The following is a 68764-nucleotide window of genomic DNA, read 5'->3' on the forward strand; positions in this document are numbered from 1 at the left end:
TATTGCCAAAAAGATAGGAAAAGGTTGTGGAAAATTTTGATTAAAATATAATATATCGTTTTCTAAAGTAAATATGTTTTTGAGTAAAAAAAAAACCCTTTTAAAATTAATCGAAATTTTAATATATAATTTATATATAATATATAATTTTTTTTAATTTTAATATATAAGAAAATATATAAAAAATAACATATTAACGTATATATACGGAAAGAAATAAAAAATTGTACATGTTTCAGGAAAAGAATTCTATGTGCAAAAATTCAAAATTTAACGATTATGCACTGAGAAAAAGAGCAATACAATCAACGAAATTTTTTTCGAGCGAACAAAATTTTTTCAAGCACCTTATTCATTAAACAAATTATAAAGTTGCTGTAATGAGTTATCAATTGATTCAACGATTACGATTTAGCCAGCAACGCATTCGATTATAGCATCAAAGCGTAATTTCTTCAATGAACAATTTTTTTTTTAATGAAAGAGACCGCTTTTGTTAATTTAACCGTTTTTTCCTCTCAGAGTAAGATCTTAACTTTTTGCTTGAATCAATCTGATCCATGAATATCAAATTAGAGTTAAGATGTCACCATGAGGCGCGTTAACGTAACACGCCTTGTAAATTAACTTTCACACCTAGTCAGGTTCTTATACAGTCCCTGGCCATATTATTAAACGCACCTGAATTTTTAATAATTCATTAACTTCTGAGGGTCAGTTTTATAATACAGCTAATCTATCGATCGAATTATGTTAAGGGATCATCCCGTGTGACGACCGTTTTTTTAAGTTTTTTTTGCATTTTTTTGCGGCGAAATGAAAAAATACAGAGCTTCCAAATTTTTACTATATATTTATTACATCTTAAACTATATGTGTAAATTTTTTTATTTAAAAATATGGCGTCGATGGCGAGTTACATCACTGGAATGGCACCCATATAAAAAAAGCAGACAAACGGTGCCCACGATTCCAGCAGACTGGTTTATCGGAAATTAAAAAATCAAATTGCATTTTAATTTATAGGCAAATGGCTATCGTGGGAACTAGGATTTTTTGAAAATATTAAAAATTCAATTTTTCGCATGCTTTTAAAAATTATAACTCAAAATAGTATGATTTTTTGCGACTATTTTTTTATGCGAACAGAAAACGGTTCAATATTTTTAAAAAAATCTAGTTTCCACGATAGCCACACATCATGTGCTGAATCTACCATTAAAATTTTATTTAAATCCATTGAACCGTTTTCGAAAAATCATGGGCACCAGTTAAAAAAATCCTTTGCCAAAATTACTTTGCCAGTATATTCTATGCATGCTCTAGATTAGATTTATGCAAAAAAAAAATCGATTTTTTGAAGCCGTCACACGGGATGACCCCCTTAAGGAACCATTATTCTATAAAAGGTATTTTTTATGACGTCATTTCACTTGGTTGTTAAATGACCTTGAACAAGTATGAACCCGCGCTAATTGCATTGTTGATACTAACGGGAACAGACATGTTTTGAGTATGTGTATAAATGAAAATTTAGTTTTATTTTTGTTCATTTGTGACTTGAAACTTCAAATTCCTTGCTTGCTAACTAGAAAAATAAATTTTTGCGTGAGAAATATTAATATTGTTTACAAAAATTATAATCACACTTAATGTTAATTATTATAATTATTAATATTAATTATTATAATTATAACACACACAAAATTTAGATGCATTTTGTTCGTAAGATAAAATTATTGTAGTTTAGAATTACTCGAATTTAAAGCAAATGAAGCGATCGGCTTTTGTACGTCAAATTGATAAATGAAATTATGTAGAATTCAATTATTTCACGAGTATCAAGGAATAATTTCACTTTAAATTTAAAGCAACGACCGAAGCGAGCGATCGGGTAAAACAAGTGATTTGACATCTCAAAAGATGCCGAGATCAAAGCGCTGACCGAAAATTATTCTAATCGAGTAAACATGAAATCAGTAGTTTTCCTTCTCCTCCTAACCTGCATTCTATTAAACAATCAAAGTACATCTAATAATATGACCAAGGACTGTATATTATGCACGCATTACTGTATTCGCGCGGAGATCGGTATCCCGCGCAAACGCAAGTATCCGGACGACGAGAAGGAGCCGATCGTTTTCTCAAATTATCACGGCCGGCAGTTTTTTCTGGCACTCATTTAAGAATCTTTATCACCGGACATCTTAGCGAATCGTTCTACCCCCTCGAGTATCCTGCCGGCAAAGTGCCACCAGCCCTCGTCCGGCTCGCTTCTTTTGCTGTGGCCCGCAGCCTCCGCCAGGTTCGCCGGGAAATTAATCTTATGCCTGGCGATGCTCTTGAGCACGAGCGCCGCTATGTATATGATGAAATAAATGCTAAAGTACAGCGGTACGTACCAAAGCTTCTTCCCTATGAAGTAATACGAATAAGGCCGCTTGTCAAGCCGCTGATCGTTCATTTCCGGCTCCTGTTCCGTCGTGTGCTCGACGTGATGCTCGTGATAGTGATCGGGCAAGTGATCGTAGATCATCTCGTGATGAAAGTCGTGATGCTGGTCATGCCCGTATGAGTCGTCGTCGAATTGAAATGGGCGATCGTGATGGTTGGCGAATTTCATAGGCTTCTTCGTAGGCTCGTCGGTATTCTCATACGAAGGTACGACGTCGAAGTTGGGATACTCCATCTCGGGCCCGCCACTGGCCACCTGGTAATTGTTTGGCGGTGATTTATAATTGTCCGGCACCTGCAACAGATCGAGATAAATTGTGAGAACCTACTCCGTTCTTTTTTTCATCATACTTCAATATTCTCACATAGAGATAGAGAATTCCGGTGCATTTTGTTCGTGAGATGAAATCAGTTTTGAATTACTCGAATTCTAAGCTATCGAAACGCGCGATCGGTTTAAGTATGTCAAATTGATAAGTAAGATTATTTAGGATTCAACTGTTTATCATAAGGAATAATTTCATTTGACATTTACGAGATATTCGTGAAAGGTGGAAATAGATTGTGATAATATATCCCGTTTTAATTGTATTTCTATATTTTTGTATATAAAATTTAGGTGCATTTTTTCGTGAGATAAAATTAGTTTAGAATTATTCGAATTTAAAGTAAACGAAGCGAGCAATCGGTTTAAGTATGTCACATGACAAGGTAGATTATTTGGAGTTTTCAAATAATTTTATCGAGGAATCATCCCCTGAAGTTTACGTCGCGTATACCTGATCGTCCATAGGCATAGGTGGATATTTCTGAACGCTGGTCATCGGCTTAGACGTCGTCTTGTCTTCAAGAAACTCCGGCGAATACGGTGGACCGTACTCGTACATAGCGAAGGAAATCGGGCCGGGAAGTGAGGGTGAACTGATGCTCGAGGAGCTTCCCGAATTCGGCCTCCCATTCGGCGGCCTCCCATTCGGCGGCCTACCGTTCGGCGGCCTATCGTTAGGCGGCCTATCGTTCGGTGGCCTATCATTCGACGGCCTACCGTTCGGCGGCCCACCGTTCGGCGCATCGTCATTGTTAAATATCAAGCTCGCAGGTGGATTAAATCGTTGTTGGATTTGCTTTTTCCCTGCGTTCAGCTTGGCTATCATTTCGTGATCCAACGTCGAATATCTACATACATAGATACATAGGTAGATTGTTAATAAAAATTACGGCAGATTACAAACAAAAATTAATAAAAACAATGAGAATAATATTATATCAGTAAGTTGTGTTAATACATGCATAAAAAAAATCAATTTCAATAGCTGAATTAGTTGTAACGTATGCCCGACTCGAAATTTTGATGCGACTCTGACGCTCTTAAGAATACTTTGCGCTTACTTAAATGGCCTATAAACTAATAAAAAACTTACTTTGACGATACTGATACTTTTTAACTTCTCTCTTTTGAACCTTTAATTCTACATATTGAATTTTAATGCTACCTTCATCGTTCTATTTTAACACTAAAACGGCGAAAACGGAAATTTAAGACATCATCAGAGTCAAGAAGTAGAGGTTATATTATGTTATTAGAATTGAAATTAAATCTATTTTACTATCTTAGTTCTTACTATGTTGTAAAATTAAAAGTTTAACATAAGGCGAAAATTTCGACTCGGGTGGACACTTAAAATTTTAGCAGCGTAAGTAATTTTAATTACTACGGTAGCATTGCCGCAATCTTCTGCTGCTGTAGTTAATATTTCCTTTCCGTGTACATTTGCGCAGACCAAATATTTACCTCGGAGCCGGATAGTCGATCGCTTCGCCTTTCTTCAACTTCGGAGTCTTGGGCGTAACGTATACAGGCGATATCGTGATAGCAATGTCGCTTATACTCTTGTTCTCATTTTCCATTCTCGTGTCGTTTCTCGCTTGAATACTGGAGAGAATGCACGAATAAATGCCTCGTATTCGATCCTTGCGCAGGAAAATGTTTCAAAAATATCTCATTCGACCGGAATTCGTCTTATAACTTGTACTTGAAACTCAAACGCGGAGGGAGATTCATTATCAAAGCTATACTGAAAAAAAATTACTGCGTCCAAATATATATTTACTAAGCAGTATTAGAGTAGTTTATTTTATTCGGATTGAGTAAATATTATTTGAACGTAGCGCTTCTTTTCTTCCAGTGTACTATATTCAAGTAATATTTACTTCATCCAAATAAAATAAACTACTCCGGCAGTCTTTGGCAGATATTTATTTGAACGTAGCAATTTTTTTTTTCAGTATTCTCCAGCATTATCAGAGTATCTAATACGTACACGTGGGTGGATTGTTCTCGACGTACGCACCTGCTGATCCACGGAAAGGGATCCACGTGAGAGCTCCTCGCTAGCTGTCCGTTTCTCGATACTTTCGCGTATGACGTTACTCCCGACGACACCGTGGCAGCGAACAGGCGTGGAGAGAGAAGCAAAATTAAAATACGTAACATAGCTCGCTGATAGCCGAACATGAATGGCCGTGATCCTGAAGCCGGTGTCCTCTATATAGACTTGTAACTGTAAGTACCGCTCGCAACCGCCGAAAATGTATTGTCCATGCGACTTGCCGTGTCGCATTTCGGCACGACACGCCGACCTATCGATTCCTCCCCGTCGTGTCGCGTGGGACGTCGCGTGGACGATACATCGTTTTTCGTCGCCTATTTGTAGCCGGGTGGACGCGAAATCGGGACGAGATCGCGGCTCGTGACCGACGAAGCGTCGCTTTCGACGGCCCGGTCGACAAAACATACCCGGTCCAGGTGCAGTTATGCTAACGAGAAGAAATGACACCTGACAAAATCGCTCTAATTCACTTTACAAACCGTAATGATCCGTTATATGAAAGAGTACGCTCGGGCATGATCGTACATTACAAGTAAAACGAATTGTCTCTCCCGTTATCGGCATCGCAAAAAAGAAAGATTCTGAGACACTCCTCACCGGAAAAGAAAGATAACATTTGGAGAAAAAAGACACTGCATACTCGGTGTATGTGTGTGTGGATGTGACGTGTAGCGTGTGTTCTCTTTTTATTCTCTCAATGTACATTACGATCTCGGCGAATATCGCAAAGATACAAGACGATGCGATAATCTGTATGCCACGGGAACTATCGTCAAGACGAGATCTGGGCGTGGATGCGATTTTTACATATACATTGATATGGTACTGACACAAAAGTTCGTCCTGTCTTTTCTTTCATCACTTTCATTACTTCTTTGCACAGAAATCCTAAAATTTCCGTGAGCGCGGGGTCATGCAGCTACCGGCGAAGTAACAGGTCATCGAACTAAGCGCATACTTGATTGGTTGATTCTATTTTGAAATAAATAAATATTATATGTACACTTTGACTGAAAAACCGGACGAACTTTTATGTCAACCCAGTGAATACGAATGTATTAATGATACCTGCATAGTTGCATTTTGACGGACATTTCTCTTCGACCTGTATGTACAGTCGGCAGATTAAAGATTGCGGCACTTTTTTTCGACGAGTTTCGCAACGCACCTCGTAGACAATAGGAAAATGTATAGTTGGCGTCATACAGAGTGGGCCGAAAGTTTAACAGTCCAATATCTCGTAAAACGATGCAATTTTGAGAAAAATGTTTTGAGTAAAAGTTGTAGGGTTTAAAAAGATCTATTTATTAATCTTATCAGTTTGACTTTGGATGGAAGCGTCAAGGTCAAATGAAGGTCAACTTCATTTTCTTAAATGGAATTATACGGTTCTTTTTTTACACAAATCAATTCCTCCGTTCATTCTGTGTATAAAAGTATCAGAGTAAGATTACCGAATAGTGAACACTTTTCAACATATTTTATTTTTCATTCTGATTTTTTCAGCCTAAAATGTGAAATATCTCATAAAGTATTCAATTTTCAATAATATCACCTTAACATTTTTCTACATAATAATAGAAGAGAAATCGTTTAATGATATCACTCAGTGCACATTGGTGCATCGATGCTTTTGCAAAATGCAATGAATTTTTTTTAAAGATTTTCTATGTTTTGCTTACAGCAATCGATTCTATCTGTCATTCTACATACAAAAGTGTTTAAGTGATGTTTAAGTAATGTTATTAAAAAGTGAATACTTTATTAAATATTTCATATTTTATTTTTGCTGAAAAATAAAATATCTCGAAAATTATTCACTTTTCAATCATCTTATCCTAGTACTTTTATACGTATAATGAATAGAGGATTCGATTTATGTTAAAAAAAACTATACGATTCCACAAAAAAAAATTAAGTTGACTTCATTTGAGTTTGACGTTTCAAGGTCAAACTAATAAGATCAATAAATAAATCTTTTTTAAACCCTAAAACTGTTATTTAAAATATTTTTTTCAAAAGTTTAGTTACGAGATATTTGACTGTATGTGCGCGGAACGAATCGGGGATGACGTCATTGGTGATATCATGAATACAGACACATTTTTAAACGTATGTGTTTGCGATAGATATAAGCATTCCACGGTTCTCAATTGTATAAAAAGATACGATATAAATTAACGCGTCAAAAATAATTTCTTAAAACATAATTTAAGGAATGTATAGTAAAGTGTAATGTATATAAAACACTGTATGCAAGAAATTTATTACTGGATCGCAAAGTATTATTCGCAACGTAACATCGCAATATGTCAAGTTACATCTTGCATCTTTTCACAATCTTCTGTATCGATAAAATCATGCCCAGCGAGAAATGAACATCGAATCGATGTCAAATTCATGTCGATTCGATGTAATTTCGACTGTTTCGACGTCGATTTGACGGTCGATTCGATGGTTCATTTCTCGCTGGATAGAAGCAAGTGGAGAAATGATATGTGAAAAATTTATTACACACGGAAGAAGCGAGGACAAAATGTTTATGAATTGAATGCAATACGTAAGGTCTATGAATAAAACACACCCATATACGCACGACGTCCTTTAGTTTTACTTTATTTTAGCATCCACAGCTTAAAAATAAATAAACTTTGAAAATTAAAAAAAAATGTTCAAACGCAGGTATATGTATGTATATTATGTATATATCACCGTACGCGCGTTATCAATTACGATACGTGGTAAATAGTGCTATACATAAACAAGTAACAATCGTCGAAAGATAAACAATTTCTTGAACGTAAATGCACATGTCGATGTCGTTTTTGCTCGATTCGGGAAAAGATAAGCGATTCGGAGATACAAAGGAACAGGGAAGCGAGCAAACCTCACTGGCGAATGCACTCTTCCCCTCTCTCATTTTTTCTCCCTCTTAGCGCACTTATCGATAAGGAGAATAATATAATCTTAATTACCAATGTATACAATGTCCATTTTTAGCTTCAGCTAGTCTCGTCAGTGCGCACGTAGCAACGATTTCAATTTGATTATCAAACGCTCTCGATTGGCGCTTTAAGGTATTTCTTCGGTTGTACATCTGCGCAAGCACTCAAGTATGACAAATGGATGTAATGTAATCCACAACCCATCCTGTCGACATAAGATTTTCCCATTATACTCAGAACGTACGATTTACTTGCAAATGGGGGAGAATATAAAAAAAAAACAATTGTACTGCGCGTCCAAAATCTAGAATATGTATATATAGCATATATATATATATATATCTATATATATATATATGTCATCTATAATATATATTATGTATATATATAGAGAGAAATATATATGTATATAAATAAGATCTCGCGAGAGTGCGCAAGAATACGATTAGAAAATGACGTTTCACGCACGTGTATCAGGTGCACGATTAGTTGACGTATGGTGGCCAACCGTTTGAAACGATCGGGTGTGTTCGTGTGTACTAACGTTCTTCGAAATTTTGAGCGAAAACGAATGTGAATTTAGTCATCGAAGTTGCTCTATATGATAATAACTAAGTATCGAAACCTTGATAAAAACCTTGATTCATATTGATCAAAAGAATCGCTGATATACGATAACTTATCGTATGCTGACATAAGGTCTTTCAGAACCATTTATTTCGTCGTTCTCCGAAAGATCGTGCAACAAAAGTAGCAGTATAAACGAAATGACGCAAGTTTCACTTATATTTGGCAAAATATCTTCTCTCTCTCTTCCTCCCCTCCTCCCCCCCCCCCCCCNCTCTACCTCTTTTTTAGAGTGTACCTGCATGTAACTAAGCACAGGTAACATCCGTGCGAAATGACAATCAAAATTCGCTAATTATACAATGTGAAGAAAATGAACAAAGGTAAATGCACCAAATAGCATTAGCGTGAGAAACCAAACGATAGATCCCTTTCGTTGAAATATATATATTAACGTCTTTATTATTTCATTTATGTGAAAATATACGTCTCTTCCTCGATCAAAATGTATATTTCCAATATAACAATATTCCGTAGCGAAAACTATGCCACGAAAGAATGGCGATCGTTTCCTTTTTTTCATTTATACAAATTTCTATGTTACGATTTTGTATAAAGTTAGAAATTCAAGCTCGCCCTCGCCATCGATCCCGCGCGGATCTCGCATGTGCAAAACATTATCGCCTACGAACAACGCAGCATCTCGTAACACTTCATTCGCTCCTGCGACTTCATCGACTCCCCTCGTAGCGGCAAGAGGTCAGCTCCAACGAAGACGGTCACGCGCGACAAGTAACTAATCTTAAGGCACGTATAGGTACAGAGTCTTGTTTTTAAGCTACACACAAGCTGAGGAGGATCACGCCGGACTAGTATCAAGCCGTCCCTCCTAGTGCTGACTTTCCTGTCGAGCAGGATCTTGGGACCGTGCCAGAATCCTCTTGGACGGACGCCGAGGAGTCACGGGCCCCTGGTCGCGGCAGTTTTTCATGATGTTGTTGTTGTTATTGTTGTTGTAGGTGTTGTTGTTGTTGTTGTTGCATGCTCTTCAGGTACCTGGCTTCTCCTCTGCGGGCTGATGATGTTCACTGCGTGTTCGTGCTCTTCCATTCGATGTAGAGGAAATAAGCCCCGGCGGCGTAAGCGATGGTATTGAAAATCCCAAATACCTGGAAGCGATGTTGCAAGCGTGCTTAAAAAATATTCGTCGAATATTTTCTCGGTTGGTTCAACATATTGTGAATATTCTATGATTATTCGCTAGAATAATGAATCGCTAAAATAGATTAAAAACGCCGGTTTAATTCCCAACGTTGCTCCATCTGATATAATAACAAGTTTCTAATCGTAAAATATCTCTGTATGAGACATATTCTTATTAGAAGATGTACTCTTGTTATTTATTCGCGTGAATCTTATAATAACGGTCCTCACCCCGGCAGCGATGTTCGAGGATGATGACCTGTACGCAGACCAAGCCGACAGCTGAGCGATAAACGCAATCATGTAGAGCACGGTTTCTATGGATGTATTTAAAAGTTCCTGGAAAATAGAATTATTTGTAATAAAGTCAGAAAATTACTCCGATAAAATCGCATAGGTCGGACACGCGTAATAACAGTACTCTCCTTCGCGCTTTCCGCAACGCGTACTTACAGTTAGGATCCAGTTGATGGGTACCTTAAGCACCTCTCGGATGGAAAGGAGGTACACGGCGCACCATATGAGTGTGGATATGAAGGACGTTACCGCAACGAACAGAAACCAGTGTGTCGCACCGATGAAAGCCGGAGACGCGCATGCCATACATATTATACCGAGACCCTGGAAAATGAATCGAACGTTTTCGTTATTTACACAATAGCTAATTTGACGAGACAAAGATTCTTAAGGATGTATCATCTATAACTCAAATAATGAAAATATTATAAAAAAAAAAGACAAATTAATCTACATTGTAGTCGAAAGTGACACTAAAAGTTTGACAGCAGTTCGGAACCTGGATCCAAAGTTACTTCACTTTAAAGAAAGTTGTAAGGTGAAATGAGTTTGATTTGAAGAATTCAATAAAATTGCATTGCGTGTACATTGAATACATTATCGAGCTCAATGCTCTTGTAAATAGAAAAGATTGACCATTCAAGAGCAAAGATATTTGTAAGTAAACTGATACTTCTTATCTGTTCTTTGAGATTGGCATGCTATTTTTAATTTCTATTTTTAATATCTTCCCAACTACAAAAATAAAATTTGAATGAAAAATTACAGTATTAAAGACTAATATGCAGACATTGTACACAAATTCCAGAATTATTAACCATTTTGTTTCGAAATATAGTGATGTAAAGTTCATAATTTCGAGTAATATACTCGATATATATATATATATAATAATTTTGCTTGATAAATACTAAATGTATGAGTGGCCCTTTGATACACCATTGAAAATATGGCACTAATAATATTTTTAAAATATCATTTTTAAATATGCGTATGAAAACAACTTCTCCTTCGAATCACGCAATTCGATATCGGCGGAAATTCGCATCTTAAGGATGTTCGGATTTTAATGAATGTTTTACCTAAAACGCATTGAACATTACATAGCACTCGTTCCTATGATTCCACAATCAAACCTTTCAAACAGGAACAGGAAATATTTAAAACGAAGGGAATCTGGACTTCAATCAATGCTTCTCTCATACATTAATTCTGAATCTTTGCTGTTTGAGCGTTATCTCAAAATTTTCGTGACGATATTTCATAAAATATAATCTGATTATCGATTTCAATACGTAGGAATTGATTACAATTACGACATACAAGTGGTTACTTAAGAGACTGCAAACCCCTTGAGCTATCTTATCTTATCACCGCGTTTACATTTCGAATCCGAGAGGAGTCATAACTATGGCACCTTTACTCGAAAGAGAACTTCTCGAAGCCTCGTGCTTGCATCCACGAATAGCGCATGCTTCATATTTCCTTTCCTTTCTTTGCGCAAATGCTTCGATCAAATTTCGGCACATACGGTCGCTGCTCCATTATTTCACGCGCCTCCTCCTTAATCTTGCGAAACTCTCGCAAGTATACACCGATCATTTCCTCGCTCTTTGTCATTTCCCTTTGCTCTTCCGAGCTCCCGCCTTTCCCCTCCAGATCGTAGTGTTCGGGAAACTCGAAGGACACGAAGTTATCGAAATATTTATCCTGAAGCGCAGCTTCGTTCCTGGCCTTGATCATCTTCCGGTCCCTCTCTTCGGCCAAACGAACCAGCGGCAACCTCTTCTCCTCCAGTTCTCGCGGCACGAATCTCTTCTTCTTCAGCAGAACCTTCTTCATCCTGCCCTGCTGGCGCATCTTCCAAACGGTATCCTTGGACTTCGGCATTTGACGCATCTTCTCTTCGGCCTCCAGTCTCAGCCGCTCCTCGTGTTGCCTGTGAAGCTGCAGCCTCGCCGTTTCGAGTTTCACTCTGCGCTCTTCGTCCACCCTCGCTTGCCTCTTGCCGGTGGCACCCGGGTCGTTCCGGAGGAACTCCTTCTGCCACGAGGAGAACATCCTCTTCCTCCTCACTTCCCGCCACACGTACTCCTCGAACCAGTCCAGCCTCTCGACGATATCGTCTTCGGGTTCCGCGGGCTCCCCGAAAATGCGGAAGGCGCTGCTGCAATCACCGGCGCCGAGCAGCCTGAATCCGTCCCCGCAAGACTCCCGGAGCGATAACAGAGTTATCGGCCGTCTGGAGATAGTCTGCACGAGCACCGGTCGGTTCGCCCTGCACCTGATATCCCAGACCTCCAAGTCGCCGAGATTAGTGCCCGTGAGGAAGAGCCCGGGCCGGTTGCTCCAGCAGCAGGCCGTGTACACGCGATCGGACCTTCGTCGGAAGAGGGGCAGCTCCGGGTAGTCGTCCTTCCACACGGCGAAGACGTGGCCGCCCGTCGTGAGGAGAACGTCGTGGAGGTGCGGCGAACGGAGAATCGCCGTAACGGGACCGTCGTGCGCGGAAGAGCGACCGAGGAGCCTGCACTCCTCCAAGCCGGACGTTTCCACGTCGAACACCTGGCCTTCCCAGGTGCAGCATACGAGATCCCCCTGCGCCGTGCCGATCCACAGTCTCCTCGTGCAATCCACGTCCGCGGCCTCCGATTCGCCATGGTCGCGCTGACGCTGCTCGCCCTCTTGGAACACCTGGTCCGACGGGAGGCACAGGTAAAGAGGCGTGAAGGGCGAGTCCTTGGAGGGCCGAGCGTTCAAGCGATAGATCGGCCGGAAAGTGTCGTCGAGGCCCTTGAGGTCGCTCGGCTTCAATTGCGAGGTGATGGAGTACCTGAGGAGGTCCCAGATGGCGACAATGCCGTCCTCGGCGATCGTCACGAATTGACAGCTCGAGCTGGCGGAGAGTCTCGTCAGCTTCCCGGACGGCTCGATCCTGCAATTGTCGGGGAGCCATTGTATGCGGCGGATCGGTACCTCGTGCGAATTACCCCGTTCGGACGCTATGCCAGCGTCCAAAATCCGCTGCTCGACGTCCTCACGGTCTCTCAGCCGGCCGTGAATGTTCCAGACGACCACTTGGCCGGACGCGGAACCGCCAATGACGAAATCGCCGTTCGTCGGGCAGAAGGAGACGCAGTAAATCTCCCGGTGGCAGCGCAACGAGAGCCGAGGTCGCAGCGGATCGTCCAGGGACCAGAGCAACGCCGTCGGCTCGGCTCTTGACGGCGCGTCACGCGATCGGATAACGTCGCACGACGAGGAGGACGCGTAAGAGACAACCACGCAATCGAGCAGGCTCGGATGCCAGGAAGCGTCGGAGATAACCTTGCCGGCCGCGAAGTGCAAGTCGACGAGGGAGAAGCGTTCCGCGTAGGCGGTGACCTCATCGCGCGACTGAGCGACTATTTCGAACTGCCGGCGCGCGAGCGCCTCGATGTCGTCCACGTGCAGGTTTACGACCGTGTTGTAGCACACCGCGTCGATCATCTCCGGCGCGCGCTCCATCAAGAAGAGCTCCAACGGCCCCCTCTCCGTCGGCTTCTGCGTCTCCACCGTCCGCTCGGACGCCTCCCTGGAGCTCTCGGTCTCTCTCTTCTCCTCGAGCTCCGATTTCTCTTCCTCCTCTGCGTCACTGTGATCACTGCCGACCTCGCGGAAGATGCCTCCCATCGTGTCCTCGTAGACGTACTGAGTCCAGGCGTTCTTGGGGTTCCCGGGATAAGTCTGCACCTCGATATCGCGGGGTTCGAAGTGCGTCTGGATCATCCGAGAGATGCGCTTCTTCTCGACGTTCTCGAAGCTCTCGTAGGGCAGCAGCTCCGCGTAACTGTCCCAGGAATCCTTCGACGACCTGTCGGAGAGCTCTCGCTCGCAGCCCAAGGAACTTATCGAGAAGCAGACCTCCACTTGGAAAAAGTCCCGCGTGCTTCGGAGCAGTCTGTCGTCCAAGTCGCTCCCGAGGGACTCCCACGGCCCGCCGGTCTTCTTGATTTTCCGCACGACCTCCTCTCGGAGCTTCTTGCTAATGTCAGCATTCCTTTTTACTATCACCGACCTCGCATCCTCCGTCAGGCAGATCACGAAGTCACAGGCGATCAATTGAACGGATGAATAGCCCAAGAGGAATGTCTCGCCGCCGTAAGCCTCGATCTTCGACCGGTGCGGTTCCAGCGACGAGCCCGGCATTGAGGCGAGCTTCAAGACTGCCTCTCGTGGCACAAAGGCCCAAGGATATTCCAGGAACACGTGTTCGCCGACCGAGCAACCCAGTTCTCGCTGAACCTTGGGGACGAGGCTCAAGCGCTCCACATTCTCGATATTTTCGTCGAGCAGCGTCCAACCCAACCGCCGGCACTTAACCCCTTTCATCATTCTCGCGGCTCGACGGTGCGTCGGCGGCTCGAAAAGCGAGCCCGACCGCGAATGGTTCCTCTCAGCATCGATCAAACAAACGCCATTTCTCGATGGTGGTTTCTAAGAAGCCTCGATCCACTACCGGGGAGGGAGCGCACACGTTCTCCCGAAAAGTAATTGCATTTTTTGCAATTACACACGCACACACACACAGAAAGAAAATTAGTGTCAATACAAGAAATTATATTTCGGAAAATTATCTAAGAAAACTACATATATTTCTACCAAGGAATTGAATTGATACTAATTTTTTGTCAATACGGAAGTGGCGTTTCATATTTTTTTACACAAGCATGCGTTACTTTGAATCGTGTTTGTCACTGAAGAGAACCGAGAGTGCGATCGAAATGTTTGAATTTATTGTATTCGTTAATCGAAGAATTCACTTTTGTTTAATTTCTCGCTAATAATATATCCGATGTCGATTCTTATCTGTCTCTTGCACATTTTTTCCCGATCGTTTATTCAAGAGCCTTCACCAACATTTCTTTACTATCGAATCGTGTTTCTAAGTCAATAAATGCGATCCGCATCCTCGCCTTGTCATTTCCCGTTATTCGAAGCAGGCCGCCTCGAGATCAATAGGTAGTGCACGATGGCGAAAGCACAAAGGATCGGAACGTTGAAATGGCAAGAGCGGAAGAAGTACTTCCCACTTTCACCGTCGCACACAACGCGGTGTCGTGATAAATACCTAGTGAATTCTCCCTCAAGAATTCTCCCCGCGTTACATCTTGCGGGTTATTATATAATTGTGTCATGCATACTTGATAGCGCCATTGTGAATGCAAATGCAATCGCTGAATGAAGTAATGCGTCTAAGCATGTCGCTTATGCGTTTTGCATGAATGTTCCTACTCGCGACGATTTTCACGATGAGCTGTTATTCAACCCACGTTTCAGAAACCATCACGAAGATTAAAGTCCCGACCAACGCATTAACGAATGTATTAAATAATGAGTTTTGTGTTACGGTTCATCTAAATTTTTGCGTTACTTTAACATTGGGAATATGTTAAAAAGTGCACAGTAAAAATATGCAAAATTACACATATTCATCCCTAAAGTCATACACATTCATCATTAAAGTAACACAAAAATCTAGATGGGCTTTTTACTGCATACGTTACGCCAACCTGCAGCGATATACCAATTTAGAATACATTGCCATTGTTGTATCGTTCTTTGTTATAACTTTCCTATCTTTATTAACGTGTTGTTTCAATTTATTTACTATTACATCTCACATCGCGTTTGCTTCATTTTCTCCATTATCGCCGTCACAGCTGTACGCACGCAAGAAAGAAATGTCTAATCTTTTATTATTAACTCGACCGTGAATATCCGCTCGTGGTGAACGAGAGTCTCTATTTTCGTTTAGTGCACACCTAAGTCATGGATACCTTGCTTCACGTGCAGCGCTTTACTTTAAAATTCTCAGTAGCGATAATGCAGCGCGCTTATGGACGGTGATCAATGTTGACCTTTCGAGAGCGAGCGACCTAAGCGACTGTCGTGTCGCTAAATATATACACGGGTGACTAGAAAGCATGTTAAAAAGACGAGCGCGTAGACACGTGAAGTGCGTTCGTGCGTTCGCACTCGTCCCGCACACGTTACACCGTACTAGAATCCTCGTTCGCGAGAGTCGCAAGGTGTTCGGCCTCACCCAGCCAGAAGAGAAAATCGGAGATATGAAGCAACAGCGAACGTTGCAACATTCAGTTACGACTGTTTGATTTATTTCACAAATAGCGACATCTGTGGAATCTTTGGTCAATGACGTTCCTTAAAAGAAAAAGGGAAAAAGAAGTTTTACCGCATGTTTTCTCACCTCGACGTTTCCTTTACCTGTATGTGTGTGGCAATCTGTGATAATTACGACTCGAGTTAAATGAAGCTTTGCCGAGAGAGAAATACGCCAAGTTGTATTGAAAGAGCAAGCAGCTTCTGTTGTATATTTACAAGAAATGAACAAATTTATATTGAAGAAATGTATATTTAACAAATTTAAATTTAAGAAATTAACAAATTTATTTGTTAACTTGGGAACTACTAATTTCTACACATGCGAACGGCAGTCGTTTAATTAATATTACATTTATGCCGGTTATTTCTATTACCTATCTTAAGAACGGTGGCGTGAATTTAACGTCTCTATTCGACGTTATTCCGCTTCTTAATAAGATAATAATAACGTGACAGAGCAAAGCGTTATTGGCAATAAAAATGTAGAATAACTCTCTGAGGATTGGGCTGTCGTGAATGATTACGTTGCCGAGTTTCAACGATAACGCACGTCATAAATTATCGTCCAATCCGACCCGCGACTCGTCAATTTCACATTTACGGCCTAAATAGGCCATATTAGGACGTACTTCGCGTGCCTTACCGCAATCGCTACATTAAATGCAATACGCGCTACGCAATAGTACGGCAAATACAATGCTCGTGCGAACGTAATCGGAAGGCCCGTAATTTTCCGTCGAGTTTAATTAACGCCAAAATGAATGGGGCGTACGTGCAATTTATAAACGAATTTCGTCGAAGTACGAAGTAACTTACTAAAAGAACAAAATAACTTTAATGTCTAAAAAATTTCTCCCCTCATATATTTTTATATAATTTGATTTTTATCTTGTGTGTCGTAAAAGATAAAATGACGTCACGAAATCGACACGAAGATATAAAAAGATTCATATTTTTTCATATTCCTGCACAGGAAAAAGGTACTAGATTCACACATAATAAATAATAATAATTATTATACAAATTATTATACAAATAAATAATTACTCCAATATTCTTTTTCAATATTCTCTCAGAAAATCTTTACTTGGATTAAATCAATTTTACTTAAACCAAGTAAATATTTTACTTAAATCAAGTAAATATTCGCCAGTGAGTATTGGAATAATTATTTACTTGAATCTAGCACTTTTTCTCCATACTCGATATTTCTTACATTTATATATGTATATAATATTACGTTCGTAACGAACATAAGGAAAGGAGCAGAGCAGCTTTGAGGAAGATGATGCGATTTCGTGATATCGATATTCTGATTCATCTCTATAAACAACAATGAAGTATCCGCAATAATATTTTTCCCGTTATCCCCTCTCCCCCTCTCCCGGTGATTGTCAGCAATACCTGCATGGTCGCCAATTGTACGTTATTCTAGTCGTTGCTTTATGAATATTATCAAGGGTTAATCGGGGTTCATCAAACAAGGCACGTCGAAGCGAGATAGTTTCATGATTCACACACGAAGGGGGCTCGGATGACCATTTACTGCGTAATATCTGATGACTTATGCATAATCTACGTTAACGCACGCATGCGTGAGTACTGTTCCACCGAACATTATCCAATGCAACAAATGTGGTGTGTAACTGTATTTTGCAAAGCCTGGTGCCTCATCTCTAATTATTCGCGCGAGCGATATGACACAATGTTGTAGATTCGCGATTACTTGGCGCGTACTTATGTGTGCGCGGTGTATGCTTGAGAAATAAATATAATGTCGTAAATCGAACGATTCGTCGGAAGATAAAGGCCTCGTCGCTACACCGATTTTCCTCTCCCTCAATTTCCGTTCCGCTAATTCCAGACTGCAGAGAAGAGCCGGACGGACGGACTTGCGGGAAGATTACTTGATATAAGATCCGACTTGTGTGCCCACAATAACACTTCTGTAAGAAGCCACATGTGTTTCCGTGTGGACCGGCTCAGTTACGCGGAACGAGCGAAATTACAGCAATGTGCAAAGCCGACGTCGAGATAAGGCCTCGTCGGCGAGGAATCTCGGCGACCCACATCCGTCGGTCGTATTACAGTTACTAAATGGCCAGCCATTACAGTCGGTACCTACCACGATAGGTTCGACCTGTCTGTGTCCGGCCGTTACTGTAATCTTCATTGGCTAATTAATTGAAGTTACATATGTTCACGAGCCGAAGGGAGCGACAGTAAGCGCGATGGGGTTATAAATTCGAAAGATAGCGCGATTTGTCGGACGCTGTCCAACGGAGAGGAGTATCATCCGTGTCAAATAACGCGCGCTGAGTAACTTTTTCATTGACGCAAGATAGTGCACGTTTCAACCGATAAACGTGTCGCGATCGTGTTACGCGCGGCATCTGTAAGCGATAGAATGATTAAAACACGGATATTGAGATATATATACCGCCTGATATACCGGGAACCGAAACGAATCTTTGTTGTTGCAGTTCTACGCTAGAAATTGCGCGAATTGGTTCGCGTCGATTATCACGATTTGTGAGAAACCGGGCGCACACATTGGAAAATCTAGCGGAAACGAATTACGATGTTGTCACAGCAGGTCGATAAAGGGACGAATTATTAGCGCGATGTCGGAAACTTCGGCCTCTCTGGAAATAGACGCCGGAAGTCGCGAGTTGTAAAAAAAGGTGCGCTATTCGAGAGGAGTCTTTTCCTCGCGTGAGTTTACATTGGCGGCGGGCCAACGCACGGTGTGTTTCATCGGCGAGATTTTCTCTCTCAAAAATCTCACCGCCACCATCAAGATCTTATGGCCGCGGCGAAACGCGCGATAAAAACAACCGATAGACCTGTAGATTTGGATCTGTGGTTTCAATTAGCGCGTCGGCTGCTGATTTTCCAGCCGCAACCGCGTGTAACAACGGAAGTCGATAAACAACAACATCGTGCGCAATTATTCTCAATACGCCGTCCCGAGGATGCCGGGCGAAGTATTGAGCAAATTCGCGAAAGCGTTAAGGACGTATCACCCATATTTCAAAATAATGGAGAAATTATGAAAAAATCACCCATTGATTTACATTGCATTTAAAAGTGGCACGAAAAGTTTGACGATAATTTAGAGCCCGGATCGAAAGTTGTTCCATTTTAAGGAGGTTGTAAGTCCTTGAAATGAGATTGATAAGAATTCGATCAAACTTGCACTACGTTAAACAAATATAGCATTAATAAGAAAAATAAACGATAGTATTATAATATTGTATACATTGAAAAAAATATTGTTACGTTCAAGTAAATATTTGCTAAGGAATATCACGATAGTTTATTTTATTTGGATTAAGTAAATATTACTTGAATGTAACACAATGAGAGACAAAAAGTGTTGCATTCAAATAATATTTACTTGATTCAAATAAAATAAATTGCTCCAATAGCAAATTCAAATAATATTTACTTGAACGTAACTATTTTTTTTCTTTTCAGTATACATATGTCTACGTCGACTTCGTTTCAACGTTAACATTTATTATTTAGATAGCGAAATAAATGCATAGGGATGTAATTTCGCTCGACAAATACTAAATTTACGAGTGTCCTCCTTCTTGACGCGCCACTGAAAATACAACACTGACGGGCAATACATCCTTAAATCGCGTCGAATCTTAGCATACGATCCAACAGGTCGCAACGTGCATCTCTCTCCCACTCGAGCCGAGCGCGCTCGCTAGGAAAGGAAGGAAAGAGGTTCGCCAAATAAAATTAACATCGATCAAAGAACTTTCTCAAACGTACGGATATACAGTTATACAGTCCGCTTCATAAATAATGCATAAGCAGCTCGCCGTATAAGCGACCGGTTCGATTATTTTCGCCCAGAAATAATCGAGGCCCGAATCGAGTTGTCCGAAAGGCGCCGCGCGCGGTTACCATGCGGGACACCTTGCGCCTTCACTAGGAGGAGATAAAAGTCGCGGAATCCGCGCGGGGAATTTCTAAAATAGGCGCTGCCCCCTCCGGTGAGAACGTTCTCGACGGCGACCCCGCCACCGATCGCGAACGAAACGTCCGCCGCTGATCGAAGAGGTAAGAATGCGCCAGGTTGCCGGGTATGAGTCCGATTACGCGTGTGCGAAACGTACATGCCAATCTCGCTTCTTTCTCCCGTTTCCCCAGATCGGCGCGTCTCGCTCTTTTCCTCCTCGTCTAGGCGGGATAAGCCATTAGACACGCGGATAGCGCGCACATTGCGCAAGGCGCGGCCTGTCCTTGTGCATAAGCCGAGTCGCGCGCAATTACCGCGCTGCATAACTCGCGGCCGATATAATACGCCGCCGGCCTACACTAGACGCACGCCGGTTAACACAATGCCACAGTGGTGGGAGAGAGATAGCCCTAGCCGCCGTGGCCGCCCCCGCTCCTTGATATTGTGATAAGTATTGCGCAATTGGCGGCGCGCGGCTGTTTCGCTCGACGTGGGCGATCAGAATTCGCGATATGTACCCGAGGAGATGGAAGGTGAAGATCGTGCTCGCGTCTACGTGAAAGGAGCGATCGGAAATCGACCTTCCCGGAGAAGGGAGAGACTTCCGTTCGAAAAATTCGACGAGGAAACCGGCGATATCTGTCCGAGCAGAAATGTATCCACTCGGTCTGAATTCAAAGCTGGTTTAGCTAGTATGGTAACAGGCAAGGTCAAATTTTCCACCTCGTTATTGGCTGATTATTCGCTAAAATGTAGGATCGAACCGTTGTATGATCGAACCGTTGTCTAACTATTATGTATTTAATTTGATAGAATAGACGGTGTTGTCTATTCAAATATATATAATTTAGTTATACTAAATACGTAGTGAAAAATAGGGTGTTAAATTTAACACATTTCACACATCCTAAACGATCGTAACTGTAATTTCTTTTGCTCGATCAGCTAACTTATTTATCCAGCCATTACTTAGCCACCATAGGAGAAGTGAGTGTTACATTATTAGCTAATAGCGACATTAGATGCAAATTTACTACCTCATGCCTAGACAACCGCGAGATTCAATTTCTATCAGAATACATCTATCGGGATTTACTTGCGCCATTATGCGAGTAAATAACTTTATCTCCTTGCGTGCGGGTAACATGATTATAAAATATATTGAGATGTTTCCGACGATGCCTTTATACCGTAATTCCTCCGATCGATAAGTGTTAATTAAAAATTCCACGGCTTACTGGGTTGCATATCGTAAAACGTATGCAATTTTCTCGCTAAGAATTACTAATAACCGTTCTCTCGCTTTCCGCCCTTGATCTTGAAATCACCTAATTATCGAACGAACGTTGCACGCGGGAGCCTACACGAGCATAAATGTTGAAACATAGCTAAAGAAGCGTATGAGTATGGTACCACGGTCGTTAACACGATAGTTTCAAATAATACTCCATTATGAAATAGGCGAGAAATACCTTCGTGTGAGAGATGGAAAGAAAGAAAATCACCGTACAACTTTGTCTTTTACGGCGAAGCAGCGACAAATAACCACGAAACGAATCACCTCGCCGAGATTGATCACAAGAGGATAGATTGATCCACGAAATCACCGTGGAACTTCGCCATTAACATTCTCATTAGTCGAGACATCTTCCACGTTAGCGTGCTCGCAGAACGACGTTTCTTTTTTTCACACGATGTTTTCCCACCGTTAACGAGAGCCGATTATCCGCGAGAGAGTAATGCACGAGCTTTACCCTGACCGAAATTAACCCTTCAAATGGGTCGGTGCATTATGTACGTAATGTCGTGCGAAAGTGTCTTAATCGGAGAGGAAAAAGGAGAACAGTTGCAGTTTCAGTCGGCCGAAATAAACTCGAAGCTCTCGTAACTTTTGCCGCACAAGCCGTGTACCAGAAATGCATTTTCTCAAGCTGGCGTATTTGTGCGAATTCACGAGCTTCAATAATCATGAACTAATGCCAGTGTAATGCAGAAACGAATGCACACGGAAATAGATGTTGCTGCCATGACTAATCATGGTTTAGCTGAAAATGTTTTGCTACCGTAACTAAAACTTTAGTTATTATTGCTAGGTGTCATACTCGATATGTGTCTACTGTAGCTAAATTTGCAGGTGTCTATATGTTATAACGGAAATTTAGCAAGCGTATGGACAAGTTTAGTTATAGCGGACATATGTTAGATATGGCACCTTTACATCTAGCAACAGTAACTGAAGTTTTAGTTACAGAAGCGAATTTTTAACTACAGAAGCAAAACATTTTCAGCTAAGCCATGATCAGCGGCGTCAGCAACATGAAATTATAAAACTTTATTCGCCCATGTATGTAAAATAATTTTAAGTATGGGAAATAGAACATTTTTCATAGGTGAATCGTAACTGCAATAATCGCACAAAGTTTCTCGTCTGGACGATAAAAGAATTGATTTGCGGTCTCCCCACAAGTTTGTTTCCGCAACAACCGGACGGCACCGAAGCTGTTTCCCGTTGTAACAGGAAAAAGGGCGCGTTTATCGTTCGTCGAACTATATTACAATTACCGATATGGCGGTACGATTAATCGCTTGAATACCTTTCGCGCTCAGTTGACCTCTCGTTCACGATTTATTTCGACCGTTTCGCCCGCATCGATTTATATGAGAATTTTTCGATCGTTATATCAAATACAAGTTTTCCGCGTCGAATAGAAATATATCTGTGATATGTAATTAATAAATAATTAATAAATGTTATATACACGATAATTACTGGCGTTTCAATATGCGAAATAACACTTTCTACGCACTTTCTAATGTAGAATTTAAAAAACAGAGCTGTGCGTTACTGCCTTATGAAGAGAGGAAACTCCAAAAATGATGTCTGTTTACGAAGAAAATATCAGAAGCCACAGAAATGTTATATTTACGTTATATTTTACTTTAGCTTCTTGCTATTGCTCTCGCGGTGATGAAACTTTGTCTCAAGCATGACTACAGCTGCCAATAAATCAAACATCGCACCTGTTTAATGAAATTCACACATACATTTGGGTCTTGCTGCCACACCGAGTGAAATGATCACGACAGATTCTCTGCCAATTGGAATTTTCGTTAAACTGGAATTTCGAAAACAACGTTTCGTTAGACACTTGCTAAAATTTGCTATTACGCACTTGCCGTTACGCACTCGCTACTACGCATTTGCATTTTCGAAGCGTAACTTGCTGGAATTCTTCATTCGTCGACGTTAAGTATCAAGCTGATAAGCAAGGCATCTCTGGAGATTTTTGTGAGAGAAAAATTTTGATTCCGCGTTTATAAAAGATTCCGCAATTGAAATTTCTTCCGGACTCATATATTTATGAATACACATACATAAACGATATAATTACACGCCTTTTCTTTCCTTATCAGAGTATAACGGCACTTGCATGACTTTCGTTCTCGACAGGAAGCTCGTCGCCATTGTCACACATCATACGCAGACAAGAAAAGGTGAGGCCGGAAATGATAAGACCGGACGTCGGGCGAGTCTTTCTCTAGAAGTGTAATTCTGTATAACCAACCGTGTAATGTGATTCTCTGTAACGAGCGAGCAGCGAAAAAGAGAAGCTGAAGGCCCGAAAACACAGAGTTGGCTACTGTCGCGAAATCCGTCAGACTGGTTGAGAAACGTACGGAAGAATAAATAACACTTCGCGAGAGCGTTTCTCTCGCACGCCTTGCACTTTTGCCAGGTGTAAATCAGTTTGCCGTCATTAAATGAAAATTACTGCGTTGACGTAAGTGAGACGTGATTACCCGCGATAGTCAACGTTACCGCGTATCACTGCAAAAAAAACAAGTTATATTCATTCTCGCCGCATAAATCGCGCACACATCCACATTTACACACACGGGTAGACCCGAATAGATATGACGCATTCAGATGACACATTACGCAGCATTCGTGTTACGCCAGGAAGATTACTATATCAATTCTCCTCCATTCCACACGCAACTCCATGACGGTCTCAGGTATTAATTATTATAGTCCAAGGATTCGACGACCTAATTCGCGAGCGACCGGGCACAACAACTGCACGAGTCGCGAATACTGTTCCACGGCCGTGAGGCAAACTAAGCTTGATGAAGATGTTAATCTGCCAACGATTGGCAAGCCGATTTAACGCTCCGTCGCAAAACTACACGCCAGTTGAGCCGTACAAATAACCTGAAAATAATTTACTTGTATATTTTAAGATTTTTCAACAGCTTGAAATTCATAAATATCCCAAACAATATTTATTTTTCTTTTTCGGACACACACATACATACATAGGACGAGCCGATGAATTAATTGATTGAAAACCCAAGTCGTTATGTATGATGAAAATGTAGAATAAATGTATATCGAAATAGGCCCCATTGTGAAAGTTTTCATGCGAAAATAAATTAATAATAAAAGAGAGAGACAAATGTTATTCTTATAGCTCGAACAGATATTTATCACATGTGTTATGTAAGCTCAAAATAACAATAAATTCTAGCAGCAAGAGATATTCACGAAAAACAAATGTGAATTCTGCGGCTCGTTTTTCAGTGGCGAATAGCGGGCGCAAGTTTCGCGTGTCTAACTGGCATGTAAATAATACGGTAACGCTCGTAAGCGCGGCTAATGCGTATTTAAAAATTAACGAAGGATAAACCAATGTCAGGGATAAACGTCATTTACACCGACGCGATTCCACGTGTTCGAGCGCGTGCAGGTTATGAATCCTCCTACGATATTGTACACAACCGCAATCTCACTTTCCATAATAGGTGAGCATCTATGAATGGATTGCGCAACATTAGAGCCAGGAGAGGCAGGTGGATACTTCACACTCGAACGCCTGTAAACCTTCACCCCGCGATATCAATTTTACTGAGGGAAGTAAAAAGCTCGCGGAACAATGATTTACCTCGAAGAAAATGAATACAGATGTATGCGTTCTTACATCATTCCGCATATATCAGTGCCTAGAATCTACGTGCCTTTCAGCCCAGCATCTTCTCCGGGCAAATAATTTTCCGTCAGGTCAGTAAAATAACTTTCTTTGAAGACTGCTGAGTAATTAGTCAGGCAAACGCCAATAATCTCAGACAAGAGTTACTCGACCAAAGTTTGCAAAAAATTCTCCTCGTGAACTTCGACCGAATGCTCGTAACTTAAAGAAGGATAACGCAACACTTAATCACCACGAACAATCCGTAAAAAATGTACACATCATTAAAATTCTAACTCGGGATTTCGAAAGAATTCACATAAACGCAATTCCCGATTCCTGTGAAGAAAAAATCAGAAAAAACATCTCACATACGCGTTGCCTACTCGGTAAAAATTCCATAGAAAGCCGTTAAGCATAAAGAGGTGGTGTCGGAAGGATTAAGTAGATCTATATTATTAGCGTCCACAGCCAATATCGGCTTTAACAAGTTACGACAACCTTCTCATTATACGTTGTGACGGCGTGTGCGATCGAGTAACACCACTCGATAGGTGAAATTGCTGTTTCTCGCGGAAACGAGCGGATAACACACATATCGAAACGAGATTCGCCGATAATCGGCGTTTATCCATCCCATGATTTTCCTCATGCGCGATACCTGTTCCACTCTGTGAACTACTACGAATTACGATTCCAGGCATCGAGGAGTATCGATAGCTCTCTTTCTCTCTACGAACAAACGTGACGCAGCTCGTACACGTGGGCAACCCGGTAGCGGCGCGTCCGTTCGTCGTCGAACTCACGGCGCGACGGCCGGCCGGAGAGCTAAAGGACACATTGAATCCTTAATGAGTCGTTCCGATACCGTTGCTACGGCCTCGACATGGCGTGGATGGCAGTCTAAGTATGTGGGACGCTCCGTATGGTACCGGTCGTCCGGATGAACATGTATGGCCATCGCGTCCGATCTAGCGTAGCCGTGACGCGCAGCACCGAATCCACTGCTGCGTCTAAGTCGGTCGCACATTGTTACGTGTCGCGACCCAACTTTTTGCTACCTTTGTCTTAAAACCATATTTATTACCCCATAGTTTGTTCCTGGGCCGGAAACCACATCCGAGGAGAGAGACGTATTGCAAATATCAAGCCCGATCGACGTCGCGAATTTCAAACCCGATGAGTATTATAACACGTAAATATTGGCATGGAGAAAAAGATTGATTGAATTAACGAGTGACCAAACTGTTCGGTTGGAGAAAACAGAATTTCTGAACCCAACTCAGCATTTGAGAACCAGAAATTCCGTTTCCTTCAACCAAAACGTGTTTGGCTCGTTTATGTTGTCGTATTAATTTACAACCGATCTTTTTCCTTCGTGTAGATAGTAAGAAAAAGTAAAACCCTACATATACAAAGAAGAAGATTTCTTTGTATTTAATGAAATGTCGAATTGAAACGAATTTATCTTTTAGAATGGAGCAAACGAATATTCGATTGAACAAGCAGAATTATTTGGTTTCACGAGGAATAAATATCTTTACGTCAAATAACACATTTCTTTTCATTTTCATTCAAACATTACAATGGGCAAGCAACAAATTATTTGAAAGCAGTATAATATTATGTTAGGAAAATGTTGAAGAACCTCTTTGTGTCTCAGTAGGACAATATTTAATATATAATGAGAAATAATTTTTTTGGTTGGAAATAAAATATTTCCTTTAAGTAATACTGTTTTCTTCTATCAAACAACATCGTCCACTCTAGTGAAACAACAACGTTTTCATTTCAAACCAAATATATATATATGATATATTATATTATCCACTCTAGTGAAATATAAATATAAATATAAATATATATAAATCTCTATATAAATATAAATATATGATATATTATATTATCCACTCTAGTGAAACAACAACGTTTTCATTTCAAACCAAATATACGATATATTATATTATATATAACAAAATATTAAATTACGTTGTTTGTATTAAACAAATCCAAGTCAAACACGTATATTAAATTCGAAAAACCCTTTTTTCTGTGATAGGTACTTTCGATCAAAATGATCAAACTTCCCATTAGGGCTAAGAGAGACCCGTACGTATGGCCCCGTTCAATTCTCGTTCGCTGCTCCTGAAAGTAACGGCTCCCGCATCAGCCCGAAAATGAAGCACCCGTCAGAGAATCTTGAATTAAACCGTTTCATTCCCTACATTTAATATTACATCTTGCGACATACACGCCCGTATCAGCGATTGGCGAGCGTCCGCCGGGGGAAAACCGGTTCTTCCGATACCGCCGGTGTTGTTCCCGACGCGACACATAGATTCGGAATTACCGAGTTAACAAAAATCTCGGCCTTTTCGCGACCCTGGCCGATCGACGATGCGCCCGTGGCTCTCGTCTCGCTGCGATTTTCGGACTCTTTAACCGCCTCTCGCCGTCCTCGAATAATTAATCGCATGTACTCGTGGAAAACGACCAAGGTCGCATTTTTTCTCCGAGTCAACAGCGCGTAATAAGGCGTGACCGCGCGTCTTTGATTGATGAGTCCGCAGTTCATCTTGCAAAAAATTCCACCGGAGACTATCGTTGACCTTCTTATTTATTCTGCGTTGGATCAGCGCTGAACTGACTCCCAACGTTTAAGCTTCGATAAATTCAGATTTCCATTAAAATAAGATAACCACTCGGTGAATTAGCTTTCACAAGCGAGATTTATATTCTTGAATCTTGATCTTCGCCGGTGCTCCGCCGTAATTTTCAATTACGGGAGAAACAGTGCCGAGCACGTGTGCGAAGGAAATAAGGTCGACTTTCTTCGGAAATAACACACGACGTGTAAATGATGTATCATCACGTATAACACGACATGTTTCACATAGAGAGGATTAAGGAGAAGGAATATCTTTTCATTATCCGCCGGTAATTCGGTCAGATGACACGCTGCGATACGGACAGCTCGTTCGCGACGGGAGATCGGCGCTCCGCAACCGAATTGTTTCGTGTCTCTCTCTCTCTTTCTCGTCGTGGTGAACGAAGATTACTTCATCTGGCGATATCTCGACGGTAAGAGCCGGTTGTAAGCCCCCGCGACTCACACGCGCTATATTCGGCGTCGTCGTCAGCGTGGCGCGCGCGGTAATTTCCATGTCATTGATATTCATTCTTAATCCCCGCGCGCAATTTGCAATTGTCCCCGAGAGTGCAGCGCGTTCGATAAACGACACGAAATAACTGTACTTAATATTTTAACGAGCGTGTCATAGACGTGCGGTGCTCGCGCGTCGCTCGTAACACGCGCTATCCGATCCGCGCATACCGTTGATGCGATAAAGTGACGAAAGTAATTACGTCAATTACTTGCGATGGATTAAACTGAGAAATTAATCTACAGATCATTGTGCTAATCTTTCTTATCGCGGGGCCCATGAAAGATGCGCTATTAATTATTCAGCCGAATGTGTTAAGCAGCCGTAACTAAAGCAATTAATAATACTCCAACGTGAAATAACGGTGTAACGGTAGATACGTCACGAAGAAGAGAGTGAGAAGCGCGAAAAAAAAAAAGAAAATACTCACGAATCGTTCGTTCGTATGGTCAGCATGGGGAAAAATTGGATGGAAGACACGACGGACAATAAATCACGTCGAAGGCATTCGATAAGCTCGTTACACTATCCTACTGTTTTCGCCGACAAGTCACCGACGGGCCGGAAAACGACCTTTACCGGTGTGTTGTCCTAATTAAAATATAATAAAAATATCACAGAAAACGCGGAAATGAAAATTCCATTTAGTATTCCACACAGACCTAGGATTCGGTCAGTGTGTCAGCGTGTGAAATTGAATAACTGCGAAGTAATTTAATGAAAGTACACGGAACTATCCGCATTATTTAGGAATGAAGGTCCCTAACATCCTGACGTCGACGTCGGGAGCAATGAAAGCTCGCCGTTATTACGCAATTTCATTTCCAACACCCCGGGACTCTGCAAACGGACTTTCGCAACGCATGTAAGATTCATTCCCTCATTGTTCCCGACACTAGTGTCGCCGGCTATAGAGCCACATATGCCATTATAGGAAGCGGTTGTTTCGCGTCAGATCAATATACATTCCTTCTTACCTCCGTCAATCGTAAATAATATACAAACCTGCACACGTAATGAAGAGGAATGTATGGACGGTTTAGCAGCAAATTGAAGCAATGCCCGCCGACCCCGATCTTCGATAACGGTACTAGAACGAACAATGCCATATCTCCGACGATAAGATCGCGTATTTGAATAAAATTAAGTAAATGTATTGTGTATAATGTGCACAACGTAGATCGCGCGCGATTTAGTCGTGCATTCGTGGTGTGTTTCACCAATAGCAATCGTTCGATCGACGATTGAACAAGTGTAATTTCAAGAGACACTTTCAAATAACCGTCGATTTATAAGGAAGTGAGTTATTCGCCTTATTCTCAGATTTCTAAATTTTCTTTTGGAAGTTGAACGAGCAAAGTTTATTTTTGTTTCACGTGCGTAGGTAACAAAAGCGTTCGGAGAACCAATTTGTTTTTACGAGTCAATGCTCCGTCCGGGACTCGGTAAACGTATTTGAAGAAAAATTCGTATTGTATATAATGCACATAATGTAAATCGCGCACGACTTAGTCGTAAATTCGTGACGTGTTCTATCAGTAGCAAATTTCTTACAATCGAAGATAGAACAAACATAATTTCAAGAGATATTTTCCAATAATCATCGAATTATTGGAAATTATTATATTATATTATTATATTATATTACCAAAAAAATGAGAAAAAAATTATTCACTTTATTCCCAGATATTTAAATTACACGAACCGAGTCTATTTTTTTTCACGTGCTTAGGTAACAAAAGCGCTCGGAAAACTAATCCGTTTTTGCGAGTCAATGCTTCATCCGGAGTCGGACAAACCAACTAATGTGATGTTGCGACCAGAAGCCATCTTTTCCGTCTGGCAGAGGCAGGGTATTTTGTTAACCGTTCCGTAAGAGGATTACCGTTACGTAGTTATGCCATTGCAGGTTCAACGTCACGGTGTAAACCGCGCAACGGCCGATGCCATGATGATGCGCGTGCACACAGTGCGTGGTTCCAGGTCGATCGGAAGATCGTCGCAAAACATCTTGTCGGAATTACCATCCTCATTTACACCCCTATTTTGCCGTGCCGATGATCTTAACAAGCGCCGTAAGATCCAGAGAAAATCGATTAACTCCGCCGTATTATCTCTCCTCGACGTTTCTCTCATTTAAGATGCGAGATTCTTTTGCGTGTGATTTCAGCGAAATGTGAAAGGCGTTGCATGAAGTTTAAAGTGAAGTGTGAAAAGCGTTTCGTTAACTTTGGAAACGCGACTGAACAATCCGGTAGTTCAGAATCCGGTCCGCAAATCGAAATTTACTTGGAAGCCGTACAACGATGCCTCTTGAATTCCAACGCGAAAGAGGAAAAAATGTATTTTGACAAGAATGATGCGCGGAGTATGCGAATTGCGCGAGGCCAATAGCGAGCATCGGCCAAAAATCGTAGCCGAAAATTGTCTTCCGGGTCTTTCGTAAGAATTCTCGCGTTCTCCTTGAAGGACGCAGCGCGGCGAAAAATTGCGTGCGTATTGACGATCAATAACGGTAATAAACCGTCCAGAGGCGAATCGATAGAACGGAAACGCGATAAAAAAGATTATCGCGGGGCATTTAGACGTATTCTCTTTTCGAAGGAAAACGTTCGAACAGCGGCTCACAACGTTGCGCACAAACGCCCGCTGAGTGAAGCAATAAACGAACGCTGGCGTTTAAACGACGCCGTTATCGAGAGTTATAAATACGGTTTTACGGTGCAAAACGGATTTTCGGAGGGATCGTAACCGAGGTATCGACCGGCGCGTCGGACATTTTCTGCGCTCCCGTCGCGGAGACAAGCGTTCGCGCGTCGAGGCCGGCCGAGAAAGTTAAATTTCCTCGTAGAAAGTATCGATCCCAGCCCAATGGACGACAGGCGAGTCGTTTCTAATACAGTTGTCATAAAAACTCGCGTATGCGTAAAGCGCTTATCAAAGTCGCTACATTCTCCGCGTATTTCGCGTACCGATAAGCGGCCGATACTTTTGATGTGTTTCCATCGTTGGAACGACGCTCGAGCGCAACTGACATTATTTACATCCTGAAAAATGAGCGAAAGCGTCAGTATCGTTGACCCCTTAATGACGGCCGTTAGTCTTTAAACAAATTGGAACCGTAGGCAGCTGTCAGCGAGGTATGCGCAAATGATGAAGCGGCACAGCTTAATCGCTAAAATCGCTGGAAGCGGGCAGAATTGATCGTAACAGAAATTGATCTCGAGATTTTTCCCCGTCAATGCGCGAAACTCATGTTCCAATTTCACTTGAGTGTTATTGTACATTGAAGAAAGGATTCGGTAATAACCAACAAACCTGAGTCATAATACCAAATGCTTTGATGAAATACTTTCAACTACGTGTAAGGTGAAAATCACCGAATAATATGATGAATAGTAATAAATAATCTTAGCAACGCTTGCTGTTTGTTAACAAGGTTTGGTTACTAATTTATGTGGTACTCATTACCAAACTGTTGGATAAAATTATATTATTTAATAATATTTTACTACATTACGTGGACGATATTAAGAATTATTGGACGATTTAGTAATAATTTCCAAACGCTTTGGTAGTTGTCAAACTTTTGGCTTAGTACTGGTTGTTAAATAATTTAATTGGTTCAACTCTTTCAAGAATTTGCTTTACCAATTATTATATGATTATTACGATTAAACGATAAATATTATCGCTTGATGCTAATTATCAAATATTACACCGAACGCTCAAACAAATGCATTTGTTAACCATTACGAGCCTTTTTCTCAGTTTGCGTGTTTGGTGGAAAGTACACGAATGCGCGACCTGAGGGAATTTCACGGACGAGGGTACCACCGCGCTTGCAAAGGACCAGAGCGAAGAACGACACGCTCTGTTAAAAGTACGGGCAATTACGATGTACTATCGCGCTTTTTGCGTGACCTCTTATATCGTAGCGTGATAGTCACTTATGGCTGTGTCTCCGCTTCACACACGGACCGCCAGAGTCGCCAGAGCGATGGAAATGGTAGAATCGCCGCTCATAGTGGAAGATAAGTGTTACGTAACGCTATTCTATCTGCGTGCAACACTTCCAAGGCGAAACTCATTGGAATACGAACGATCGAAAATCACTTTTGACATCTTTTTCCTCGTTCATGCGATCTGCGCGGCGTATAAAACGCGGAACGGCCGTGGACGCGAACGTCCTCGTGCACGACGAGTATAAAATATATCGGCGACACTCCGAAATCCCGGCAGACGCGGGTAATTTTTACGATGATCCCCGCTTGATGCTTGGCAACATTCCCGAGTGGAACAATAACACAGCCAAGAGAGAAATTCGGCGTAACAAAAAAAAAAAGAAGAAAAAGAAGAAGAAGGGACCACGAGCGTTCGTCCATTCTAATCTTGAATCTCGAGCGTTTCACCATGAAATGCTTCGCGTTGCCAATTGGCAACGGCATTGCGAGTAGTACGATACTTGCAGATGTCTGCAATTACCAAAGCAGGTGGAAAGATACACCACCTTTGATTAAACGAAACTTACTCAATCGAGTTATCGCATTTGACTTCTCGACGTGTCCTACCTGACGGACTGAAGATCGCATGGTGTTATAAAAATATTCAGCAAGTGCCTCTAAAATAACTATTATTAGCTCTTACGTGATAAGCATCGAGTCCATCGCAAGCTAAGTCTAAGGAGTCGCATATAGAACGCCTTGAAAAACAACGAATCGAGAGATAATTAGAAACAGTGACCGACCTAATAGCATCGGTCAACCTATATGGCGACTAACTGCCATTATTTGTTATTCTAAAGAACATGATTCATTAATGATCTCTCTCTACGTTTTCAGGATTGCTAATCGCTTCATGTCGCAACGATATACGCGATTAATCGACCACGAATTCGTTCTTATTGACAACATTAACATTCATTTATTAAAATACACAGATTGGTTCAGAATTAAATGAAGAAAGAAATTCACTAGAGGCGAGCTTTCTTGAATTTCCTTCTTTGGTACACATCATTCCGTCCCGCTACGGAGCGTGAAGGTATGTTGAACTCTCACGCTACCTATCGTGATAAAAACGCGCCTTGAGATTGTAAAATGCCCGCGACAAGTGTTGTAAAATAAGTACCTGTTATAAAACAAATTCCTCCCCGCGGGATTTGGGATTGACTTCAAACTCTTCCGGTGCATAGGCACAGGCCGCGCGATTCTCGCGAGTAACTCGCCGTATTTACACACCGCGCGCAACGTTATTCCGACTCGGGGAAAAATGGCACGCGCGCGCGACGCGCGTACGAGGTCGCGGACGCTATCGCGTTTTCGCGAGAACTCCGGAACTTTGCCGAACAACACGCAAGGTAAATTTCGTATCGCACCGGACACGAAGGCGAATTTGCCGTGCGCGGAATTACCAAGTCCGGAATCGCGCGAACGAATTGCACGAGGCGGGATAAACAGAGTAAAATAGCGCGCGCGCTTACCAGCTGCACTAGCTTGAGGATGCCGGGTATGGTCTTGAAGTAGGGCACGTTCAGCCGGATTCCGGCCAGAGGGTTCGGCTGACCCGGTTCCGTCTTCACCGTCGGCACCTGCCGCGGATTGTTGCTGGCGTTGTTGCTGGAACTGTCCATCGTCACCACGGTCTCCGACATCATGTTACGCCGCTCGGTTCACCACGCGCGCTCGCTCGTGTACTCGTGCCAGGCCTTCACGGGGCGGCCCCGGAGTGAAAGGCGACGGGGAGTAAACACTAACGGGGGAGCGAAATGGAGGAACCGGTACTACCGTCGCTACACAGAGCTAGCCGATCTCACGGGACACCTGTTGTACACGCTCGCTCACCACGGCGCACTCGCGCACACGGAGGCCTCAACACTGAACACTACCTACGTATTAACAGCGGAGCCGCTATTCTCCCACTGTTCACCACCGCCTGCTCCGGCCGCTCCGACAGTGCCGGAGCAATCATCGCGCGAACGAATCGCTCGGGTTTTTCTTCCACATCGTCACCGAGCATCATCCTATGGGCACGGTAACAAATTTTTTGTTAGAAACGGCCCGCTCAAATTTTCTTTCGCTTTAACACGGTGTTAACGAGAACACACGTTGACAGGATGAACGTGTTAATTCAACATTACATTTGTGTACTTCTTAACACACGTTTGTGTATTTTTTAATATACGTCCCGTGTTAAAGTAAGAGAACATTTCAGCGGACCATTTCCAACGCAACATTTTTCACTATGTCGAGTACGGTGCGAGTCTTCGTTAATTCGGCGCGCGAAGTGAACGAAGGCGACGATGCCGATCGATCTTAAGTTGAATCGGAAATAAGGATTTGCGACGTGTATCAAATGGGATTTTGTTTTTTCTCTTTTTCTAGTTCATTTCAGTTATTTATGATTGATCGCTGAATTTCCCTCTTATTGCGTGTTATTCACACTAATGTGACAGCTGAGACGCGAACGTCAACCAGGAATGTGCTCAGATTCGTTGCGCATAACACAAAAATCAAGTTCTCCTGTGTGTAATACTATGTATAATACGTGAAGGAGATGTTTCATGATTCATTGGCTGCACGTCCTCATTGAACCTGTCGAAATCGTCTAAATTATGTATTAAAAAAGACACACGACGCGGTTACCACCTCGAGTCCTGTACAGATGTTAATACGCCACTGATTTATCCCACTTCGCACTTCTGTTTGCGGGTAGCGGGAACGTTATATCGCCACGTTGTGTGTGTCTCTCAATCTCCTTCCTCTTCCGCCTCGTCGTCACATTTGTCATATTTCAACAGTTTTTTTATCAGTTTCTCGCGGCATGAAAATACTTCACGCATTTACATATATACATTAAGGTAAAAGCACCAGTGCCAGGACACGTGCTTAATTACGGACATTCTTGTTTATTTAGCCTTTAAATATGAATATTTAATCTTTAAACATACAATATCGGCATATAATCATATATATACAATATATGTGTAAAATACAGTCTATGTTGAAAGTTTCAATATTTGTATTCAAAGACCGAAGCAACAAGGACGTCCAGAGTTAAGTACATGCCCAGGCACCGGTACTTTTACTTTAATACACACGCGCGATCACGTTAGATTCATTCGATTCGCAATCTTCTTCGTGGAACGATCAAGATTCTCACACGGTGGATTAATCGTTAGATACGCGTGTTCAATCGCGAATAGGTTAATTCCGAGTACTCGCCCGATTTTCCTGTTGGTGCCAATAATTCCGCACCGTAACGCTTCTGACGAAGAGTATCTCCGGGTAAAGAAAGTAGGTGCGATACAGTATATTTTCCTGGTAAGAGGGAAAACGCGGGAGATAATTATATAAAAGTTCGACGCGCGTACACGAAGGAACGTGGTATCCTTGCGCGGCAAACTGGAGCGGCCGCGTTTAAATCGCTGCTGCGCACGAGCGAGCGCGGCCGACTCGACGGTCACGTGATCCGAGGCGCGTCACGTGACGTAGTGCGACGTGTCACGTGACATATACGAACTATCAGCTGATAAATACTACATTCATGCGCGCTGACACCCTTCGAGTGGTGACGGTGGTTTCGATCGCCCGAGACGGATTGTCGGTGTGTTGTTATGAAACGTGACGGATCGCATTTACGAGAGTACAAAGCGTCGCGCACATTCCAGCCGAGGAGGACTCGCGAAGAGAAATGACAAATCCAGCCGAGTCGGGAGCGCTCAGGCACTAATTGGCGAGGATACCCTCTGGCAATCAATGGCATAAATGCGCTCGGCTATCAGCGTTATCCTGTCGAGTCCGGTACCCGACAACAAGATGTCCCATCCCGATTATGAGCAAACCGCCCACGATCACGCCGCCCTGTTGCTGCTGCTGAGGCCGATCGGCGCGCAGATCAAGCCGAAGACGGTCGGTAGGTTATGTGAGAGGATCATCAAAGCTGGCAGCAGGTTCTCCGTGTCCGACTCCAGCGGCGGCACCCGGGAGATCCTCGCGAGGTTCGTTCGCGAGCACCCCGTAGAGAACAACGATTGGGGGGACTTTCAGACTCACAGAAGGCTGCTGGGTCTCATCACGTTCGGCAAGTACGACAACCAGGCGGAGCTGAACGAACTGTGCAGGCTGCACGAGACCTTGAAGGTGAAGTACAGCAGCACCTTGTACGACTCACGAGCCATCCTCTTCGGCTCGCTCGAGTCGAACGGCCGTCACGAACCACCGCCGGGTTACACCACACCCAGCAATTTCAAGACCCGTGCGGTGTTCTACGCGGACGAGTCGTGTCCTGACCTAGAAACACAAATCGCCGAGTACCTAAATTTTCTATTCTGGATCTTGGAGTCTAAGAGGCTGGAGCGTTCTAGAGAAAAGATAGACCGCGTCTCCCTTCTGTTAGCACCGTTCGAGAAGAAAGACTTCATAGGACTGGATCTTGAGTCTAGGAATAATAAGAAGAGATGCGTAGGTCGTATGACGAAGCATCTGGGGGACCTGTGTCTTCAGGCCGGGCTCCCAGCTGAAGCGTTGAGTCATTATAATTCTGCGGCCAATATCCTGCAGGCGGTCAACGACTGGCTGTGGTTGGGCGCCGCTTACGAAGGTCTCTGTGCCGCTTCGGTCTTGGTTCTGTACCCAAATATGTGTCGAAGTCTTCCGTTGCAGAGGAACTCTTCTCTACAAGAGGGAAGTCCGAGTAAACAGAGGTACGGCCAATCTCTGAGATAAACTGTACGATCTATATAAGAAATCTGTGATAAGAAGACGTTTACTTTTAGTATCTTACTTCAGTTCAGATTCTTCGCCTCATCGTTATTCTGAAAAAAAAACACTGATTCATTGTTCCACAGACGAGGATCGCAGGCTATCGCAGTTCTGCCGGCCCCACCTAGTATAGAAGTGATAAAGACCAGCATGCCACACATTTTACAGCCCGATGAAATATCTAAGAAATATCGTGATGCTATAGTGCATTATAGTAAATATCAGTACGCAGGTATAATTGAAACCGAGGCTAGTTTTAAGGCCACAAGAATCTCGATTGAGCAGAACTGCACCTTGCAAGCTGCTTCGTATTTAAATAACGTTGTGCTGATTAATTTGCCTTTGAGCGAGCAGGAAAAAGTACGTACAGTTAGAGTAGTGTAATGCGGAGAACTGCGAGACACAAAGCACGTTAAGGCATTATATAGATAAAACATTTCAGATTGACCGATTTACCACACTATCAGATCTATACACGAGCTTTGGTTTCGATAGAAAAGCCTCATTCTGTTTGCGTTTAGCCGCCACACGCCATGTATCGCAAAATAACCCCAATCCAGATTGGCAGCAGTGTTACAACTTGATGTTACAAGCCACGCCCGGATTTAAGTTGTCCTTGGATCCTGTCGATATGCCGCTAGGTAATTGTTATAGTCATTAAATATATACATACATATCTCCCGTGTGTCACGTGAATATGAGAAACTTTGTTATTCGAGATATGTGTTGTTCTCGATTGTTTCTATCACTCGCTCTCATCGTGTTTTCTATTCATTTGTCCCTTCTATTGTTTGAAAACAAACCTTTCTTTCGTAGATGGACAAAGAGGATGGCCGGTTATACAGATTCAAGTGATAAATGAGCTTGTTGCCGCTGCGAATCGAATGGGTAACCCAGCCCTCGCCACGAGGCACATGACATTTCTGCTTCAAACGATGTACAATCACCTAACGCCCGACGAGCGGAAAGACACCGCGTTGCAGCTTCAGAGCGTGTCGCAACAGTGCGAGGGTGCACCAGTGCCTCTTGTATGTTAAGAAAATTACGACATTGCGAAGAGTGACATTGCACACGTTCACGATAAAGGAAACGACGTCTCTTGTAACAGGTTTTAGATTCTGGAACCGTCATACCGCCAGCTAACTTGCTGAATATACCAAAAACAAAATCGTTCACTCTGAAGAACATGCAGCCACATTTACAACCTCAGAAAATAGAGAGAGTGAAAGAAGATCACGGCCCATTCCTGTTCACACCGATCAACTTCGGCTCGTTGGAACGCAAAAATACCTCGAAAAGTAAAGTCGGTATGTGCGTACCCTAAGTGTCGACTATTATCGTCGATATAATTTGACGATACGACGTATCATCTATCCAGCGTGCTTTTGTCGCACAGATTACTTGTGGGTGGAAGGAGACATCTGCGAGGTGTCGATGCAGCTCATAAATCCTTTGCCGTTCGAGCTGCACGTGTCTAACATGAGGCTCTTGACGAATGGCGTGGTGTTCGAGTCGATACCGGAAAGCATCAGTCTGCCCGCCAAGTCCGGGCCGATGGCGGTTACGTTAGCAGGCAGGCCCAAGGAAGTCGGCGATTTGGAGATACTCGGTTTCAGCACGCACACGCTAGGAGTGAAGTCGAACTGTCGGCTGAGGCACATGGAGGGCATGCTGCACCCGCAATACACGGTCGAAGTAATTCCGGCCTTACCAAGGATCGAGGTCGCGACCAGTTTACCTCAAACCGCCAGTTTCAGCTCGGGCGATAACATAGTCACGAGCGCGAGCATATCGCTCTACGGCGGTGAGAGGTCCGCTATAAACGCCATTCATTCTTCCGTTGATGCTGTTCTCTTTTTCGTACAAAACTCGCCGATGTGACGTTGCTTACGTTTGCAGTGCCGAGTGTACCGTGACAATAACGAATGCCGGGCAGGTCCCCATCGAGATGGTCGAGTTATCGGTACAGTCCGCTTTAGATGCAGTAACCGAGAGTAAAATATTCAAGTGGAGCGATGAGAACCTAATGATGCAGTTACCTCTGCAACCTGCCAGCAGCGCGAGTCTCACTCTGTATCTGTACGCAGCGACGGATTTCGTGGCGCCTTCGATTAGAAACGGTAAGGTCTGCGCCGGTGACCTTCTCAAATCTAAGATCTCGAGGCGTTCCCACTTCTTTCGCTGATAACATGCGACTCCGTTCTCTTCCAGATGTTACCAGCAGCACCTGCCTCAGCCAACCGAGCAGCTTAATGTCGCATTCGGGCCACAGTTCTCTGCCGTCTAGGCTCAGCTCTCCATCCCACCATACCAAGAGACAATCCGAGCTGACCTCCTCCTTCAGGTCGGGGGTGAGCTCGCAATCCGGTCATTCCTCCTTGGCGAGCACGCGTCTGTCGAAACTGGCGATACCTCTGCACACGTCCAACGTCATCGAGGGTCAGTTGAGAATAAAATATTCGGGAGGTGCCGGCTTGACGGCTGGTTACTGCAGGACTTCGTCTGTTTTCGTAACCATCGAGATGCTGCCCAGTGTACAAATCACCAATTGGGACGTTTTGCCGGCTGAAACGTAAGTTGGGACGACAAACGTCGCTTCTTGACTGATTTCGAGGCCATTGCGCGATTATTTAATAACGTCGCCGAGACTAGCGCGATTTGGGCTCTTAAAAGCCCGTTCTATTTTCTCTTAAAGGCCCGTTCTCATTTCTACGTATGAAGTTGAACCACCAACAAAAGTCTGTATAAATATCATTCTTTCAGGCCGTTGCAATTCTATCTCGTGTTGGACGTGACGAATATGACAAATCATGAGATGGAGTTACACTACACGCAGACCAAATGTATATACATGGAAGGTAAAGAACCATGTAGGATACCCGTGCCGGTTGACCGATGTCCGCTTAATAAATTGTCTATGGTAATGAACGATTTAATTTATATTGAGAAATTCATCGAACCCGTGTAATATTACACTATTGTTCTCCATCTATAGTTGAACGGCGCAGGTGAGACCGGTGAACTCCAAAAAATATGCGCTGAACACATAGCCTCGCTGGTCGACCTGCGCTGGCAATTATTAGGTACAGAGTCAACGGGTAAAGCGACTCTGTCTGGCATCACTCTGACTCAGGATATGCTGGATCTGGTGAGAATGAGTCCTCTTCAATGGGGTGCGTGTGTATGCTTGTTCTCCACACATTCGTATGTTTAACCGAACACATCGGGCGAAATGAACGAGTAATGAATATTTTTCAGAGATAATCATCAACGACGTTACCGTGAAAGCGCAGGATGAATTGACCTGCGGCTTGGGCGAGTGTATCAGTGTAGGTGTGGGAGTGTGCAATGCTCTGGAACATCCGCTGAACGATCTCACATTGTCCATCAACTTCTATCAGGATCATCACAATGGAGTTAACAATTATCAGTTAGAAACGAGGCTATCCATAGCTGGTGCGAATAAAGTCATGCTGCCTGCTGTAAGTTGCAACTCTTCTAAGTGCAACTTGTGGTTGCACCTAATTATGCGCGCGTTTTGTCACCCTATTATCATATATATATGGTGACAGTTGCAGGAATACGGCAGAGCGTATCACGAATGTCGGGTGGTGTTTTTCACAGCCGGCCAGTACAAGATCGATATTCAATGCAGTAGTAAAGAATCCGCCCCGAACTCTCCAGTACTTTACTCGGAACTGGTAAATGCCGGGCACACATGGCGCTACATTCCGCCGATCGAAATAACAGTTGATGATTATTAAGAAATCACTGTCCACCTAAATACTTGTAAATTGTAATATTTGTAAAATTGATTATTAAAAGCGTGAATTTCTCCCTTTAATTTTTCCCTTTAATTTGTATATATATATATATATATATATCTTAGCAAGAAGTAATAATGATATTATAAACTTAATATATATATATCTGAAAACTGAACTTTTAAGCTACTAATTACTTCTGAGAACACATTGTCATAATTTTCACCGAAATTACAGGGGGGGGGGGAAGAAGAGAGTAGAGGACAGATAGCGCAGGATACTGCTATGTTCATGAAATGAGCTATGCCTCATCCTGTACTCTCCGAGGGAAGAGTACAGCTGGGCAACACGTAACAATATATGTGTCAAGAGTGGGAGATTTAGTTTGAACATCTGACTCTCGAAATGGCATTGAAACTTATAAAGGCAAAACTACATAACTTTTTTATGATATCTTCTTTGGTGGGTAATTCGTATTGCAAATGGGTCGTGTCCGCACGTATCTCAAACCTATTTAAATCAGCGCGCTCGTCGGCACTGCCTGTCATTTTCGATTTGCTGACTCCGAGTCGGGTCGAGTCAGCAAATCGAAAACGCCATTACTGAATTCCATAGAATAACCAATCAGAAACTGGCGGATGGAGTCTCCCTCTGGGTCGTCTAACAAGAAGAAGTGTTGCAAATGGTGGAAGTGTTGTGTTAATTCCTTCCCGTCAGTTTTAGTTGATTTAACGTATAATGGCGACCTCAAAAACTACGAACACGTATAACAGACAAAACTGGGAAGATGCGGTAAGTGTAAAGAAATTCCGTGCGAATTTTGTGATTTGCTCTCTGTGAAATTTATACGACCGCAACTGATTTTTCGTTTGTCATAGGAATTCCCGATACTTTGTCAGACCTGTTTAGGTGATAATCCGTATATCCGTATGGTAAGTGATTAACAGTTTCTACTTATTTAACCAAATATCCTTTACTCTGAAATAGCGCAATATCTATTTACAAAAGTTACTGTCGAAAAAAAAATTTCGTCCCGTCAGAGAGGTTATGTTAACAGTAAAGCATCAATAGTAACTGCAAGATCCTTCTCAACGGAAGTGGACAAACAAATATCCTTAACCCCTTAATCTACAACTACGTGTGAGACACGTGGTTTTATATTCGAGCCAGAACTGATTATCACGGGCCTGGCCCGTGGTACATCGGTCGGGCCAAATGTAAATATTACGTTTTGGAGACCGTTGGAACGTAAATCGTGGGTTAAGGAGTTAAATGATAGTCTGTATTATTTCGATCCACGTTTTTACATAATCAAGAAAATGTTTGTTATCACAAGAATGTTTTTGTACATTTAGATGACATCCCTCATTTGATGTAACAATTATTGACTATACAAATATTTGACTCGCAGACAAAGGAGAGGTATGGCAAGGAGTGCAAGATATGCATGCGACCATTCACCGTGTTCAGGTGGTGTCCGGGGGCAAGGATGCGATTTAAGAAGACCGAGGTGTGCCAGACATGCAGTCGACTGAAGAACGTCTGTCAAACGTGCTTGCTGGACTTGGAGTACGGTCTTCCTATTCAAGTGCGCGACGCTGCACTGAAAATTAAAGACGACCTGCCTCGCTCCGATGTAAATAAAGAATACTACGTGCAAAACATCGACAATGAGATCGGGAAGATCGACCCTACGACACCGGCCGGTGCCGTCGGCAAGTCTGCCGCGGCTAGCGACTTGCTGATGAAGCTAGCTAGGACCAGTCCGTACTATAAGAGAAACAGACCCCACATATGTTCCTTCTGGGTGAAGGGTGAGTGCAAGAGAGGCGAGGAGTGCCCTTATCGGCACGAGAAACCAACAGACCCGGACGACCCGCTGGCCGACCAGAACATCAAGGATCGTTACTACGGTGTGAACGACCCGGTGGCGGACAAGCTGATGCGACGGGCCGCGGCCATGCCCAAGCTCGACCCGCCCGAGGACAAGTCCATCACGACTCTGTACATCGGCAACCTAGGGGACGTGCTGACGGAGAAGCAACTGCGCGATCACTTCTACCAGTACGGCGAGATCCGCTCGGTGACGATGGTGCCGCGCCAGCAGTGTGCCTTTATTCAATACACCCAGAGAACCGCCGCCGAAGCAGCGGCCGAGAGGACGTTCAACAAGTTGATATTGGGTGGCAGACGGCTCACCATCAAGTGGGGCCGTTCCCAGGGGAGGCAGACCGTGTCCGCGGCGGAAGCTACGAGGGAGATCCTGGAGCCGGTGCCGGGCTTACCGGGAGCGCTACCACCGCCGCCCGAGGGTGTGGCCAACAATTTCTTCAACCTGCAGACCACCACCGGCATGATGCCGCCGCCGATGATGATCCCGCCGCCACCGGTCGCCCCGCAGTTCATGTTCCCGCCGCAGATCGCGGCCGCAGCCGCCGCCGCCGCCACGCCGATCTTCCCTCCGGGAACGACTCCCATACATTATCCGAGCCAGGACCCGTCCAGGATGGGCGCGTCCCAGGGCATAGGCAAGCCTTGGCCGGAGGAGTAGTTCCAGCCGCGTCGAGTTTTCACTACTGTAACTGTAACAGCAACCTGAAGAGAAATATATATACACGAGTGTGCTTTCACAAATCTTCGTCGTCGCGAATGCGCGCAGTCGATTTTTCCCTGTGTTAATTCCCGATCGATCGATCGCACGATTCACGGGGGAAATGATCACTCGTCGATAACGCGAGGTAGAATTCCCGGCGGATTTCGAACGCCGGCGCATACATCGCGGGACATAATTGGCTTGCTCTTTTTTAACTGAACTGGCTGCACCAGTTCGAAAAGTACACATGAATCACGGGAAAAAGGATTGAAAAGTAAAGTTGCATGTTGTACATATGCGATCCGTTCCTTTTAGCTGAACTGGCTGTACTAGTTCGAGAAATTTATACATGGTCTCTTCTTTGTAATTGAACTGGCCGCGCTGGTTCAAGAAATTTACATACATATCGAAGCGTGTGAAGCGTACAAAATTCTCACGCCTCGGTGTGCGTAATTTTCTTGAACTAGTGCAGCCAATTCAGCTATAAAGAATAGATCGATACATATTGAAGCGTATGCATGAGATTCTTGGTCTGTTCTTTATAGCTACTTTATATACCGCTGAACTGATGCAATAAGTTAAAATAAGGCAAATATATTTTATAAGAAACTTTATTTTAAAGAAATTTATAATGAACAGACCATCTCACGCTTCGGTGTAAATTTCTTGAACCGGTGCAGCCGTTTCAGCTAAACAGAACAAACTAAACATCGTGTTATGCCTCCGTAGGTATGACGACAATATTGATTCCCAGTCCGGAACGTAAGCCAGAGTGAAAGACACCGGCTGTGTCGCGGTATCGTCGAGATGACGCCTAAAATGTGGCAGGACAGCGAAGTTAGATTTGACGTTTCTCACTCGTAATTATAATTAATTCCGATTATTTCCCCCGAATTGTCGATTTTAATCGATTTAACGTGTACGCAACGGCACATCTTAACGCTAAATGCTGCCTCGCTTGCGTGCTTTTCATGCTCGTGCGTTGTATCTTCGCACGCGACGAGCGCGCGATCGGGTGCGGCTACATTCAGCGCTAAATGTGCGGTGAAAAATCAAACGAAAGAACGTAGATTGCGCACAAAACATACGTGAAAACGCAATGCGTGTACCCTCGAAAATTGAAATCATGTCGTCTTCATGTACGTAGCAACATACAACTGCGAGCCGGTGAGCTTACCGTTGACAAACTCGACATGATAGAAGACACGAAAGGCAACTCCGGGGATCTGGGAAGATTAATCATCACGAACCTGAGGATCATATGGCATTCCTTGTCCTTGCCGCGAATTAATTTAAGTATGACACGATCGACGTGTTACTGCACGCGTCCCAAACAACACAATGTCTAAAATCGGGATATGAAACGTCTTTCTTTAAGATGTCTTTAAGATATTTCATGTTCAATGTCTGAAAGACATTTCAGACATTTCACGTCTCGATTTTAGACACAGTGTTGTCTGAAGTGTAATCTCTTAATTAGTTGGGTATCGTTTCAAGATCTGTCTCTTGACTCTTAACTATTATATCATTTTGAAAGCTCAGAAAACAAGCGGTTTTTTTTATTTTTCCGCGGGTTTTTTTTCGATTTCTTTCCCAAGAATAGAAAAACTCACGTGTTCGGTTAAAACTTACGTGAATGTTTCTAAACGAATTTTCCTATCCTTTGGAAAAAGGAACCGAAAAAAACCTGAAAACTTTAAAAAAATTTCGGGTTTTTTTTTTTTTTTAACTAAATTCTTAACCGCTCATGTCGTTTCTGTGTGAACGCGGAGAAGTGAGAGACGTGGTAATTTTACAGGCATAGGTTACAACACGTTTGTCACAGTGAACTCCAGGATCCTCCACACGGTAAGGATCGTCTTGGACGCGGGAATTTTTTATCGTTACCGCGACCGGTAATCGTTTTCTCTCTTCTTGTTGCTTCTCTTTTTAGATTCACGGTGGATACATACAAGCTCTTCATGTGTTGACTTCATATCGAAATTGCCGTTATGAATTCATATTTACCAACCACGATTCCAAAAGTACGCGGCACTACACCTCGGTCGTAGGCGTTTACAGGTGACGACAATGCTCTCTCGATGTTTCGTTTTCGCGAAATTCTCAGTCGTGGCTTAACCGCTCCTGCAAGACATCTTTTGCAGAGCTTACGTATCGTCCAAGATCTACAGAGAGATCAAGCTGAGAAGCGGCATTATACAAGAAAATCGACTGGTCTTGCTGCCGCAGGAAAAAGTACACTCTTCTGTGCAGGATGTTTGGAACTTGTCTATCGAACAGGTTCTCACAAAAAAGAATCTCGATCGGTCGTTGACCGTTAAGTCATTAACGAGCGCGCTCGTGGTCGCTGATTGGGCGAATAATTTATATTTTAGGGAAACATCGGGACTTTTATTATAACAAATATACGTTTGGTGTGGTATGCGGATGTGAACCATCAGTTTAATGTGTCGATACCTTATCTTACAATTGGAAACGTGAGTGTGATCGGAATTGCGAATGTGCATGTAACGAATAGAATCGTTAAAGTATCATTACAGGATATGCTGCATCTCGCTCAGTACTGAGCACCTTTAGAAATCTTGTAGGAATTGTCGAGACCGCACAAACGGGGAGCAAACCGCGCATTCTGTATTTCTGTCGCAGATCACTATCAGGACATCGAAGTTCGGGCCGACTTTAGTAATCTTAAGTACAGAGGCCAGCGGAGGATACGTCCTAGGTTTTCGCATTAATCCCTTGCAGCAGCTTCACATCACTCACAAAGAGATCTCGGTGCTCCGTTCGGAATTCGACAAGTTTCCGATTTTCGGTGTGGAGTACACGTTCGAACATCAGGTAGCTTATAACGCATATTAATGTATACTTTATCACAGTCATATTGGCTTCATTGTGGTCCAAGCTCCATACTACCACACACGCATACATTTTCTTTTCTGCCGTGGCTGCTCGAACGAAGAGAGCGTGAAATCAAATCGCCGCGTTTGTTGTTGGCCAGATATCGCCACGTATAGAGAGAGAAAAAAAAAAGAGAGAAAGAGACGAGAGATCACACAGATCGTAATTTAATCATATTTATCTTACGTGCAACGCAATCGTGAAATTATATGTACTGAAAACTATAGATTGTGTGCAACGATATACGCCACATCGGTACATATGTACGAGTAAAATTATATTTTCGTGCCACCACTTACTTGGACCACAATTTGATTACGATTAAATCCTAAGTCCGAATTAAATTTCCCTCGAGATCGCTAACGCGCTCTTCCCTCTCTATGAGAATCCCTCTCGCAGCCTATCGAGTATCGAGTGTTGTTAGCAAATTCCCTCCAGTAGGAACGTGTGCCGCGCGCAATGCGACAACGTCAGTGTCATCCGTTATCATTACAGGCGCCGTCGCAAGAGGAAGTTAGCGTGGAGAATTTCACTGAGATACAAGATAATCAAGCTGAGATATCGAATGTCTTCGGTTATTACTTCTCCGAAGGGGAGACGGGCCAGAGAAAGCCTAATTTCTCGATTCACCTAGGACTGGCGGCGGAAGAGCCGAGAGAAGGTAGCACGTTGCAGAGTCTATGGGAACTAGTACCATCGGGCGTCAATTAATTTCCTACGGCTTGAACAGCCTTCTTTCTCTGCCGAGTGTCTCACTCTCTTTCACTCTTTCACGCCAGAAAACTGCTCGGCTTATTCACGAGGCGGCCTTTCGTCGCCGTTATTATTAAACGTTAGCTTCAAAAGGGGATAAAAGCAAACCCATTTTGTACAAAGAGATATCATAACGTAATATATTATTAACTATGTCGTACTACATGGATTCGAAATATAATGTTTACCCACGTACTTTGCTTCGTGTTTCTTAACGAAACGCCCACAAAATTAACCGACAAATAAGATCTTCTGTTTCTTTTTTCCCTTCAATCTTATAAAAACACCGTCGTGATAGATTACACAAGGAAAGTGCTGCGGGATGCATTTGTGGAAAAAAAAAACAAAATAAATAGAAATGGAAATAATAGTGTGCAATTGTAACACACACACGTACACACACACTCGTGTCGATAAACCTTCTCGGTTGTCTAATCGTTCTTAGTGTGCTCTCTCTTTCTCTCTCTCGTGTGTTCCTTGCGAGACTTAGCTTGGCCTACAGTTTAAAGCCTGCGTAATCGGTATATCGCGTGGGTCCTCACCGTCTTCGTCGCTGAACTCTGCTTGTTGAGCAGGTAATCTGTATCCCATGTTCATGAGCATTATTTCAAACGGATCGCTGTTCATGCGTACTTGGTTGGCCGACGCGGCGTCATCCAGATTCAGAATTTCCCTGTCATTTACGCTGCCATCCTGCACAAAAAAAATGTCGAAGAATATATGATGATATGTTGATCTGAGGAGAAGTCTGCGCTCGCGAAATCAACAAGGAAGAGAGAAAGAGAGAGAGAGAGAGAGAGAAATATTACAATTTCTATTAAATTTCGATACTATTAAGAGATTATAGTTTATATTCTAAATTCATTCTTATCGACAAAAGTGCCATAAATGTAGTTTCTCAGCCAATCAGGTGAGTCCTAAATCATTTTTAGAGACACTTTTATCGATTAAAATGAATTCGCAGAAAATAGGCCTATAAATACACGTGTATAACATACCTCTGGTAACGGACTCCACAATCTAATTACCGGATCGATACCGCTGGTAGCTAACAGGCATGTGGATGGATGTGGTTGTAGACAATTGACAATTCTATCGTCGCCTCGCAGCACACGTACAATATTAGTAGTACTGCGATCCCAAATAAAAAAGGAACCATCGTCTGATCCGGCTACTATATATTGACCGTTGCTGGAAAGAATCAAAATGTTACAAGATAATCGAGACGGGCAGTCGTATCAACAATTGTCTCCCATTAGTTAAAAGCAACGTTTAAAAAGAAAAAAAAACATTTCTTAACATATTATAAATTAACATTATTATTTAGATTTGTTTATTTACTTTCCGAAAAAGTTCGCCTCCTTTATATCGGTCGTCGTATTACAATGGCCGCAAAATCTCATTTTGTAGTCAATCGTATTGCGTCTCCATTCCTGTTCGTATTCTGATATCGGGTACGGTATCGCACTGCCACGCAAGATTTCTTTTCCTAATATATAGACAACAGACGCCGGAGTTAAGAATTTTACGGACCGGATTCATAATCGTGTACAGGGCGAAAGTATGGGCGATTCTTCTAACTTGATTACCTCGAATAACTTCCACATATTATGCGTTTTATGAAAATGCATTTAGTTATTCGAGTGCTAGACGTTATTCGAGCTGATGAAGTTGTGCATAGGCGAATCATCCAGCACATACACCCGAGTTGCACCACTTCTGTCAATAATAAAAGACTGAAATAATGTTACCGCTATCAATAGCTTCCTTTATATCCATTTTCAGCGCTTTACACGCTGAATTAGATGCATATTCGGGGAATTTCTGTTGAAAACTTCTGAGCACTTTGTCAGCTTCCGCCGAGCGATTTAAATCGTGCAGGCAACGCGCCAATCTGTAAACGCCAATTATAATATATCATAACTTTTAGAGAGAGAAAAAGTGAAGGGGTGGGGAGGGGGAGGGGGAGGGAATTTTCATGGGTTTAAATACAAAGGATTCAATTGCATAGCTTGGAATGACGATGTACAAGACTAAATTTTAATTTATCTCAAGCTCATTATTATTATTATTATTATACTAACTAAATATAACTATATTTATCGATATTACCTAAAGTGGGCTTTCACGTGTTCTGGATCAAGAAGTAATGTTATTTTACAATCCCGTAAAGCAGCATAAACATCACCATCCCTAAAAACATTATAATTTTATATATATATGTATACACACACACTTGCAATTGATATAATTATTTGTCTCTTACGCTTTTATAAACGAAAATAATTACCAAGCACGTTTCATGTACGCAGCTGCTCGATTAGCAAACAACACTGATGCCGTTGGACAATGACAGATTGCTTTGTTGTATAAATTAATCGCTAACGAGTACTTTTGCTGCTCAAAACCCTCATTCGCCTGTTGATGAAAGTAATGTGTCAATTATAATGTAACACGCGTAAGAAGCCTCGTGATAAGTATACTTACTTGACGCTTCAATTCCTCAACATGCGGCGGCAACACCTTCATATTTTTATCCGTAAAATCTTCCATATTCTCCACGTCAATTTGTTCCATATGAGACCTTCCTAATTCGACACCCCGTTCGACAGATTCTGAGAACAAGAGAATACGCTGGAACAACCCATAATTCGCAATAGTTCTGCAAGGTAGGGCTTAATGTGGTGACGAATACCTGTATACTTTTTCGGCGAAGAAATCATACCAAAATATTCTTTCGAACGTCTCGGGTCATTGATGTCAAACAAGTAAATCTGTTCGCCACCCATATTCACGAGTAACTCGTTGCCATCGTCGCTGAACGTCAAATAAGTCGTGGTGATGCTCCTAATGTTACTGTCGCGAGAGCGCAGGTGGCCTGTTCAATATTAGACAACAATAATCATTTTCACAAAAGTGATCACACGCGACCAATTAGCAGAGAAGGAGTATGAAGGATAAAGGAATCGCGTACGCTATTCCTCATTGTACGAACGAACCCGCGATAAAATACTGTGCGCTACCCAACGGGATATTATCATCCGGATCGCCTTTGCCTGCTCGATAGTTGTTGAGATTTGCCCATTCCATGTTTAAGAGATGCGAAGTGGCAGGCGGCGGCACCTAGAACGTTTTCAGAGGATTAGAGCATGCGATGATGACGATGATGCAAACACACAGCCTGCTCAACGCCGTGGAATTATCTATCACCTGCGACAGCTTGATCATCCTTCGATCGTACATCCGAATGTAAGAGTCGTTAGCGCCGACCGCTATCAGCTCGGGCTTCTTCGAATTCACCGAAATGCACTTGCCCTCCACCTGGCTGCCCACATGATATACCAGGTTCACGAGCACATTGTGTTCCTCGCTTCTGCAAACGTGCGGTGTACGCATATCGTACTGCAGAAAGAGACCATCCTCGCCGGCACTCCAGAACAAGAATGGTATACTGGGCGCGGTGGCGATACGTTTAACGCGCGCTTTGTGGCACTTGCATGTGAATATCGGCTCGGTGAGCGAGAACGTGAGGTCGAACACCCGAATTCTGCAGTCCCCTGCACCTGACACCAGTACACGGTCATTTGCTTTTGGCATAAACTAAAAGCAAATACAAATAGTATCAAGATAAACATGCGACCTTAGATGTTAGAACAAGATATTTCAAGTTTGAAGAAACGCCACGCTACTTTTAATCCCCACGTATGATATCAACCCTACAAGAGTACTTTGGAAAAAGCAAAGTGGCAACGCGACACGAGACTCTTCTTCGTTTAGACTAATATATAAACTTTATGTACAAGATACATTATAATATCGCCATAATAAATGTCACATCATAAGCTTAAATCTCTATCTCTGTAAAAATACAAGCATTGCACCTCAGATGGGTTAGATTAATAGCAATTAGTATTGGTTTACCTTAACAGAAAATATGTTTCCGTGATGGCCTGTATGAATTACTAATTTCTTTTCGTAACGGAAAGGATCCCACAATATAATGTCCTTGTCATCCGATGTCGATGCAAGAATTCTAGATGAGTGAGATATTTTAAATTATTCACATTACAAATTAACAATATAATATGGAGATACGCATTCAATATATTTACTGTCCAGTCTCGTTCCATTCCAAACAATTAACACATCCTGTATGACCATTTAACTCCTTTTCCAGACCCAAACGTGATATTAAATTGTCAGTAACTTGCAATTTTTGTCGGATTGTGTATGACACTATATCCTAAAGAAATTAAATATTGAATACAACTACAATATGATTAACTAATACATATTTGAATCAAGTTAAATGTTAATTTTCACGGCTTACTTGTATCTCTCTTTGCCGCACCAAGTCTAGGACTCTGTAGTCCTTCTTTTGAACATTGGGAAACATATCCATGTTTATTATTCCATTTATCCTCCTTTGTCTTTATCGTGGTACAAATGTAAATTAATGTCTTCTGAAAACAAACATGTTCTATGTAATGCAGCCATCTTAGAAATATCTGGAAATATTAATCAAATCAATCATCAAATTCAACTATCATGTTACACACACAAAATAGAGCAAATCGAATGATTCGTTTATTCCAAATGACTTTACATGATTGCCCAATTCTATGTGTTGTGTGGTTATGATTGTGTTTTAATTTTGTTTAAATAAAGACGTGAAAGGATATCTCAATATTGCATTGACCTTTAATTGTGTCAAATTTCAGCGAAGGACACCATAATATGGGGATAACTTCACTAATGATTCTTCTGAGCGAGGTCTCCGCAAAATAAAATTATGCGAAGTACGTATGTACATATGTGCAAAACGATTACTTCGATGGGTGATCCAAATGAGATAGGAACATCGCAAACATGCTCGAAAGTGTGAAAATACAGACTTACCTGCTTACTCAAAATTCTTCGAAGAATATTTCTGCATCACACGGCAACTCGTACATTTCATGCGAATGTTTATCCTTCGCATGATTAGAAGCACAATACAGATTGGAACGGAACGTAAAGAGTTGCGAAGCAGCTGTCGCACTCCTCGTCGGAGCCAGAGAAAATTACAAGAGGAAACCAGTGCGCAATTTGCAGCACCATCTATTGAAAGTTGAAGCATTCAATAACGTAAATGTCTCATCGATCAAAAAAATCCATATCTCGAGTTATCTGTAGGAGGTAATAATAAAAATAATAATATAATCAACTGTTCACACAATTGGATACAATAATACAATGCACTCCCTGGGATGAAAATATTTTACTGAAAATATAATGAAAATTTATTGAAATGTATTGAAAATTCTCTATCGATTGATCCCATTTTGTTATTAATTTATCAATATTTCAGGAAAAATTCAGTTTTCAATTAAATTCAATAAATTTTACGATATATTAAAAAAAATATGTTTTATCTTTCAACGGTATAATTCAACTGCTTTATACTTAACATTCGCTTTATACTTAACATTCAATTACATTCAATTACATTCAATTTCGTAAAAATTATGGCCCATTTTGAAATAAATTGAGTAATTTTTCTATAATTTTCATTTCATTTTTTATGAATCTCATAATACTGATCGTTCTCAACAAAATATTTCCATCGAGGCTACACAAGAAATACAGGCTACGTATTTCAATACCGGCTAAAGAAATACAGGCTACGTATATTAATTTTAATTACAGAGACACTAGATTTACCGACAATAATCTGCAAATATCGAAAACCCAAATTGCAAATTTTGCACTTTCGTTAGAAGGTACATTAGATTACAGGAAACTATCATATCGATTATGTCGAACAATTAGCGGAGACGCAAACCATAACACACGAAGAATTCTCTGTTAAAAATATTTATAAAACATTATTGATTATTACGATTCACAATTAGATACGCAAACACTGTGTGACATAAAGCTAACGCCATAAAAATTATGCAGCATTAGTCGTAATATACTCTGTAGAATTATCCTTGGCGTAACTCTGCGCAGTACTTGTAATGAGATATTTCGCAGTGGTATCTAATTGAATAACCATGACAAGATATGTTAATATCGCTCCAGCAATCTATAATAAGATAATTCTATTATAACAGATCGTGCATCATATATCATATTATAATATTAAAAAGAGGTTTTTACTTACGGAACATAGAAAAGGCATGTTATATTCGTATAGCCCACAAGCTGTGAATATTAAGTCTTCATGAATCAGTTGAAGGGAAAAGTATACCACCTAAATAGTGGAGTTTACATAAAATAGTTACAATTTTTAAAATGTTTTTTGATGTAGCTAAAATTTCCGGGAAAAAATAATGATATACAATTATATAAAATTATATGTTAATTTTGCCCATATATGTGGTCACATATATGATCATATATATCTATACGGGAAAAATGATGTTGTATATAAGTCATTTGATTAAATGTCGATATTATGTGCTGTCAGAAGCATAAGTAGCCAGAAGTATTTATTTCGATTGTATTTGCAAATAATTTATAAACAACAATATTTTTTTGTTGTGGACATATATGATTATATATAGTCATATATGGGAAAATTTCATATGATCCTTTTTCCCGGGATTTCTATGTGTAAGCAAAATTTTTGTCACCTCAGACCGCAGAGACTTGTGTTTCAGGAAAACATCATGCAAGATCTTTGCCATTCGCCTGGACTAAACATATAATAAGATTAGAATTGCGTCTGCATATATTTCTACATACATACACACATATATGCACGTAGGCATGTATCTAATACTCAACCTCATTTCTCGATCGCTGACAAATGTAACTAATATATAGAGATACAAAAGCTTTGCAAAATATGAACATTGTTCCAAAGACGACTACATCACCCACATTACTGCGCATTTTTATGTGATTATAAATATCGTATGAGAAAAGAATTATTCCGTTCAAGGATATGGCGCTTCCCAACAGAAGCTGCCAACTAAAATTGCCGTTTATCTGTTGGCAAAAAATTGATCAAAAATAATTTCCGTGAGAAATCTTGGATAATAATAAGAAATCTTAATAAAATTTATCATAAAAAATGATTTTATGTAATTATAGATTAAATTATGGCTCATCTCCTAGTTACACGAAATAATTGAATAATATTCATATAATATTCTAGGAATATTACGCGCTTATAGGGATATAACTCAATAAGCAAGAAACCATTAACAGAAACCATTAATACAATGTTGTTACATCATTACAATAACATTTTATAACATGTAACGTTTTCAAATATGCAGCTCTTGATGTTGTATATAACGTCATATCAATAATACTTGATTCTAACGTTAAAAATAATATTTCTATACGATCTTAATATTTAGGAATATTATCAAATAACAGTTTAAAAACATTTATAAAATATTATATCAACATGTTTATGAAAACCACACAAAATCAATATTTCAAAAAAATTGATTTAATGTTTCTTGCTTGCTGGGGAATTTCAAGTATAAATACCTTCGTTGCTAAAACGAACAACTTGTGATGAATATGCTGAATCGAGCGAATCTTGCTAATCACGAGGTCGTCTCGTTTATCGTATACGCCTGCCGTTGTAAAATCAATGTAAGAAATCGTCAATTTCTCCCTCGAGTGTCTCATCGTGATCTTGTTTAACTCGCGAAATCTCAAGTATATATCGTTCACGTAGTAACAGAACAACCCGCTCATAAGTAATGAACAGATAAGACTATAGCAGCTACGAATAGAATACCACAAGAAATAAATCGAATTACGTGCGATTGTAAGATAAGCAAGTCTTGTCACTATAAGTAATGTTAGTGATATTATCACGATATTCGGCAAGTCCTTTGCGATAAAGATATCCTTACTTGAAAACTGCGCGCCGTACGACCTGAAAAGTCGAGAAACGAATTCGATAAATGCAAAAAGTCGCATTATTACATTCGAACAACAAGATAAAAAGTAATTAGATATTACCGGATATACACAGGTGTATCTCAGAAGGAACAAAGATAACGTTCATTTCTCCGTTTCTGAGTTACAGAAAAATTCCAGCACTTGTGTGTGGACATTTTAAAAGCCGACATCAATCACAAATTTTATCCTTCAATTTACAAAAAAATATTTTAGTTAATAAATATAATTATATAGTGTACGTTCCAACAAATCTAATGTTTCTGTAACAAAAGCTGAAAAAATGAACACTGGATGTTTATCTTCCAAGGTACAGATGTGTACATAAAAGTTAATTATCCGAATGAATGAGAGAGAAACTTACTCGAGTATAGAATCTACGACCAACATTTCCTGGTAGGGGAAAGCGAATTGCTTTGGACGAAATAGAGATGTAACCAGCATCGTCAGTATTAAGAGGACGTGTAGAACATAATACGACGTCGTCAAAATCCTCTTAATAATGTGTTCCGCGCAAGCTTCAATGCAAATTTGACGCCAAGTCAAATGGCTCGTGAAACAGTATAGCGCCAGAACCGCGATATTGTATAATCTGCCCAAGTAACTCGACAGATTGATGCCGAAAAGACGTGAAATCTTTTCGAGGGTCTGCCCTGTAGAAGGCAGAAGTCGCTTCCTCTTTAAGTCCATCGCCTGGTGATCTCAAAATCTCGAAGGTTTCACAATCGATTCGTGACTAACATCTGGCAGAAATACTCGCTCCAATATATTACAGCGACTGTTACGTTGAACATTCAGATAACTGTGCGGGTATATGCTCACCAATGTGTACACTATATGTACATACTCGGCTCTGATTGATTTTATCGTCGCTTTCACCCTTTTAGCATTCTATCTTTCTATTTATCGCCGAGAATATAAAGTGTTTACTATCACAAAGTCGGAACTAATACGCATTGCTATTCACATCGCTATGACAAGAATATTCGCAGTCGACATACGCGACAAATCGCACGATGAGTTGAAGGACGAATGTACGCGAAAGCGAGACGATATTTCTAATACAGTTTTTCTATGGGAATAATCATTCGATGGGGATCAAGGGTCCGACGGATAATGCCGCAAAGTGCGAATACCTAGAGAAGACAAAGACTGTCGGAACAATAGGTTCAATCAATGATTGCTTTTATTTTGCAATACAATTTGTCGATGCATGCACGAATTATTCCTGGAAAGAGATCAATAAAATCTAAATCAAACAGGTCCCGTAAATATATGAGAAACATTTAAACCCTCCGTGTTATAAGCCGATCATTTACGGAATAATAACAATTTAAATTTATTGTAAAATTTGGTCGAATTAAAGATGAAGCCTGGAATTTCCATTTAAGGAAATCCTAAGGATATTTCGAACGTCTATGATGACTTTGTACTGGACGTCCAAAGTGTGGACTCCCATTAGAAATTTATGTGACTTCTAACATGGAGATAAATGTCGAGTGGAGCTTATATGGACCACTAATAGATGTCATGGGGCATATGGGGAATATATTAATGACTTGTAAAAATAATAAATAAATTACAGACAATTGTTCTGATTCATTATATTCGATCGTCTTACGTTTGATTTGAATTGAGGAATAGATCCATACTAGTCGATAGTAAAACTCTTAAGTCCTCTATTACAGTTTTTTCAGTTTACTAACCGGTTTTTTCACCGGTTTTTTCATTGATTGATAGCTTAAAATGCAACGAGTTGACCTTCGGATATTCCCAACGCGTCACTTAGCGCTATTTATAATCGATTTCACGAGATATTTTTCGACTAAATGTTCACTTTCTATTTAAATTTATACTAGTCACATATTAAATTTATACTAGTCGCAAATGCGCGAAACTTACTCCCGACAATAACACGCGCGACATATTTCTTCGGCAGGTCGACAGTGATAGCGCAATTTAGAGTTCAAGTCGCCGCTACGCGTCGATCACGCATAAAGTTCGGTTCGATGACTGTTTTGCAGGATATCCATTCTCGGCGATCATTTAGTGATGCTACATCACGATAAACGTACGCGACACTTGCGGCAATACTGTCGATTATCCGCACGCAAACACTCAACACAGACAGGTTGAAAAATCGCGAGAAATACGGAGTGGTTTCCCGATACCTTCCTGTCGTCGACCTTTTCGGAAGAGACCATATTGAAGTAAGCCCCCTGCAATGATTGCGATTCTCGAAAAACGTAAATTCTCTACGCAGCCAACGTCTCGTATGAACCCACCTCGCCACCCCCTTCTTGGGATAGTTTATTCGCTTATTTATTACAGAGTATAGTGGATGTCCCGAACTAATCTTGATTCCCGTGCAGGTGGCACGAGTGAAACTGAGCAGAAAAGACTCATGTAGACTCATTAAGATTTTAACTCCTGTCATTACGCGACATATAAACGAAATTTTGCTAAACAATTACTAGTGGTCTATTTCGAGATATTCGACGGCTAACGATGTCATAGCGTAATTACAGACGCATTTACGTGCGGCGTTTCCGATAATAGTTTACGCACGAGACTCAACTTCAGCAAGTCAAAACCGCAGGAAATAAGGACGAATCTTCCACTGCGAACTGATGAGCACAACCGTTGGAGTACTAAGTGAACATCGCAACGATTTTGATTCTTGAAATATCGATATTAAGGAGCTGAGCAATCATTATTATCCATCAATGCAATTGAAAGTCGTACGATACATTTGCTGTTTAGAACTGCACTTTATCACACTTTCTATATCTTTTTCTAATTTTCTTGTAAGGTTATGAAATAAATTTTTTCCGCAAGTCATTTAATATTGCTTACATCAGACTTTTGGACGCTGATCATTGTCATAAGTGAAAGATAATGGAAACGGTAATTATTAGCTTTTTTATCGCATTCCATTGTGTTCGATGCTATTTATTAATATAGAAATAATTAATCCTAATGTAATTATTAATTAATTATTAGTTATTTTTTTTATGTACATTAACAATATATTTTTTTCTTAATTACTAACTTATCTTTTTTTCTCAATATACAGAATTATATCTGTAAAGACACATAAAATATATTTATTTATCTACCATCAATTATATTTTTAAGACTGAAGGAAGACAGTTTGAACAATCATTGAGGATGGTGTTGACAGTGGATGTGTATTTGACGAATGCTTTTGTAAACTTCATGGAAAAATATCTACCATTGGGGCAGTTGAAAGAGCATTATAAAATGTTAGAGGTATGCCATCTTTTTACTTATTATGTATGTTTTACCAAATAAAATTTTTTCATTGTAATTACTTACATTTCTTCTTTCTTCAGTTATCATGTCATGGTATACCTTGGCTCGTAACTATTATCACATTTAATTGGATCTTAGATAACAAAAACTTGTCTCAAATGCAAGTTAACCTTACGATAGGTAAACTATATATAATTACTATTATTTAAAATATTGATGTGAAATATGTATATAAACAGGAGAAAGCAGCATTACTTTTCTACTACAATTTTTTCAGGATTGCTGCTTGACATCCTTTTGGTTTGCATAATAAAGGTAATAACAAGAAGAAGACGACCCAGTCTTCATAACAGTCTATTTTTTATAGGTCCTGATAAATATTCTTTTCCATCTGGACATGCTTCTCGCGCTGTGTTTATTACATATTTCTTTTTTTACATATGGCCTATCTCATTAATATTTGCATCACCTTTATTGGCATGGTCTGTTTCTGTATGCTTATCCCGGTTATTAATGAAAAGGCATCACATACTTGATGTGCTTTTTGGAATATTTCTGGGTATCTTAGAAGGAGTAATAATGGAATATATTTATTTAGAACAAGAGACATGTGTTGACATAATATTATGGATTTCCAAAGATGTGCAAAAATAAATAATATTTAAACGTGACTATTTTTTTAGGTTTTAGTGCAATATCGCCTTGTAACATCTCTTGTTTACATTGAATTGATAATTTTGTGATTAATATTTGTGGAATCCCACAGAAAAATCAAATATTGTTTTACCATCTATTTAAATAATAAAATGTAAAAGAATGATGTACATATAAAAAGGTATATAGAAAAGTAAATCTTTTGTGTGTGCAAGATGACTTCAAAATTGAATACTACAGAATAAGAATTGACAAGAAATTAATTACTAATTTAAACCAAAACGAATTAGCTTAGCGAGCACAGCAGAAACTAGACTTCAAATTAATCTTTATTAAGTACAGTTCACTACAATAAACATGTCATTCTGTACTATTAGATTTATGTGGCAATAAATGTATGTCGTGATCCATCTCGAACTCGAGAAATTTTTTAGCGTTATACGATTGGAAGAAACGTTTACCATGTTCAAAAGTCGCAATCATGATTGCACAGGCAGGAGCTACTTTCACCAAGCGCGGTGCCAAACCTGTGAATAGACCTTTTATTCCATTTTGATGATAAATTCTTCGTATTATGGTCCATGTACTGCTACTGCGACTAGGCTTATCTAAAAAAAAAGACACATTGTTAACAAAATATATTATGAAAATGATTTTTCTACGATATTATATGTTGATATTCACCTGAATAAATTTCTTTTTCACCCATTTCAATTTGCCTGTGCGTTTTTACAACATCAAATGGAATAGTAAAAAATGCTGCTACCTGCAAAACATTTTTCCAATTTAGCAAGACCTTGTGGGATATATAGATATTGTAACATACATATGTACATGCATGCATGCATGCATGCACACACACGTGTGTGTATGAGAGAGAAAAATACATACAGATCCAGCTATCGCTCCTGCCACGAAATTAAAAGTAAAGGTATGCTGCGAGTTGGAAAATATGTTCTTGATAGTTTCATAATTCAGCCAGTATATAGCGCTAAAAGGAACGTCACGAAGAAGTGTAGAACTTAATCCCATCCATAACCCGGAAACACCGCTATATTTTACAACTATTTTCAATGCCTGTGTTAATTCTGAAACATGGGGAACAGATTTCACATTATCGAAATGCTGCGTTGCTAGTTTCATCATTTCATTTCATATTGATATCGTTTATTCGTTCTACCTGCATAACTTAATTTCTGCGACTGCATCTTTGTTCTTACGAGCTCCACTGGACTCACTATTGTTGCAGCCCAGATCCGTGCTGTGCTGCCAGCAAATATGGGAATCCAAAAGGGTTGTTCTGTATTGTCTGTTTTTTTCTTAAACTTTTTATTATATGTATCCTAGGAAAAGATATTATAATGTTAATATTGATAATACAGAAGATATTGCATATAAATTTCATAAATTTGTAAACAGACAAAAATATAAGAAAGATGTGATATTAGCTTTACCTTAAGATATAGTCTTAATTGTTCATATGAAACAAAATATATAACAGTTGCGGGAACAGCCAGAACAAGAGTAGGACTTAACCCACTCCATAATGATGTGAATCCTTCTGTTTTACTTATTTTTATTAAAGCATCCTAGAAGTAGAGACAAATGAGATTGTTGAAGTTATAGTTTAAATCGTATCACAACCGACTTGAGTTGATCACACTTACTATTGTTCCATTAAATTTTCCATTCCTTTTCATCCATTCGGGCATTTTACCATTGACACAAGGACACAAGTGATCCATTAAACCATTGCAGTACAGGTAACATTTATTTGAAAGCATCGCTTTCTGCTGTGTTTGAAGACGTATTTTTACTACGTCCAGAGGAGTTACTGGAAGCAAACAGGAGAATTGTAAGCATTAATAAATTTTATTTTATTACTTTATTACTTTATTATATTTTATTTTATACTTAAAATAGACATGTATAACTTAGAAAAATATCATATGCCAGAACATAGTTTAATCTTGCAATTTTTGCAAGCATGTGATGATTCAAATATTATGTTTTCAAATATCAACAATACTCATCGCATAGCTGATACGCAAATAAATCTAAGTACATCAACTTACCGAACACTGATGTGATAAAAGCACCAGTGCAAGAAGCTACGACCTGCTGATACGGTTTAATACGAAACCTCGGATCATCCAGGTCGAAGTTTCCCGGTATACTGCTTATTTTATTCATCGTGAAGAGATGATCTCAAACAATTTCAAATTACACTGACACAACACTGTGAAGTCTTTCGCAAAGTACACTCTTGAAGCAAGCCAGTCTATATTATCATCGATGCGATAATTCGCTAGAATGAAAAACAGATATAGCACGTGGTGTTATGATGAAATGTCTCCCAACGGAAAAGATTAAATCCTTATAATGTAATGAAAGGTAAAAAAAATAATATGACGTCACCTGGTTAACTTTCTTTATATAAATTTGAAATCTTTTTTATCAGATTAATCAAATCAGTGATATTTAAAATACTAGAATCTTAAATCGCTATGTATCTAAACGATAAACATCCACACGTACCTGCATGCCACGATTATAGGTAGAATATGATCGAGGCTGCGTTCGTTTTGTGTGTTCATGCGCCGTAAATGGCCACGTTCAGCAGAACGTTAAGTTTCCAACTGTTGGAAGTTTCTTATGCTGACATTGGATTATTCTTGTAGATCTAAAAGAATAATCCAATCTCAACTCAGAAAACTTCCAACAGTTGCAAATTAAACTTTCCGCTGAACGTGGCCAATGTCATTTACAGCGCGTGAACGACCAAATCGAACGCAGCCTAAGAGGTGTGCTTAATTACACATACACTTTATTTTATTTTTCTGTGTATAAAATCTCGTCTCTGTCTAAATAGTTAATAAATAAATATATAAAGTAAATATATACACATCCATATTTTCTCTTTCTCTTCTTCTCTTAATGTATATATAATTTAAAAATAAAAAAGTTCTCTCACATTCGACGATTCCTACTACTTGAAAATAAAAAGAAAAGTTCGTCCAATCTGTCGTTGAGTCATACTACTTGGAGAGAAAAGCTTCTGCCATCTTCCGCTAATATCGCCACTATCGTTACCGGCTGGTAAGTTTGTTTAAAGGTTATGATATATGCACGTGCTTCCTTGACTAAGTTTGTTGGCAAATCATGTATTTTTTTAAAATAGTACTTGTTTAGTTCTTGTTTCTGCAGCAGAGTTGGGTGTTTATGCGTAAATTACAATAGTCTACATCTACACACGGGTGTCATTTATGTAGACAATAAATAAGAGTTCCAATAATATTATAAATTCAGATCCTTAGAAAATCCTAATCCAGTTGCCAAATTAATTAATAAAAAATTCTTTGATTCCACTAATTGTTGCAAGGAGTACCGTCGAGGTCTCAGTGGCCAAATTGGTACGGCGTCCCACCTGGTTAGTGGGAAAATCCAGGTTCGACTCCTGGCTGAGGCAACATGATTTCTCGCTATATGATAAGCGGGATCAAAAAACTGTTTACTAATTAATTTAACAATTGAGTAAGGATTTTCAGGGAATTAGAATTGATAATGATATTAATAGGAGATTCAAGGATTGGTTTAAGGAAGGCTGGTTCACTGCGTATGTTTGTCTAGAGTATCTTCAGGGCGTGTGTCATTACATACTGAACATTTTTATCCTTTCACAATAATATTAATATTGACAAAAATAATATGTACATATTATATCCATCCTTTGGCTCCTTGTGGTCCTATATATTCTTCCTTCATCCTTTTTCTGAACATATTTAATTTAAAATCATTTAGTTTAAACACAAAAGCCCAATTTCAGTATTTTATGCCATATAAATCAATAGTGGATTACGTGAATTTGATTTCAAATTGATAAAAAAAGGAAATAAGTATTACAATGTGAAGTCAAGTTTGTCAAATCCAGATTTACTTGTGAGCTTTTAACAGGAACAAAATATGAAAATAAGGTTACAAAATATAAAAAGAAAATGAACCATTCCATAACTGTTCATAAATTATTTATTGTTCAGGTAGATGACATATTATATATAATGTACATTGTCTACTTGTAATTCAGACTATTTTATTTTACATGTAAACATCCAGCTTTAGTGCAAACATTATATGTTTCAAATATATATTATGTATATTGTTTATAAAATATGACAACTTTAAAACACCAACTACATGCACAAAGTTAAATAACATGAGTTTGATGTATTTACAGAAAATAAGAGCCATGGCAGAAAAGAAACAATTCGACGAATTTTTGGGAGGTTCCCAATCACTCCCACATGAAGTATCTATTATGAAAGTGGCTGCTGCACGAGCTAGTGAAATTGCTGCGATGACTCGCATGTTAGGTACATTTCATTACATTATACTTGTTTTAACTAACGTATTTTATATAAAATATCTTAACCCTGAAGTGAATATTTTATGAGATATTTCGTATCTTTCTTTTGTACCGAACCAAAAATAAAATATCTCATCAAAAAGTATTCACTTTTCGACGATCTTATTCTAGTACTTTTATACGCAAAGTACGCAAAATAAATCGATGTGCGTTAAAAAAAAACTATAATTCCATTAAAAAAATGAAGTTGACTTTAAAATGATTTTGAATTGTTGACTATACAACAAAGTTACGACCACCAACTTTTATCCCCCTCCAACCAAACCCTACAACTTTTGAACATACTTGTAATTCGACGATTCTTATTCTGCGAAGATAAAAAAGATAAGTTAAAATAGGACATCCTGTATAATTGTATTTCTCTGTAACTTGCGCTGAACAGGGTCTAAGTTTTCGACGAAAGTTGTAAGGTTTGGAGAGGGACATATTTTGGTGATCTTAACTTCGTTGTATAGTCGCATATCGTTGTATATCTCGCATGGTTTTGGAGAAATTCAAATGCGTTGATTAAAGTGGGACATCCTATATATTCTCGAGAACTTCTGTATATTATATATTATATATTATATATTATATCACTTTGATTTTTAAATCTTACATGATTCAACATGAATATATAAATGTCAAATATCTGTATCTCTATAACTTGCAGAGAATCCAATCCGAAACAAGTTGATATTTCAAAAGCTGCCTATATATATGCGCAGACGTGTAATGTCACACAATGCTAAAAGAATGCCACGCAGATTGCGGGAAGCTCATTTGAGTCAAATGGCAAAATCAGGTTTATCAGCAAAGAAGAAAAGACCTTCTCGGAAATATCGTAGGAGACCGTCTAATATACTTGCCGAGTACAATCGCAGGCAACTCAAAAAGATTTGGTTGGAAACCCATATTTGGCACGCCAAGCGTTTTCACATGATCGACAAGTGGGGACATAGAATTGCGAATTACCCGAACGATAAGTGTTTTAGAGCTAATTATCGAGCTGCGATGCAATACTGTCTGCTGCAAGATATCTCTTACTATACTTGCGTAGAGATAAAAGGGCAAGAAGATTTGTTGAAGACAACTCTGAAGGCACATTGCAATCCGTTTATGTCAACTTTTGCGGCAATAAGATACACCAATGGCCGTAACGAAGGCACTCTGATGTTCTTCAAGAAAAACAGTTATCCGCAATTCCCTATCGGTAATGTGCATTTTCTCTGGAGGCCAAAACAGTCAGATATCGTAACTATCTGGATCTGGGTGCATCCTTCTTTTTACGCTGATTTCCTCAGCGAGATTGTATCAAGCTTCGAGTTTAAAGAGAACAATGCTGAAGAAGACGCCACGCACGTCCCGGGATCTTTGTACACAAATGACGCTGGTTGTAAAATGACCATTTTGAGATACAAATTAAATAGATTTCGACTCTACGGGCCGGCGACTCTGAGCGTACTAACAGATGCGTTACAAACGCCATCCTTCACTGAGTCAGACCTCTCTCAGGAAATGAATTCCACGCGGAAACAAGATGACTCGTTAGGCAATAAAACAAATATAACTAAGGAGTCAGTGGACAATGAAGTGCTGGAATCTGTAGAGAAGATAGCGATTGACGAAGCGAATGAGGAAGATGCAGCGCTTCCTAAAACCTTGAATGTAGAAGATCTCCGTAACAGAACATGGCATATCGAATACTACAAACACCAAGAAAACATGGAGGCTTTTAAAGTCCAGAAGGAAATGTGGCAGAAAATGAGGACTTCTAATTCGAGAAAGGTACTCGATTTGCTTCAAAGCGTTATGGGACTAACGATTTTGGATCCGCGCTTCTACCTGAGCAAAAGAACGAAACGTGAATACGAAACGACCTTTTATCAATGTATCTTAAGGGCGCCGGCTAATTTACATTGTACTCCGATCTGGGACGCACAAATACGTCATACGGTGAGCAACACCTGCGTGGCGACATACAAGATCAACAATCTCAGAAGCGGCTGTCTCGTACCTGGCGTGGCGAATGATAAGTATTTCGGTGAAGATATCATGGCGAAGATACCTATACTCCTTATTCCCAGACCCGAGTGTTCTGCGGCAGGTGCGTAATAAAAATCATATCACTGTGTTTTAATAATATATAGAAGTACGAAAAAGTAAAAATTCTTTTTATAGATACTGACATAAATGTTTATAGGGAATTCTTTTTTATAGATAAAGATAGATAGAAATACAAGAAAGTAAACATTCTTCTTATAGATATAGACTCTTCTGTAGACATTGTAATACCATCCACATGGGGACTGCCGATTTGGCTCGCGCTCGTACAACGATGCGTGAGAACAGGCGCTCTTCGAGAATCAAGGCAGATGGCGTACGAAAGTTTAAATCCAAATACACCCGATGTCAGTGATCCTGACTGTCCTGCGTACGTGAGCGAAGCATTAAGCAGAAAGGAGGAATTAACTCAGAAATATTTCCGTTATCCGCCAAATGGAAGGGTCAACTTTGTCAAGTTCGGAATTAGCAGCCCTTTCTACTGTGATTGGAGGAAACTGATGAAGGATTATGCGGACACCGAAGATTTTTATGTCCTGAGGGATATCAGGCTCTTGCTGCTTCTGCAAGCCAGCTTGAAATCTCGCTCCAGGAAGATATACGCAAGGTCCTCGTACACCCCGGTCGACCTTCAGGATTTAAATACACACAGAAACTGTTTGATACGCGTTCAAGTGTCTATGAAGAAGGGTATCCCGAATGAGTTCGCGATCATATGCATGCCGACGCCCGAGGACCTGGAGAGACTGGGAAGGGACGAGAATTGGGGAGGGCCTGTGGAGCAGTGTCACGCCGATCCAAACGAAGCGGCTCGTAAAGTATCGCGAAAGAATCATTTGCTGCGGTTAAAACGGTTGAAACGGCAAAGCATTCGGCAGAAGAAACTGTTGAAGGACAACGCGCTCAACTTACTGGAAAATTCCACCGACGTTTTGGGCAAGATTGTAAATTTGAATAGCGCGTTACGTCCGAAAATTATAACGGAGCAAGCAAAGAGAATGTCGGAAATGTATCTGCCGGAATGCACGAAGGTTCGCTATTCCTGTGACAGAGAAATAATGGGATATGTAACGGCGGGCGGTTTCTCGTTCGTTCGCGCGAAAGGCATGGGCGTGGGCTTCGTTACGCTGCCCCCGTTAATGGAAATGATTAATAAGAAATCGAAGATTGTCCTCGTGAGGAATACGAAAACGCGACAGTACAGACCAGCGACATTAGACGTGTTAGGCGCTTGATTAAATCATAAACGTGCAACGTCTGGTTTCGCTCAATCAGATTTCAAAGGACGTTCACACCACCAGTATCTGGCTCTTACCTGGCTTGCCTTTTGTTTTCTATTTGATTCAATCAGATTTCTAATTATAATAAATTTTGGTTGTGAAAAAATTGATTTCAATCAAATTTATTTAAAATTATATATATATATTTTATTTTTTTACAGAACGTATCAAATTATTAGTAGATACAAATTATAACTAACCCAAGTGAGCGGTACCGAAGGGGTACCTTGTAAAAAAGACATAGCTGTTATCATTAATAAATAACGATCGTCTAAATCAAAGGTACCGGTGAATTTGTACAGCAGGTAGTTCCATTCATCGGCGAAATCTGCAAGAAAACACATTGGTCACTGCGCTGAATGTATTTCAAGTAATCATCAAATAGTGTTTTTTTTAGTAACATCAGTTTAAGAGATCTAGAACTATAAGACACATGTGATATATTGCATCTGTGTACCTGTATCTGTACTTCGAAAGAAAAATAGTTTGTCAATTCCGAGGTTGTGACGAATAGAAACTGAAAGTGGGCACACATCGATCCCCGTTCTTTTTTCAAGTACAGACGTATTTCTTTGTACGATATTTTTCATTTTGAGAAATGAAGAAACTTTGGTTAAACTCACTCTTAACGTACTGGAATCAGTCAAATCTATCCGTAATAGCCGTATCCCGATCCATAGCCATAGCCGTAGTTGTGGTAATGAGGATAGTGGTGATAGTGATTGTGATAATGATAGGGAGAGCCGCCGTAGCCGCCGTAGCCGCCGTAGCCACCGTAGCCTCCGTAGCCACCGTAGCTGGAAAAAGAAGATCGTTTTACCAAAATCGTCGACCAGTCTTCGGTCTCTAACATCTTTAGCAAACTCCCGAGACGAGGTTCAATTAGCGTTGCGAAAATTGGACTAACGACGACGCAGACATCGGCGACAGTGGTCAACGAGAGAGCGTGTGAGGTCTTTCCGCTGATTCACACTCCTTTTTGTCGTTCGATGCTAATTCTAATTGCGTCGTTTTTTCAAACTGATTTCGCGTAAGAGTGCGATAAAAATCCGTCGTTCACGAGGCTCGTTTCGTGTACAACTCGATGCGCGACGCGACGCTTGCGAGTTGCAACTCGAGGATCCCAATTCTGAGCGATGTTTTTATTTAAAACGGAGACGTTAAATGCTGCTAAATTTGAGCATATCGTCGGGAACGCGAGGAAGAATATACAAACAGAGAAAAAGGTTCCTTTAGATTTAGTATTTCTATTCTATTTGACCAAAATTTGTTTCACAGAAACAACATATACGAAATATTATTTGTTTGAGTAAAAATCTTATCGTCTTATTCAAGAGAACTCTATTATTTGAACAAATATCTCAACCAAACAAAATATTCTTTGGTTGCAATAAATATGTAAGATGAAACCAAATTTCTTTATAAGAAAATTATCTTTCGTTTCAAGCGAATTTTTTATTTAAGATAAAGATACATATCTTCGTTGAAGAGTATAAAAATCGTACTTATCAATCGAAACGTGAGTTTCTTTGGAGCGTGCCAATGATGAAGTTTATTTGGATGCAATGAAATTGATTAAATTTCAAGAAATCTTTTTCTCGGTGCGCGCGGTATTCGCGAAAATGTCACGCGGGTCTCTCGTCGAGATGAAAGAAGTTACTTACTATTTGGATTTGTACAATCCAGCACCGACACCCAGAGCACCGACGCCCAGAGCACCGGCGCCCAGAGCACCGACGCCCAGAGCTCCAGCGCCAAGAAGAGCGCCTTTCCCGAGGATGGCACCGCCCAGAAGAGCCTTTCCCAGGAGAATAGGCGCTCTCTTGTCACGTATCTGCGGCGCATAGCGTTCTACGTCCGATTGCGGCTCAGACTGACCGTCGATGACGACGGTCCTTTCGGGCGCCACCAACGTCTTCTGCGGGACTTCTTGCTGTTCTGCCTGGCCGTAGACCACGGCCAGCATGGCGATCAACACTATGATGGACCTTGTTTCCATCTAAAAGTGAGACACAAGCGATAAATTTAAACTGTGCGTTCGTCTAGTGTCGGTTTAACGACATCGAGAGTATTGCGAAACGGTGTTGAATCCGAAGAGAGTGAGCCGGGGAATTCGAAGGCCAGTGAGCCTACACAAGGAATAAGATTTCTTTGGATTTAATAAAATTTCTTTAACTGAAGCAAATTTGTCTTTTCGGAGTAGAGGAAACAAACGAATATTTGATTCAAACAGGATTGTTGGGTTTTTCAAACACAATAAATACTTTACGTTAAATAAC

The 68764-nt window shown here is 40.9% G+C and overlaps 10 protein-coding genes across 15 annotated transcripts in view; 5 read left to right on the forward strand and 5 right to left on the reverse strand.

The window, feature by feature from the left end:
• Positions 1-2182: 2182 nt before the first annotated feature.
• LOC106752185 (early nodulin-75) lies at positions 2183-4362 on the reverse strand. The gene is made up of 3 exons (XM_014633714.1): positions 4247-4362; positions 3234-3630; positions 2183-2749 (listed from the first exon to the last, which is right to left on the reverse strand). The coding sequence occupies exons 1-3, from the start codon at positions 4360-4362 to the stop codon at positions 2183-2185; spliced, it is 1080 nt and encodes a 359-aa protein (XP_014489200.1).
• Positions 4363-10093: 5731 nt separating this feature from the next.
• On the reverse strand, positions 10094-24165 carry LOC106752223 (WD repeat-containing protein 63-like). 3 transcript variants are annotated; one of them, XM_014633767.1, is made up of 4 exons: positions 23941-24155; positions 23802-23829; positions 11274-14350; positions 10094-10180 (listed from the first exon to the last, which is right to left on the reverse strand). In XM_014633767.1, the coding sequence occupies exon 3, from the start codon at positions 14228-14230 to the stop codon at positions 11333-11335; it is 2898 nt and encodes a 965-aa protein (XP_014489253.1). In that variant the 5' UTR covers positions 14231-14350; positions 23802-23829; positions 23941-24155; the 3' UTR covers positions 10094-10180; positions 11274-11332. The 3 variants fall into 3 exon arrangements, 2 of the variants coding, with proteins under 2 accessions (XP_014489253.1, XP_014489254.1); XM_014633768.1 differs by lacking the exon at positions 23802-23829 and having other exon boundaries at positions 23971-24155; XR_001375131.1 differs by lacking the exons at positions 10094-10180; positions 11274-14350 and having other exon boundaries at positions 19453-23829; positions 23896-24165.
• Positions 24166-35648: 11483 nt separating this feature from the next.
• On the forward strand, positions 35649-40734 carry LOC106752222 (protein brunelleschi). Its single transcript, XM_014633766.1, has 12 exons — positions 35649-36832; positions 36977-37250; positions 37333-37531; positions 37707-37918; positions 37999-38197; positions 38287-38701; positions 38790-39010; positions 39102-39462; positions 39654-39810; positions 39886-40063; positions 40149-40372; positions 40463-40734. The coding sequence occupies exons 1-12, from the start codon at positions 35895-35897 to the stop codon at positions 40652-40654; spliced, it is 3570 nt and encodes a 1189-aa protein (XP_014489252.1). The 5' UTR covers positions 35649-35894; the 3' UTR covers positions 40655-40734.
• Positions 40735-41293: 559 nt separating this feature from the next.
• LOC106752229 (pre-mRNA-splicing factor RBM22) lies at positions 41294-43282 on the forward strand. Its single transcript, XM_014633782.1, has 3 exons — positions 41294-41446; positions 41533-41586; positions 42066-43282. The coding sequence occupies exons 1-3, from the start codon at positions 41393-41395 to the stop codon at positions 43203-43205; spliced, it is 1248 nt and encodes a 415-aa protein (XP_014489268.1). The 5' UTR covers positions 41294-41392; the 3' UTR covers positions 43206-43282.
• Positions 43283-43957: 675 nt separating this feature from the next.
• Positions 43958-47242, forward strand: LOC106752230 (Bardet-Biedl syndrome 5 protein homolog). The gene is made up of 8 exons (XM_014633784.1): positions 43958-44107; positions 44395-44543; positions 45046-45095; positions 45181-45308; positions 45392-45527; positions 45623-45724; positions 45894-46085; positions 46641-47242. Exons 1-8 carry the CDS (start codon positions 44055-44057, stop codon positions 46854-46856), a joined length of 1026 nt encoding a protein of 341 aa, XP_014489270.1. The 5' UTR covers positions 43958-44054; the 3' UTR covers positions 46857-47242.
• LOC106752228 (WD and tetratricopeptide repeats protein 1-like) lies at positions 46888-51957 on the reverse strand. Of its 2 annotated transcripts, none has more exons than XM_014633781.1 (14): positions 51798-51957; positions 51229-51358; positions 51011-51141; positions 50820-50931; positions 50109-50498; positions 49898-50021; positions 49594-49776; positions 49386-49513; positions 49189-49316; positions 49011-49091; positions 48650-48792; positions 48240-48387; positions 47897-48089; positions 46888-47591 (listed from the first exon to the last, which is right to left on the reverse strand). In XM_014633781.1, the coding sequence occupies exons 2-14, from the start codon at positions 51298-51300 to the stop codon at positions 47385-47387; spliced, it is 2040 nt and encodes a 679-aa protein (XP_014489267.1). In that variant the 5' UTR covers positions 51301-51358; positions 51798-51957; the 3' UTR covers positions 46888-47384. The 2 variants fall into 2 exon arrangements, with proteins under 2 accessions (XP_014489267.1, XP_014489266.1); XM_014633780.1 differs by having other exon boundaries at positions 51229-51406.
• Positions 51958-57614: 5657 nt separating this feature from the next.
• On the forward strand, positions 57615-58966 carry LOC106752198 (presqualene diphosphate phosphatase-like). The gene is made up of 4 exons (XM_014633726.1): positions 57615-57716; positions 57948-58082; positions 58166-58265; positions 58363-58966. The coding sequence occupies exons 1-4, from the start codon at positions 57708-57710 to the stop codon at positions 58737-58739; spliced, it is 621 nt and encodes a 206-aa protein (XP_014489212.1). The 5' UTR covers positions 57615-57707; the 3' UTR covers positions 58740-58966.
• Positions 58967-59050: 84 nt separating this feature from the next.
• Positions 59051-61382, reverse strand: LOC106752196 (solute carrier family 25 member 40-like). 2 transcript variants are annotated; one of them, XM_014633724.1, is made up of 8 exons: positions 61278-61382; positions 60815-61047; positions 60407-60573; positions 60194-60328; positions 59920-60082; positions 59631-59827; positions 59424-59505; positions 59051-59347 (listed from the first exon to the last, which is right to left on the reverse strand). In XM_014633724.1, the coding sequence occupies exons 2-8, from the start codon at positions 60930-60932 to the stop codon at positions 59100-59102; spliced, it is 1110 nt and encodes a 369-aa protein (XP_014489210.1). In that variant the 5' UTR covers positions 60933-61047; positions 61278-61382; the 3' UTR covers positions 59051-59099. The 2 variants fall into 2 exon arrangements, with proteins under 2 accessions (XP_014489210.1, XP_014489211.1); XM_014633725.1 differs by lacking the exon at positions 61278-61382 and adding an exon at positions 61158-61259.
• Positions 61383-61825: 443 nt separating this feature from the next.
• Positions 61826-66460, forward strand: LOC106752252 (ribonucleases P/MRP protein subunit POP1). Of its 2 annotated transcripts, none has more exons than XM_014633821.1 (4): positions 61826-61838; positions 62974-63109; positions 63815-65248; positions 65407-66460. In XM_014633821.1, exons 2-4 carry the CDS (start codon positions 62986-62988, stop codon positions 66438-66440), a joined length of 2592 nt encoding a protein of 863 aa, XP_014489307.1. In that variant the 5' UTR covers positions 61826-61838; positions 62974-62985; the 3' UTR covers positions 66441-66460. The 2 variants fall into 2 exon arrangements, with proteins under 2 accessions (XP_014489307.1, XP_014489306.1); XM_014633820.1 differs by lacking the exon at positions 61826-61838 and adding an exon at positions 61866-61886.
• A 270-nt stretch (positions 66461-66730) lies between these two features.
• Positions 66731-68764, reverse strand: part of LOC106752253 (heterogeneous nuclear ribonucleoprotein A/B-like) — a 3563-nt gene continuing 1529 nt past the window's right edge. The window contains exons 2-4 of the mRNA XM_014633822.1: positions 68150-68484; positions 67109-67282; positions 66731-66813 (exon numbers count right to left, since the gene is read on the reverse strand). Of these exons, the coding sequence (XP_014489308.1) occupies positions 67135-67282; positions 68150-68484 (483 nt within the window). The 3' untranslated portion in view covers positions 66731-66813; positions 67109-67134. The remainder of the gene's footprint in view (positions 66814-67108; positions 67283-68149; positions 68485-68764) is intronic.

This window comes from Dinoponera quadriceps, unplaced genomic scaffold (assembly GCF_001313825.1).
Source record: "Dinoponera quadriceps isolate SergipeBrazil2010 unplaced genomic scaffold, ASM131382v1 scaffold479, whole genome shotgun sequence".
Classification (NCBI taxonomy): Eukaryota; Metazoa; Arthropoda; class Insecta; order Hymenoptera; family Formicidae; genus Dinoponera; species Dinoponera quadriceps.

What these genes read in the sequence shown, in the direction of transcription:
- LOC106752185 (XM_014633714.1), bottom strand. Translation starts at nt 4,362, where the DNA reads ATGGAAAATGAGAACAAGAGTATAAGCGACATTGCTATCACGATATCG. An exon ending in ATCGACTATCCGGCTCCGAG is followed by an intron (nt 3,631 to 4,246) that starts GTAAATATTTGG and finishes CTATGTATGTAG; the next exon opens with ATATTCGACGTTGGATCACG. An exon ending in CTATGCCTATGGACGATCAG is followed by an intron (nt 2,750 to 3,233) that starts GTATACGCGACG and finishes GATCTGTTGCAG; the next exon opens with GTGCCGGACAATTATAAATC.
- LOC106752223 (XM_014633768.1), bottom strand. Translation starts at nt 14,230, where the DNA reads ATGATGAAAGGGGTTAAGTGCCGGCGGTTGGGTTGGACGCTGCTCGAC.
- LOC106752222 (XM_014633766.1), top strand. Translation starts at nt 35,895, where the DNA reads ATGCGCTCGGCTATCAGCGTTATCCTGTCGAGTCCGGTACCCGACAAC. An exon ending in GACGTTTTGCCGGCTGAAAC is followed by an intron (nt 39,463 to 39,653) that starts GTAAGTTGGGAC and finishes TCATTCTTTCAG; the next exon opens with GCCGTTGCAATTCTATCTCG. An exon ending in CGCTTAATAAATTGTCTATG is followed by an intron (nt 39,811 to 39,885) that starts GTAATGAACGAT and finishes CTCCATCTATAG; the next exon opens with TTGAACGGCGCAGGTGAGAC.
- LOC106752229 (XM_014633782.1), top strand. Translation starts at nt 41,393, where the DNA reads ATGGCGACCTCAAAAACTACGAACACGTATAACAGACAAAACTGGGAA. An exon ending in GACAAAACTGGGAAGATGCG is followed by an intron (nt 41,447 to 41,532) that starts GTAAGTGTAAAG and finishes CGTTTGTCATAG; the next exon opens with GAATTCCCGATACTTTGTCA. An exon ending in ATAATCCGTATATCCGTATG is followed by an intron (nt 41,587 to 42,065) that starts GTAAGTGATTAA and finishes TTTGACTCGCAG; the next exon opens with ACAAAGGAGAGGTATGGCAA.
- LOC106752230 (XM_014633784.1), top strand. Translation starts at nt 44,055, where the DNA reads ATGACGCCTAAAATGTGGCAGGACAGCGAAGTTAGATTTGACGTTTCT. An exon ending in AGATTTGACGTTTCTCACTC is followed by an intron (nt 44,108 to 44,394) that starts GTAATTATAATT and finishes TCATGTACGTAG; the next exon opens with CAACATACAACTGCGAGCCG. An exon ending in CTTATCTTACAATTGGAAAC is followed by an intron (nt 45,725 to 45,893) that starts GTGAGTGTGATC and finishes TTTCTGTCGCAG; the next exon opens with ATCACTATCAGGACATCGAA.
- LOC106752228 (XM_014633781.1), bottom strand. Translation starts at nt 51,300, where the DNA reads ATGGATATGTTTCCCAATGTTCAAAAGAAGGACTACAGAGTCCTAGAC. An exon ending in GGATGATCAAGCTGTCGCAG is followed by an intron (nt 50,022 to 50,108) that starts GTGATAGATAAT and finishes AAAACGTTCTAG; the next exon opens with GTGCCGCCGCCTGCCACTTC. An exon ending in AAAGGAAGCTATTGATAGCG is followed by an intron (nt 48,388 to 48,649) that starts GTAACATTATTT and finishes TCTATATATTAG; the next exon opens with GAAAAGAAATCTTGCGTGGC.
- LOC106752198 (XM_014633726.1), top strand. An exon ending in AGCATTATAAAATGTTAGAG is followed by an intron (nt 58,083 to 58,165) that starts GTATGCCATCTT and finishes TTCTTTCTTCAG; the next exon opens with TTATCATGTCATGGTATACC. An exon ending in GCAAGTTAACCTTACGATAG is followed by an intron (nt 58,266 to 58,362) that starts GTAAACTATATA and finishes CAATTTTTTCAG; the next exon opens with GATTGCTGCTTGACATCCTT.
- LOC106752196 (XM_014633724.1), bottom strand. Translation starts at nt 60,932, where the DNA reads ATGAATAAAATAAGCAGTATACCGGGAAACTTCGACCTGGATGATCCG. An exon ending in TTTTATCACATCAGTGTTCG is followed by an intron (nt 60,574 to 60,814) that starts GTAAGTTGATGT and finishes GTTTGCTTCCAG; the next exon opens with TAACTCCTCTGGACGTAGTA. An exon ending in AATTAAGACTATATCTTAAG is followed by an intron (nt 60,083 to 60,193) that starts GTAAAGCTAATA and finishes ATCTTTTCCTAG; the next exon opens with GATACATATAATAAAAAGTT.
- LOC106752252 (XM_014633821.1), top strand. Translation starts at nt 62,986, where the DNA reads ATGGCAGAAAAGAAACAATTCGACGAATTTTTGGGAGGTTCCCAATCA. An exon ending in TGCGATGACTCGCATGTTAG is followed by an intron (nt 63,110 to 63,814) that starts GTACATTTCATT and finishes TATAACTTGCAG; the next exon opens with AGAATCCAATCCGAAACAAG. An exon ending in ACCCGAGTGTTCTGCGGCAG is followed by an intron (nt 65,249 to 65,406) that starts GTGCGTAATAAA and finishes TTCTTCTTATAG; the next exon opens with ATATAGACTCTTCTGTAGAC.